Genomic DNA, 72089 nt, shown 5'->3' with positions numbered 1-72089 from the left:
CAATCTTACCTGTGCAAGAAAACAAGAATTTCTAAGCCAGTGTTAAGGTACTCTTCTATGACAAATGAAAAATATGATTTTAGAAACGAGATGTACAAATACATCTTCTAAGTGTTTCTATTACAAAAGTACAAAATAAAATTATATATGCTACTTAAAAGAGAAAATTATTTCCCTAGAAATTTTTATCTTTTGGAGTATATATCTAATATGTACACCCGAGGCAAGTTTTCATCCAATCAATTTTGACCTTCAGTTCAGGCCTAAACATTTCCATTCCTTTGATCTCATCTGAAAAATGCCGAGAAAAAAGGAAGTCCTCAGGGAAGAGGAAGACAATGTACCTGCAAAGAACTATCTCTTTGTAGGTGTGCAAGGAGAAGTGTCCATGTAACAAATTGCTACTGTTCAATCCCATCAATTCAAAACAAGGATTTTGAACTTGCCAAGATGACTCAAATGACCCATATGGCTGGATACATGGAGAAAGGAAAAAAGGTAACTTCAAACACATTAGTGTTGCAGCCTGCTTGTATTGACATGGGCTCTGTCCTTTCCTAATGGTTGGAATTAAGCTACTTCTCTTTTGAAAAAATGCTTCTTTGCTCACGGTTTTATCGCCCCTTCCTGAGGGCTTCGGCAGAGGGAAGAAAGCAAGTCAGATTATTGTAGGGAAATTCACAAAACACTCCAGTTGCTTAGGAAGTAGATTTTATGTGACCGTTTTATCTTGACAAAAAATACACTTCTGAATCCTGAGACTGTTCTGCTTTCCTGAGGATCTTTAATTTGACCAAAACCAAAGTATGAACTCTGGGCTTGGCTAGTGTTGCCTTGACCAGTTGGGTCACTTAATAAATTAAGGCTCTGGAAAGTGATGTTATGCACCGGAGAGTTTGTAAAGGATTAATCGCTCTGAATCCCATAATGACCAACAATTCGTCACTGGGTGGGTAAAGGGTACGAAACTAGGGTAGCTATGTGACTACCCACTCTTCTCTGGAGATAGCACATTTCAGGTCAGAATAAAATAAAATAATAAATAGACTGGGAAAAATTGGTCACGCCTCTCTGTGATGTCACAGACAAGGAACGAGGGCTGTGTACACAAGTAAGGTGGATGAATATGTTTAAACAGAACAATAATGAGCCATTGCTGGTGAAGCTGAAGTTGCCCAGGGTACATCTTGCATAGACCTAGTCGATAACTTCCTACCAATAAAAAATATACATCTTGCATCCATCTATATTTGAAGTTGTTTGGAATGCTGCATCAAGCAATAAAACGATGTTTTCTTAGGATACTTGCATTTTCTCAGGCACTGCATTGCCAACTAAGGAGCCAACCAGGGAAACTGTGTTTTTCCAATGAAATTCAACCAAAGTAATTAAGTTAATCTTGCCTCACCGTACCTGTGTTTCCAATATTATGTAGGTGCTAACAGGAAGAAGTCATGGTTTCTGCCCCATAATATCTTAAAGAATGATTAAGACTGTAAGCTCCTTGAGAACAGAGACCAAGTCTTTCTCATATCTTTGTCCTCAGTGCCTAAATAGTGGACTGAAGCAAAGTAGGTGCTTAATAAATGGATGTTGAATAAACGAGGGAAGAAGATGTAGGTATGACCTAATATGAACAAGAGACCATTGATATTTAGGTACTAGAATGGACAAGATAGGAAAAAGGGTAAGCAATATGAATCTATTTATTAAGGTTAAAGATGGTTGTATCAACACATGGCTCGAAGTTTAGTCATCGGTACATTCCTAGAACTTATCAGACTGAGTTGCTAACTTCATCTGGAATCCCCACTGAACTCAAAAAACAGCCTCAGGCTATGATTTTCACTTTCTCGCTAAAGCAGTGTGAACTGATCAAATGTGCCCAGAAAAAGAAAAAAACATTTCCTTTCTTTCCTCTCATTTCCTTCTTTCCTTTCAGTGTAGGATCAAGAAGGGACACAGGGACAGGAAAAGAGAGATCACTGACACTGACTCATCGCGAGAGCATGTCTGGAGTTTATTTGATTACCCCCAACCCCATAAAACCAACTCTGTTTCCACTGTACTTCAGAAAAAGAATAGAATTTGGGGACTTGGGTATTTTGTTTTTCCCTGGCCTCTTCCCAACACCTTTCTAAACAACTGTCAACCTCACAGCAAGACATAAGCTTAGCCAGCACAGAGTACCTGATCTCCCATGACAAGCTTCCAAGAGTCACTGGCTTGGCCAGCCCGTTTAGCTTACCCACTTACTGGTAAGCTATACTATCTTCTGGAATTACTCATTTTGAATTTAAAGCGTCCTATAAAAAACTGAACAAATTTGTACAAAATCAGGTGTAGGAGAAAGTCATTCCTGGACACTCTTTCTTTCCTCTCTCTCTTTCTCTTTCCTCTCTACTGTGGCCTCAGCAGCTCCCTCAAGGTTTCTATCCAGACCAGAGATGCAGCTCCTTTGTTTCTAGGCAGGCTTAAAAGAATCAGGCACTAGACAAGTGCTTGGCTACCGCCGTAAACAAATAGACTTAATTGCTTCCCGTCATCACTGTGATCACCCAAAGCACTGATATACAGCCTTTCCTCCATAGCAATAAAAAGGTGAGGAAAAAGCCAAGGTCATGGGTTGGTCTTCTACAGGCCAGACTGCGTTTTCTTCTAAATCTTAGCTGCAAGCTAAACTCTTCCCAGACCCTGACTATATGTCTCACATTTATGTGATGCTAAGTTCAAATAGTCTTAGGCCCAGGGTGGCCCATTCTCACTACGACAGAAAGAGCACATCTCGATAAATGAAGAATGGTACACCTTTACCTCCAAAGGAGCTACCGACGAAAGGAGATAGAGACTAACATTAACTGAGTACGTGCTTTGTACCAGGCTGTCCTAGACGCTTTTGTCTCTTAATTCCTCCCCCCAAACCTGTATGTTACATATTTTGTTATCTCTATTTTACAAGAAAATTGAAGGTTAGAGAGGTTATAGGGAGTTATAAATGAGTAAGTTCCATTCAAGAAGGTACTGAAGAAGTCAGAAGAAATTTCCAAAATTTGAGTAAGACTGGGTCCTTATCATTTTTAACTGAAGGATTATGAATATTCAAGCAAAAATAGTAGCTATGCTTTGTACCTCTCATCCTGAGTCTTTATGGCATAGACATATGCAGAAACCTATTTGAAGGGGAAGTGGGAGGTTGAATTCAGACAAACTGGTTACCGTCATTCAAAACAATGTAACAGAACCTACTATGCACACCGCAAATAATAGAAAGGTATGGTTCCTGCCCTGTAAGGAATTAATAGTCTATTTCTTAATGATGAGGGACAATGAATCAAAATGCAAATAACTGCAGGAGGCCAAATGAGTGGCAGCATTTATAACTGTGGACCAAGGCTGCTTGAATAGAGACAGGATATAAACAGAAACTTGAATGCAGAGAAAATACTGGTTGTGAGTTATAACGTAGGATGGAGGAAACAGGCTTTGGAACTAGACTGAGCAAAGTTTAAATTCCAATCATTATTACTTCCTAGTTGTATATATTTGAGAACATCTCTTACTTTCTTGCTGTGTGGATTAAATGACATACTGTATTTGTTCTCAACAAATACTACTCCTCTTCTCCTTGTTAGGCAATTGTTGGAGTTTATCCAAGTGTTTTTTTCTTGTTTTTTTCCAGAACTGGCCTATGGGTATGAACACAGCCATTGTATATTAAGAAGTCATAATCATAATAACAGGAAATCAACGACTATTACTAATTATTGAGCAATTACTGTGTGCCAGGCCATGTGCTAAATACTATTTCCATGAATCCTCATGGTAACCTTATGAGTAAGCAGTATTCTTATCCCCATTTTATAGATATGGAAACTGGAGCTCAGAATAGGAACGTGAGTTGTTCAAGGTCGCATAGCTGCTAAATGAGTCTGAGTCAAGTGTGCAGCCAGGCCTGACTTACTCCAAAGTCACTTACTCTTAAACCAATGCATATTCTGTTCTCCCCAAAGGTTCCTACTGAACCAGCTTTGGGTCAGGTAACCAAAAGAGCAGGTTTGACAGAAACGTTCTAGCTGCTGCTCTAATGATTCAGCCATGGTTAATCCTGCTACTTTCAATCCACTGTTTAAAAAAGTGTCTCTTCCCTTCTCTACAAATTCTCTTCCTTTTCTAAGGCAGAGGGCATCTGGATCTGCCTCATTACCTGGGCTGTAACGATAAGCAAAAGTCAAGCCTGTGTCCATTTGTACCCATTTCTACTTGGCACTTTAGATAAATTTCTTTACTTTCGTCTCAGAAAGTAGAGTGACATTACTCGCTTTACTTCAGCTGCTGGAAAGGATGAAAACTCTCCCAGCAAAGATGTGCCTTTGAGCTAGTGAAAAGTGAATGATTGATCTAGGGTATAAATCTTCATTCTTCTGAGGCAGATCTGTCTTTGAAACAGGGACAGAGACAGAAACAGAGAGAGAGGAGAAGAAGAAGGAGGAAAAAGGAAGGAAGGAGGGAGGGAGTGGGGAGGAAAGGAGAGAAAGAGGGCAAGAAGGGTTGAGGTCTCTTTCAGAAGTGAAAGCTATTTTATAAACACAAAAGAGATCCTTCTTGTCAAATTTCCTGCCAATGTGACCAGTAGGAAAAGGACAAGCCCCTAGGGATGATGGAGAGTTGGGTCTTTTCAGGCTACTCAGTACTAGTTTGTCAGCACAGCAACCTCTACAGGGTACCACATTTATCACACACATACACACACGCAAAGTATAAAAATATAAATTGCTACTGCATACACTGGGTTCATTCATTCACTCATTGAGTGACTACTATGTGCCAGGCATTTTAGGTGGGATAAACAGTCATTTCAGTGTTTCATCAAATAGGAGACTTTTCTTGTGAATTTAACCGTATCTGACCAGCTTAAAATCCTTCAATGGCTTGGCTCTAAATATTGCTTCACAATAAATTGTGTCAAAATTATGCCAAATTTTTCTGGCTTAAAACAACAACCATCATGTCACATCTCGTGATATTGTGGGTCAGGAACTCAGGCAGGGCTAGGCTGGGTGATTCGTCTGACCCAAATAAGTGGTGTCAACTAAGGTCATTCAGTGGTAGTCATCAGATGGATAGATTTTGCACAAGGTGAAATAGCTTCCTTAACAGATCTGGTGCCTTGGTATGAATATTTGGAAGGTTGAAATCACCTGGGACTATTCACTGACGCAACTACACGTGGACTCTCCAGCATGGAACTCAAAGTAGTTGGACCTTAAGCATTGTGGCTCAAGGTCTCCAGAGAGTGTTCAAAGAGGCAAGAAGTGGAAGCTGCCAGTGTTGCCTGGTCTAAGCTTGGAAACTGGCACACCATAATTTTTTCCATACTCTTCTGGTTAAGACAGTCATAGAACTGGTTGCGATTCAAGAGAAGAAGGCATTGACTTGACCTCTCAGTGGGAGGAGCGTCAAATAATTGGTGAATATCTTTAACCCATCATAGGTTCTTCATGGCTTTCAGGTTAAATGGATGCAATAGAGTGTATCGGTAAAGAGCATGAGCTCTAGAATAAACTAATTGTATTTGAATCCCAGATCTGTTCACTTAATGATCTGGGGCAGTTATGTATTCTCTCTGAGCTTCAGTTTCTACATCTGTAAAATAGCTATAATAATATTGTGTTGTGTGGTTGTGAGGATTAAGTTACATAACACATATAAAGTGAATATGACTATATAAAGGTAACGTGTATGTAACCGTAACTTACTAGTCATACTAAGCTTAAATAAATACTAGCTATCATTGATAAAATCCAAACTTCTTGGCTTGGCAGATAAAACCATTCACTGTCTGGCTTCTGCTTTCCTCTCAAGCCTCATATTCTGTTATACTGCACAGGCAGCCTTAACCCCACCCAGCCATATTCAACTACTAGCTGTTCTGTGAACACGTCAAGTTCTTATGCCTTCATGCCATTGCACGTGGAGCCATGTCTGCCTAGAAGAATAATTTTCTCTCCCCCCTCCTTGTTTACCTGGCTAACTCCTACTGCTCTTTTAAAACCCAGCTTGTAAATTACCACCTCCATGTAGCTCTCTCGGAACCTCCGGTCTAGATTAGCGCATTCCTCCTCTGTGTTCCCATACTACCCTGTGCATATCTTTTAAAAAGGATGGAACACCGTACAATATGTGCCCATTTATTATTCCATGCACTAGGCTAGACTGTATATTTCCTACAGGCAAACACTGTGTCTTACCTTTCTTTGCATCTTGGGCTTTTAGCAAAGTACTTATCACTTAGTAGGAAATCAGTAACTGTTTTTTTTGAAATACAGAAAGCCGGTGAAAATAAGAATTGATTTATAAATAAGATAAAAGCCTTTTCCCATAACCCAGCATTTAGCAACACAACGGTTACAGAAAATGAAGTACACCTGAGAGGAGAATTAGACTTCACCGACTTTTGTCACCAGAATTCAACAGCCTTGAAGATACATTGAGTAGGTAACTGGATGCAGAATACTGACCTAAAGCCGAGCGGGGAAAGGCAGAACTGCATTTCTCAGAAATATCAGTCTACTTCATTTTAATTATTCTCCCAAGTGTAATGAAGAAGTGAATCTTCATTCTGGATTAACTACTTATCAAATTTCCATCAGGTCTAATGGTCCCCTCATTAAAGGTTCTGCCACCCGCAGTCCAAGAAGAGGAACAGACAAAAATAGAAAGCAACGCGGGTCTGGCAAAACATCATGTAAGCCAACGGGTATCTCTGTGTCTCTCTTACAATGAACACTTCCTGCTTTCTGGAAACAAATTCACCTTTTACATCAATGTGAGCAATATTCGTCATTTTGTGTGCATTATTTCCTGGTAGGGTTTTTTGTTTTTTTTTTTTACTTTTTAGTGTCATAAGTACCCTGGTCAATTAAATGACCTCTCTCTCTGACACCCCACATCTAGTTCACTGACAAATCCTCTCCTCTTTGTCTTGGAAATAATAAAATATGACCTTGTATCACCTCCACCTCTACCATGCCAGCCAAGCCATCATAATCTCTCCCCTGGATTAGCGCAGCAGTCTTCTAACAGCTCTCCCTGCTTCCACCCTTGCCCTGTAACAGTCTACCTATCATTTTATTCCATCTTCAAACAATTTTGTTAGGCTAGGGATCATTTCCTTCCTTTACCAAAGAAAAGACAAACATACAGAGCTAAGAACGAGTCCTAGGCCACCCATACATTAGTACAGAGCCATAGCTGAAAGGCAGATCTGACAGCTAATTCTATCTTCTTTCCCTTCCAACATTAAATTGGCTAGTAAAGCCACAGCCAAATCATATTTTCCACTTTATAAAATATACTTTTTCACTTGGATAGGCCCACTAGGAAATTTGGAATTTAATCAGGGAATACTCACATAAGTATTCAAATATCCCAAAGATACCTACCTAAATATTTCATCACGGGAGGAAATTTCATTCTTATAAATTGCCCCAATTAAGGTCTTTACCTTGTGAAATACTTGAGATCAGTGTTTTAATTTTTGTTTGTTTGCATTTTTAGAAACCAAACCCGATTATCTTTCTAATCAAATCTTATACAGGACCCCATTATAGTAAACATATATAAAGAGAGCATATTTTTTAAAAGAATGAAGGAGGTATTGTCTAGAGTTTCATGCCTTTGGTTATCCATTCAGCCCTCTGAGTTAGTCCCTGAGGCATCTACCTAGACTCTTAGACTCCGTGGGAATCCAGATTGTAAACACCTCCTATAGAAAGAAGACTTATGCAGCATCTGCATCGCTTGGGAGCTTGTTAGAAATGCAAAATCTCAGGACCCAGCCCAGAATGGGCCAAAATCTGCATTTTAACGAGATTCTCTCTGGTGATTCAAAGTGCGTTCAAGTTTGAGAAGAGCTGCTATCTAGATCGTTTTTTTGCAAACGTCTTCTAGTTAAGATTTAAATGTGCTTGTACAAATATAAGGTCAACCTCAAGAAACTGAGCATAGTACAATACACATCCAGACACCTAACCAGATACTTAATGTTCCTTCTGTGTGTTTTGCTATATGGTAAACATAGCCTATGCCTGGATTCATACTTACCCGAGGCAGGCTAGGCAGTCACCTCTGTGGGATGAGTTAATTGGGTACTGCAAAGACCTCCTGACCTCAAGTTTCTCTCCTGTTATTTATTTCACGATGACTAGAAAGCCTACCTGACTCAGTCCCATGAGTGAAAGACACTGTAAATGTAGTTTTTAGAAAGTTTATCACATTAGTGATTATAAGTCATCAACAACTTTAGCTCAAATACATTCAGGAAGAAGCAGGTCCTAGAGCGATGAGTTGCAAAGGCAGATGTCAAAAGGGTCACAGTACGACCAAATGAAATACTGCTGGATATTCAGGAAGGGACTGGCAAGAGTAAAACAAGGGAAAGAGGAACACAGCACTCAGAGCACACCTGACCAACTTAATCACGCTGCCTGCAACAGGCTCTGCCTGTGTCTTATACTCCTACTTAAGTCAGTTCATTGCAACTTACAAAATGAGGAAAGAAGCAAATCATTCCATGCCTAGTGATAGTAAGTGAGAGTAAGGCTGGAAAAATCTGTGCCCTTCATTCCTACCCAGAGAAAAGAATGATTTTGCTTCCACTAGTCATTTTCTGTGAATCCATCATGATTATTAAATGTCTCTTTTTCATTTTCCAAGGAAATGGTAATGCATTTCACCAATTCCAACATGGCACTACAAGGAAGCTTGATAAAGCGACGTATGCCAAGGCCCATGAGCACTTTCTCCATCATGCCTGTGAGAGGCACAATACTTGCTGGACCCAAAGCCTTAAGGGCTCCGTTGTCAGAGAGAAATGTTAAACTGAGGATATATCCAAATACTTCAAGCCAAAATAAGCTTTCACCTGAAAGGTTCAGGAAATGGAAGCAATTGAAATGTACTGACTTGGGTAGTCCAGATAATTAACTCAGTTCATCACCTTCAGTTTGCTAGTGTAGACCCGGTCTGATTAATCCAGCAGCCGTAAAAAGACAAATTATCCAGATTAAGTCTATAATCTTTCAATAGACTTTTGTAGTATTTGTATCAAAATGCCTCATGGAACACAGTCCAGGATGATTTAAGTGGACATATTCTTGACATCCGTGTCTAAGTATTCCAGAAATGCTTACCTAAATGTTTTACTGGAAGAGGAACTTTTATTCCTATAGACCGGTCCAACTGAATGACCTTCATCCTAAGAAATACTTGAGATAGTGGGTCTTGTAATTCAGGATAGACTTGGAAAAGAGGCAAATGCTTCTTAGCCTAATAACGGCAGCCTCTTTTTTCTTTGTAAGAGCCAGGAAAAAGCTGTGCTAAGAAAAATATCATTTTTAGGTATGATAGATTAAATTGTCTATAATGCTTAATTCCCAGGGCATCTAGTGAGGAAATAAGCCCCAGTTCTCCCTGTTAAGAAGATTGAACTGGAGTCTGAGAGATAGGACTAGACTAGAAGCAGTGCCTCACACCCTCTGAAGCAGAAGAGAAACTCATTGATCATTTGGCCAAAATGTGAAAGTTTCAGGTTTGCAAAATACAATAAGGAACTGTAGGATAAAACTCTGTCCTCCTGTGAAGAAGGTAGGGTCTTGTGAGGGAGAGGGGCAGGACACAAATCTAAGGGATGAGAAAGAAGGTACTGTGTGGTATGGAAAGGAAGGTGACTAGAGAGATCCTTTTCTTTGAAGACCCAAACCTAGGTAGAACTACCCTTGTTTGGCACAAGAAACTCCTATTAAGAGACTTTGACTATATTGTTTGTAACTCAACACATTTGGTCTCGGGGAGATTGGTAGAGCAAGAAGTACTCAGGGAGGGATATAACCATTGAGCAATAATCTTTCAAGGGCTCTTCAATGAGGGCTCAGGTAGCATCAAAGCCCATGTAGATTGCTGAGTATGGTACCAATGTTTATTCACATCTATGGATAGGTCACTAGCCAGCAGTGGAGAGGAGCCCCCCACACTGCCCCACAGGAATGAAAGAATAAGACTGAACTTCTCATTAACAAAACAAACAAACCAACCAAACACCCTCTTCCAAAATAAAAAAGGACGGGTCCTGCTTCTTCTGGATATTCTGCCTATAATACAAAAATCACCAAGTTTTATTTACACAGGAAGTTAAGAGGAAGTTTCCTGTCACAGAAAGAGTAGTGACTTAGATGTCAGATCTGTATTCTAGTAACTAATTAGCTCTGTGACCTTGGGAAAGTCACTTTACCTGGGCTTCAGTAACCACATCTTTAAGTCCCATAGGTGATGATAATAATAACAGTCAAAATTTATTGAGACCTTATTATGTGAAAGCATTGTTTGTTCTAATTGTTTTTAAACATTAATTCTTCTTATTATGGCGACAGTTCTACGACCATGCACCATTTATGATCTGTTCTGTAGAGATGAGAGGATAAGTGATTTACCCAAAATGTCACTCAGACAAAAAGTACTGGAGTTGAGATTTAAAGATAGATGTCTATGGTGCCAAAGGGTGTTGGTGTTATACGCCAAGATGATGCGTGCTACTTCATCTTGGTCTAAGAATGGTGCTTCCATAATTCTTTCCCCTACTCTTCTTCTAGACCTCCTCTTCTACTAAACTTGCTCTTCAAACTCATCATTATGTACGGTCTGATGCCAACTCACCTTCCTAACCATCATGTCAGGGCTCCTTTTTTCAAAGCCATCCATGTTACAAATGATAAAGCCAGGCCTCAAACCAGGGCATTATGGCTCCTAGGCCAGGGCTATTTAGTCTGTCGACTTTACTTTCTGAGCAGGTAAAACCACAGCATTTCCTTTTGATCAGGCTATGACATAACTTACATAATCACAGAAAGAATAATAGGTGACACTTAAAGAGATCTTATTGTAAGTCTGGCACTATTCTAACTGCTTTAAAAGTATGAACTCAATCTTCATGAAAATCTTATAAGGTAGGTACTATTATACCAATTTTTATTGTAGATACTGTTATACCAGTTTTATTGATATGGAAACAAAGTCATACACAGGTTAAATAAACTCACACAGCTTACACTTAAGATTTGAACTAAGGCATTCTAGTTCCATAGTTCTCTGACCCTAACCACTAAACTAAACTGCCTCACAAACCAGATATCAAATTTCTATCTTTTCACATGCATACCTACTTTCCATAGCTCAGCATCATGGGAATATACAGATGCACCCAGGAGAAACACCCTACATCAGGGTCCCCAACCCCTGGGCCTCGGATGGGTACCGGTCCTCACAGCAGGAGGTGAGCGAGCGAAGATTCATCTGCCACTCTCCATCACCCACATTACCGCCTGAACCATACCCCCCCACCCCACTGTCCATGGAAAAATTGTCTTCCACGAAACTGGTCCCTGGTGCCAAAAAGGTTGGGGACCGCTGCTCTACAAAATAATCAGCAAACCCAGAGGGTTCAAGTTCTGTACTGGACAATAGGAGAACCAACTACAAGCAATGACTCCTCTATATAAAGAAAGGCTCACCCTAACCCTACAACTCCACAATGGAGCTGGACATCTCTTTCCCAAGGGACCACTTCCGACTATCAGATGCTCACAAGCTGCGCCACAGAATCACAGAATTGACTATGACTGTGCCCTGGGAACAGTTCCAACCCTTAGAGCTCACACTGACAAGTATAGACCAATCTTCCACTAGGGAAGTCAGCTCTTTCATGAATCTGTATGCCCTAGGGTGATGTCTTCAGGTCTTCATAAGGCAGCTGGATTTGGGATGAAAGAGAGGGATCAAATGAGAAAGAGGTTAGGATTAAATATAAAAATTTTTGCATCATTTGGTAGTATATGTAAGTCCATGCCACTCTCTCACTTCGTCCCAGTTTACCCTTCCCCCCTCTGTGTCCTCAAGTCCATTCTCTACGTATGCGTCTTTATTCCTGTCCTTACCCTAGGTTCTTCAGAACCTTTTTTTTTTTTTAGATTCCATATATATGTGTTAGCATATGGTATTTGTTTTTCTCTTTCTGACTTACTTCACTCTGTATGACAGACTCTAGGTCCATCCACCTCACGACAAATAATTCAATTTCGTTTCTTTTTATGGCTGAGTAATATTCCATTGTATATATGTGCCACATCTTCTTTATCTATTCACCTGTCTAGTGGAAAGCAGCCGCATAGCACAGGGAGATCGTCTCGGTGCTTTGTGACCACCTAGAGGGGTGGGATAGGGAGGGTGGGAGGGAGATGCAAGAGGGAGGAGATATGGGGATATATGCATATGTATAGCTGATTCGCTTTGTTATAAAGCAGAAATTAACACACCACTGTAAAGCAATTATACTCCAATAAAGATGTTAAAAAACAATTGTTGCACCAGCCAGACAAAGCTTATGCCTCTACACACCACACATGTGCGCACATGTGAGCATGCGTGCACACAGGGTCACAATTTAGAAGGCGATGGACTTTAACAACCAACTGAACACTGCTACCTATTACTCCAATTTTCTGTTCACTTTAAATTAGTCTATCTCCAAACCGCCTATATTTTGTATGTGCTTCTAGTAGTGGGACACTGCCCTGTACTGGACCTGACACAGTACTCCTGGGAGATATCAAGATCTCCAGGCAATACACAAGTTATTTGAATCACATTTCTACCAGATATCATCTGTGTGACCTTGGACAAGTCATTTAACCTCCATAAATTTCATTGTATTCACCTGAAAAACAGGGGATTGATACAAAAGACTCAAGGAGATCATATGTATCAAATGGTTCAATTAGTGCCTGGCACACTGTGGGTTCTCAATAAATATTTATTGAATGAATAAGCAAATGAATGAACAAACAAGTTCTACAAGATAATTTTAATCATAGAAAAAAATAACTTGATCCTATTTGTTTTCCTGTGTACCCACAAAAATACCTTGATCATAGCTCCTAACATGGGCATTCCATGCAAAAACAAATCTTCCACTAACAGAGAACTGAGCCTGCTTACCCAAGATCCACAATAATACAGTTTCAGCTGTCTACAGTGTTTTTTCTCAAAAGAAGAGCCTTCATACCCTGATCCATCAGCTCCAGTTGCGGGGCCTGTGGTGGACATACTGCTGGAAAAGATATCCAGAACCCTGTAGCATCTGATTATCTAATTCATACCCGTTATTTTACCTGCTTCTATTATGAAAATGGTATTGCCAATGTCATCTCTTGAAATAAGAGTTTGATTAGGTTATTTAGAAAGCACCTATACGGCATCCAATGATTTCCACCTTCACTTTGAGACGAGACGTGGTGGTTTTGGTTTCATTTTATGGGAAGGGGTAGAAGGCATGAGAGGTGAGAAGCGATGAAAAGATTACAGTAAAAATACATTTAATATATCCCAGGGGATTGCAAACCGTGACCCATGGGCCAAATTTGGCCTGCAATCTACGTATGGTCTGCAAGCTAAGAATGTTTTTTATATTATCAAATGGTTGAAAAAATAAATAATGGATATTTCATGACATGCAAAAATGACATGTGCTACCTAGCACTGCTTTCATGCTGTAATGGCAGAATTGAGTAGTTATGGCAGAGGCCGTATGGCTCACAAAGCCTAATACTTAGTATCTGACCCTTTACAGAAAAAGTTTGCTGACCCTTGATCTATTGTCTTGAGAGGACTTTTTCAGAAGTTATTGTTTCAAAGTCCATTACCGACAGGAGTCTGTAAATTTGTTTCTGGTAGACCAGAAGCCTTCTATCAAAAGAGATGTTGTGCCTGCTATCTCTGAGTTGAAGAACAAGATCAAGCATGACAAAGAATGTACCAGGCTCCTCTCTTCCAATATGAAGTAGGCCGTGGGCAACTTTCAGTGCTCTTTTTCACTTTCTTCTAATTGCAGCAGAGCTTGGATCATTTCACATTTGACTCACAAACAACTATTACCAGCTTCAGAGAGGATCAGTACCCCTGAACATCCATGAAGAGCTCACGATCCGCAGTGTTGTGAAACATCCCACCTCTCTGCCTACCTACTTCCTATCTGGCCTCAACGTCACTGACTAAAGCTCCCATCCACAGCAAAGCACTGCTCCCTAGAAAGGTAGAAGTAAGTATAAGGTTTGTAAGCCCTAGAGTTTGCCACAGTGGGTAACTATAGAGAATTTGAAAATTTCTCCCCCTTTGAAGTAGATATATGTACCAAAACTTGCCTGCAAGGCACAATTCTATATAGAGGATCTTGTTTTCTTCACTGATTTTCATTGTAAAATTAATTATGTGCTTCTTTGGAAGACAATTTGGTTTCAGACATAAGCAAATTACTCTTTTAAAAAACAACATATTTTTGATGACACAATAATAGAAGGTAAAATATTTCTAATGAACTATTAATAATAAAATTTACACAAAATGTCTAATACAAAGAAATACATAACCAACAGGTTGTTTATGGTTTTATTTCAATGGCTTAAAGTAAAAACCACAATGATTAAACAAAAATAACAAGTAGACTGAAAATTTCTTCAGCTTCAAGAATACTTTCCTAAACATTTACAACAAAATATATAGGACTTCCCTTTTCCCAAGGAGCAACTTGATAGAGGCTTCCAGAATTTAGGACTGATCAAGTTAATCTGAGCTGAAGAAAAGACGACACACTAAATCCTCTACAGAAGCAATCATTCCAATAATAGCCTCAAGGAAGCAATGGTGGTAAATGAAATAATTGTATAGCTACTTATGAAACACATGGAAGAAAGCCTTCAGGTAGATTTTAGGTCTCTGAGGTAGAGAATTTGGAAAACCATAAACTTTGGCATGTTGGCATTCTATATAAAATTGTATCCATTTATTATTTCAAGGAAATTGTGTCTGAAACTTGATTGGGAAGCAGGTTAGAACAGTGTTAAGAGTCTGAAGCCAGACTACCTGTTTTTACATCCCAGCTCCTCCACATGCTATCTATGTGACCTTGGTCAACTTACAAAGCATATTTGTGCTTAAGTCTCCTCCTCTGTAAAATGCTGATTATAAAAATTACCACCACCTCACAGGGCATTATATGCAAGACATATAACAGCACTGAACACATCACAGGCATTCCTCTTCCTCTCACTCTTCCTTCTACTACAATCCATCAGCATCACCATCGTTATCAATATAAATTTCCTGCAATATCTGTGTCTTAGCATGGATTGTTTTGGGTGCATTGCCTAACAGACCTTTTTAATGTGGTATACCCGGGTTTGGATTTGCTATAAAACACATGATGGGGCTTCCCTGGTGGCGCAGTGGTTGCGAGTCCGCCTGCTGATGCAGGGGACATGGGTTCGTGCCCCGGTCCGGGAAGATCCCACACGCCGTGGAGCGACTAGGCCCATGAGCCATGGCCGCTGAGCCTGTGCGTCTGGAGCCTGTGCTCCGCAACGGGAGAGGCCACAGCAGTGAGAGGCCCGCGTACCGCAAAAAAAACAAAACAAAACAAAACACATGATGCCCCAGAACACACGTAAAATCCAAGGGATTGGTTACTTAGAGACAACAGTCATTCCATTTCTTATTCATACACGTAGTCTCATAAATCACTGGAGTTGTATACCTCTGAATTCAAAAAGCCCCTGTCCACAAGTCCAAATCCATAGCTCTCAACACGGCTTCTGAAACTCCTGCACAGAGGACTACTATAACAGCTTGGTAGCCACTGAAGTTTCAGGAGCTCTAACATATGTCCCCTAAGGCATGATGACCAGTTGGCATAGCATCCTACTGCTACTAAACATCCTGCAATGACTTATTTTTTTCATTATATATATAATTAATCCCATTACAAAGTTTCATTTTCCCACAAATGAGATATAATCTTGTAAATAATTGTTTAAAATGTACTCAGTTGCTGATTTTCTTCAAACAGATTTGTACTTGATTCATTCTTCTATCGGGTACCATACACTATACTAAGTGTTGAGGGTACAGGAGTGAAAAGAAACAAGATATAATTTGCAATTATGCTATTGTTTCATTTTTATTTATTCATTCAGGAAGTATTTATTCACTCCTTCTAGGTATGCACTGGCGATAAAAATGCCCCAAATAATCACTACCCCGTCATCTGGGATATTACAAGTTACTCCTTAATATTTTTTTATAAATGGTAAAACCAATGCCTTTGAGATCTTATTTTTGTGATTACTATGTAGTAACAACATAATACATTAGCAATGGAACTGGATTTAGAACACTGACCTCAGAATGCCAAATTCCAGGCACATCTGACACAGACTAAAATCAGGCTAAACCCGAATTGAAAGTTCAGAACCTCATTCCTAATATCTGACAGTGACATTCTATCAAATCCATTTTTAATCTGGAATCAATTTAGATAGTCCATCTATAGCACAAAATTAATTTATTCTATTAGATAAATAGTTGTTTTTTTTTTAATTTAGATTAGACCACCAGGGAATTTTTTTCTCTGTTCTATTATTAATGAGGCACATTTTAGATTACATACTCTTTATTTTTTTAAATAAAGTTATTTATTTTTATTTATTTATTTTTGGCTGCCTCGGGTCTCTGTTGCTGTGCGCAGGCTTTCTCTAGTTGCAGCGAGTGGGGGCTACCCTTCATTGTGGTGCGCGGACTTCTCATGGTGGTGGCTTCTCTTGTTGCAGAGTACGGGCTCTAGGTGCACGGGCTTCAGTAGTTGTGGCATGCGGGCTCAGTAGTTGAGGCTCGCGGGCTCTAGAGCACAGGCTTAGTAGTTGTGGCACAAGGGCTTAGTTGCTCTGTGGCATGTGGGGTCTTCCTGGACCAGGGTTTGAACCCATGTTCCCTGCATTGGCGGGCGGATTCTTAACCACTGCGTCACCAGGGAAGTCCCAGTTACAGCGTTTTGACACTCAGAAAGTCAGGAATTCAGGTAATTGTATGAGACAAAAAATATCTCAAACTTGAAACTGAGAGGGATAAATAGTTGAACAGTGTAACAGGGGTAAGCATTTCTATCCAGTATTGAAAAATGTAAATTATACAGCCAACAGTGTTTTTAACTAAATTTAATACTGTGTTTCAAATAGCCTCCCTGTGTTTACATCCCTTTATGTCCCAATCTATTATGTAAAGCATTACAAGATTATTCCCTAAAGTGGCACCTCTACCTCCTCACCTCAAGAAATTCTGGTGGCTTTCCAGTGCCTAAAAAACTAAATGCAAACTCCTGAGAGGGAAGGAGATCAAGATGGTAGAGCACGAGGATGCTGAGCTCACCTCCCCATCACGAACAAATCAAAATAAAACAATTCTCAGTGAAAACAAACTGGAGATTTGAAAAAGACTCTCACACAACCAAAGCTATAAAGAAAGACCCACACAGAATCAGGTATGAAGGGAAGAAACGTGATCAGCCTGGGACCTGCACCCCTAGGAGGAGACACAAGGAAGAGATCCACCCACCGTGGGGAGTGAGCAGTGTGAGCCACATGTTGGGAACCCTAGCCCTGGGATCTGACAACAGGCAGATGAGTCCCTTTGGCTGCTTTGAAGACCAGTGGGTCTAACAGGGGGCTGTGAGAAACCTAGACTCCACCTGTGAAGAGCACGCACACACTTGCCTGCACCCGAAACAAGGCAGAGGAAGCAGAATGAAACAGCCTAGAACTCTGGCTTGTTTACTACAACCAATGCAGCCCCCGCCCCAACGTGCAAAACTGCTCTGGTGCAGCTCCATCCTAGGGTGAATGCTACCATTGACGAGGGGACTGTGCAACTGTGGGGGATGGAACTGCGATCAGACATGGCACTATATCTGGAAGTAGCAAGGATGGCCATTGCTGGCTCTTGTTGAGGTAGCAGATCGGGAAAAGTCTGGAACTCTGACTGGCATGCAGGGACCATCCCATCACATGCCCTATCCCTCAATGGGTGTCCACTCTGGCACCGCCTGCTCAGTATGGGGCAAAGGCACCAACGCCTGGGAGGTGGGGGGAGAGCGCACACTGGGATGGAATGGAACCCGTTTGTACCTGACCCTCAAGGGTTCTGCTCCAGTACCACTGACCCACCTCAATCCCTAATAGAGCAATGTCAGCCACTGAGCAGAGGAAAAGTCCCAGCTCACACCTTCTCTGGCCCTAGTTTCTCTATCTCCAGTCCCATTTCCCATCACGGTGATAACTGCTAGCACACCCCAGGGAAGACGTGATCGATGCTCACTTCATATCCAGTTCATGCACAAAAGCTATTGGGCACGTGTGGACTGCAAAGGGATGCTCTCACACAAGGACATCCTTTCAGGACTGAGATAGAGACGCAGAAAGTTAAACAAAATAAGAAGACAGAGGAATTTGTTTCAAACAAAACAACAACAAAAAAAAGGGAAAAATAACTGATGAAACAGACAAATAACTGACCAAATAAAGTGTCTGAAGCATTAGTAATAAGAGGGCTAACAGAACTTGGAGAAAAAAACAGACGAACACAGTGAGAATTTTAACAAGGACTTAAGAAATATTAAAAAAAAACAGTGAGAATTGAATAATACAATAGCTGAAATGAAAAACACACTAGAAGGAACTAACAGAAGATTAGGTGATACAGAAGAATGCATAAGTGACCTGGAAGATAGAATAATGGAAACCACCCAATCAAAACAGCAAAAATGAATGAATGAACACATGAATGAATAAATGAATGAATAAGGATAGTTTAACAGACCTCAGAAACAACATCAAATGCACTAACGTTCACATTATAAAGATACCAGAAGGAGAAGAGAGACATAAAAGGGTAAAAAATGTGTTTGATGAAATTGTGGCTGAATACTTCCTGAAAGAAACAGATCTCCAGGTACAGAAAGCACAGAGAGTTCCAAACAAGATGAACCCAAAGAGACCAATATGAAGACATATCATAATTAAAGGGCAAAATTAAAAATAAAGTGATAATTCCAAAGGCAGCAAAAGAAAAGCAAAGACTCACATATGAGGGAACACCTATAAGACTATCAGCTGATCTTTCTTCAAAAACTTTGCAGGCTTGGGACTTCCCTGGTGGCACAGTGGTTAAGAATCCACCTGCCAATGCAGGGGACAAGGGTTCGAGCCCTGGTCCTGGAAGATCCCACATGCCATGGAGCAACTAAGCCCGTGCACCACAACTACTGAGCCTACATTCTAGAGCCCGCGAGCTACAACTACTGAGCCCACGTGCCACAACTACTAGAGTCTGTGTGCCTAGAGCCGACGCTCTGCAACAAAAGAAGCCACTGTGATGAGAAGCCCACGCACTGCAACGAAGAGTAGCCTCCGCTCGCCACAACTAGAGAAAGCCCGCGCGCAGCAATGAAGACCCAACATGGCCAAAAACAAATACATACATACATAAATAAATAAATTTAAGGAAAAACAAAACTTTGCAGGCCAAAAGGGAGAGGCATGGTATTTTTAAAGTTCTGAAAGGGAAAAACTTGCAACCTAGGATACTCTACCAAGAAAAGTTATCATTCAGAATTGAAGGACAGATGAAGAACTTCTAGGACAAGTAAAAACTAAAAGACTTCATCAATACTAAACCAACCCTAAAAGTAATGTTAAAGGGTCTTCTATCCATGCAAAAGAAAAGGCTACAACAAAGGAAGAATGTATAGGAAAGGAAAAATCCCACTAATAAAGGGAAATACATAGTAAAGGCTGTGGATCAACCACTTAAATAAGCTAGTATGAAGAGTAGAGAACAAAAATTGTAAAATCAACTATAACTACAATGAAAAGTGAAGGGAGAAATATGAAGATGTAAAATATGACATGAAAAACAAATCATGGGGAATGAGAGTAAAAAAAAAATGTAGATCGTTTCAAATGTGTCTGGGCTTCAATGACTACCAGTACAAAACAAGAAGATACAGTTATACTTCAACATATATGAATCCCATGGTAACCACAAATCAAACACATACAATAGATACACAAAAACTAGAGAGGAAGGAACACAGGATATCACTAAAGAATAATATCAAACCAAAAGGGAAGTAACTAAAAGAATAGAAGAGTGAAGAAACACAAAAACAACCAGAAAATAAGTAACAAAATGACATATACTTATCAGTAATCACTTTAAATGTCAATGGACTAAATGCTCCAGTCAAAAGACATAATGTGGTTTATTTGATAGAAAAACAAAACCAATCTATATGCTGCTAACAAGAGACTCACTTCCAAATTGGACACATACAGACTGAAAGTGAGAGGATGTAAAAATATATTTTATGCGAATGTAAATGACAAGAAAGTGGACTAGCAATACTCATATCAGACAAAATGGACTTTTAAACAAAGTCTATAAAAAAAACGAGGGACCTTATATAATGATAAAGGGGTCAACACAAGAAGGGGATATGACATGCATTAATCTGTATGCACCTAATATAGGAGCAGATAAATAAAGCAAATATTAACAGACATAAAGGGAGTAATTGACAATCATACAATAATACAATAATAGTCGGAGACTTTAATAACCCACTGACGTCTATGGACAGATAATGCAGACAGAAAATCAATTAGGAAAGAATAGTCTTAAATGACATACTGGACCAGTTGGTATTAACAGGTATCTGTAGGACACTCCATCCAGAAACAATATAATATCTATTTTTGTCAAGTGAACATATAATATCCTTCAGGATAGATCACATAGCAGGCTGCAACACAAGCCTCAATAAATTTAAGAGGAGAGAAATTATATAAAGCATTTTCTGTGGTCACAACAAGACGAAACCAGAAATCAATTACAGGAAGGAAAATGAGAAAAGCATAAATATGTTAAGTATAAACAACATGCTACTAAAAAACTAACAAGTCAATGAGGAAATCAGAAAATACCTTGAGACAAAGGAAAATAAAATACAACTTTCCAAAATCTATAGGATTCAGCAAAAGTAGTTCTGACAGGGAAGTCTAGAGCAATAAAGGCCTATCTCAAGAAACAAGCAAAATCTCAAATAAACAATTTACCATCTATAGGAATTAGAAAAAGAACAACACACAAAGCCCAAAGTCAGCAGAAGGAAAGAAATAACAAAGATCAAAGGGAAAATAAATTAAAAATAGAGATAAAATAGGATCAATAAACCAAGCACTGTTTTTTTAATAAAGTTAACAAAATTGGTAAGCCAGCAGCCAGTCTCATCAAAAATAAATGAAAGGACCCAAACAAACAAAATAAGAAATGAAATGGAAGAAATTACAAGAAATGTCAGAAAGATTAAAAAAGAATATACTATGAACAGCTATATGCTAATAAAATGGGACAACATAGAAGAAATGGATAAACTTCTAGAAGTAATCTTCTGACAATGAATCAGTAAGAAATAGACAATTTAAACAGACCAATCACTAATAATGAAATTGAATTTTTAATCAAAAACCTCCCAGCAAACAAAAGTCTAGGACTGGACAGCTTCACATAAGAAAATATAAACACAAAAAGAAAGGCTAATACAATATGTATCCTTCTCAAACTATTCCGAAAAATTGAAGAGGGTGGAACACTCCCACACATTCTATGAGGCCACTATTACCGTGATACCAAAACCAGACAAAGAACTACAAAAAAAGAAAATTACAAGCCAATATCTTTGATGACCATAGATGCAAAAATCCTCAACGAAATACTAGCAAGCCAAATCCAACAATATATAAAAAGGATCATACACCATGTTCAAGTGGGATTTATTCCAGAGTCACAAGAATGGTTCAATATTTACAAATCAGTCAATGTGATACACCACATTAACAAAATAAAGGATAAAACTCACATGATCATCTCAATAAACACAGAAAAATCTATTTGACAAAACTGAACATCCAGTCATGATAAAAAACTCTCATCAAAGCTGGTGTATAACGAACCTATCTCAACATAATAAGGCCATTTCTAGTAAACCCAGAGCTAACATCATACTCAATGGTTAAAAGCTGAAAACTTTTCCTCTAAATCAGGAACAAGACAAGGATGCCCAGTCTCAGCACTTCTATTTAACATAGCTTTGGAAGTCCTAACCAGAGCAATTGGACAAGAAAAAGAAATAAAAGGCATCCAAATGTGAATGGAAGAGGTAAAACAGTAACTGTTTGCAGATGACATGATACTGTATATACAAAACCCTAAGGTTGCCAACAAAAAATACTAGCATAAATTAACTCAGGGAAATTGCAGGATACAAGATTAATATACAGAAATATATTGCTTTTCTATATACTAATAATAAACTATTAGAAAGAGAAAACAAGAAAACAGTCCCATTTAAAATAGCACCCAAAAAACAAAAATACCTAGGGATAAACTTAACCAAGGAAGTAAAAGACCTATACTCTGAAAACTATAAAATACTGATGAATGAAATTGAGGCTGATAGCAAGAAATGGAAAGATGCCCTATGTTCATAGATTGGGATAATTAATATTATTAAAATGACAATACCCAAGGCAATCTACAGATTTCATGCAATCTCTATCAAAATACCCATGACATTTTTCACAGAACTATAACAAATAATATTAAAATTTACATGGAACCATTAAAGACATCAAAGAGCCAAATAATTCTTGAGAAAAAAGAACAAAGCTGGAGGTTATCATGCTCCCTGTCTTCATATTACATTACAATGCTACAGTAGTCAAAATAGTATGGTACAGGCACAAAAAAAGTCATATAGATCAATGTACACAATAGAGAGCTCAGAAAGAAACCCATTCACTTATGTTCAATTAATCTACACAAAGGAGGCAAGAATCTACAATGGAGAAAAGATAGTCTCTTTAATAAGTGGTGCTGAGAAAACTGGGCAGCTAAATGTCAAAAAATGAAATTAGAACATCTTCTAACACCATATACAAAAGTAAACACCAAGTGGATTTAAAACGTAAATGTAAGACCAGAAACCATAAAACTACTAGAAGGAAACATAGACAAAACATTCTTGGACATAAATTGAAGCCATATTTTTTTGTATTGGTCTCTTAAGACAAAGGAGAAAGAAGCAAAAATGAACAAATGGGATCTAATACAACTTAAAAGCTTTGGCATAGCAAAGAGAACCATCAACAAAATGAAAAGACAGCCTAAGGAATGGGAGAGAATATGTGCAAACGATATGACCAATAAAGGGTTAATATTCAAAGTGTATAAACAGCTCATACAACTAATATAAAAAAAGAACACAATTTAAAAGTGGGTAGAAGACATAAAGAGACATTTTTCCAAAGAAGATATACAGTTGGACAATATGCATATGAAAAGATGCTCACCGTTGATAATCATCAGAGAAATGCAAATCAAAACCTCAATCTCACCTCCAATCTGTTGAAATAGCTGTATCGAAAAATCTATAAATAACAAATGTTGGCAAGTATGTGAATAAAAAGGAAACTTAGGACACTGTTAGTAATGATGTAAACTGGTATAGCCACTATGGAAAACAGTACAGCATTTCCTCAAAAAAAATTATAACTGCATTTTCATCTTTTCGGGATACAGTATATGCCCAGAAGTGGTATTGCTGGATCATATGGTAACTCTATTTTTAGTTTTTTTTAAGGAACCTCCGTACTGTTCCCCATAGTGACTGTACCAATTTACATTCCCACCAACAATATAGGAGGGTTCCCTTTTCTCCACACCCTTTCTAGCATTTATTATTTGTAGATTCTTTAATGATGGCCATTCTGACCTGTGTGAAGTATTACCCCATTGTAGTTTTGATTTGCATTTCTCTAATAATTAAAAATGTTGAATATCTTTTCATGTGCTTTTGGGCCATCTGTATGTGTTCTTTGAAGGAATGTCTATTTAGGTCTTCTGTCCTTTTTTTGATTGGATTTTTTGTTGATACTGAAATGTATAAGCTGTTTGTACATTTTGGAAATTAAGCCCTTGTAGGTCGCATCATTTGTAAATATTTTCTCTCATTCCATAGGTTGGCTTTTTGTTTTGTCGATGGTTTCCTTTGCTGTGTAAAAGCGTCTAAGTTTAATTAGGCCCCGTTTGTTAATTTTTGCTTTTGTTTCAATTACTTTAGAAAGTGGATCCAAAAAATTATTGCTATGATTTATGTCTGACTGTTCTGCCTATTTTTCCTCTAGGAGTTTTATAGTATTCAGTTTTACATTTAGGTCTTTAATCTATTTTGAGCTTATTTTTATATATGGTATTATAAAATGTTCTAATTTCATTTTTTACAGGTAGCTGTCCAACTTTCCCAATACCACTTAATGAAGAGACTGTCTTTTCTCCATTGTATATTCTTGCCTCTTTGCCTTAAATTAATTGACCATAAGTGTGTGGGTTTATTTCTAGGCTTTCTATCCTGTTCCACTGATCTGTGTAGCTGTTTCTGTGCCAATACCACACTGTTTTGATTATTATAGTTTTATAGTATAGTCCTAAGTCACGATGCATGATTCCTCTAGCTCCATTCCTCTTTCTCAGGATTGTTTTGGCTACTCAGGGTCTTTTGTGTTTCCAGACAAATTTAAAAATTTTTTGTTTCAGTTCTGTGAAAAATGTCATTGGTAATTTGATAGAAATTGCACTGAATCTGTAGATTACCTTGAGTAGTACGGTCATTTTAACAACAGTGATTCTTCCAATCCAAGAACACAGTGTATCTTTCCATTTGTTTGTGTGGTCTTCAATTTCTTTCATCACCATATTTTTTGGAGTACAGGTCTTTTGTCTCCTTAGATAGGTAGGTGTATTCACACTCCTGGGCATATATCCGGAAAAGATGAAAATGCTAATTTAAAAAGCCACATGCACCCAAATGTTCACAGCAGCACTATTTACAATAGCCAAGATATGAATGCAACCTAAATGTCCATTGACAGATGAATGGCTAAAGAAGATGGGGTATATATATATAATGGAATATTACTCAGCCATAAAAAAGAGTGAAATTTTCCCATTTACAGCAACATGGATGGACCTAGACATTATTATACTAAGTGAAGTAAGACAGAGAAAGACAAATATCACATATAACATCACTTGTATGTGGAATTAAAAAAAATACAAATGAACTTATCTACAAAACAGAAATATACTCACAGACATAGAAAACAAAATTATAGTTACCATAGGGGAAAGTGGAGGGGGGGATAAATTGGGAATTGGGGATTAATAGATACACACTATTACATATAAAATAGATAAACAACAAGGACCTACTGTATAGCACAGGGAACTATATTCAATATCTAATAATAACCTATGATTGAAAACAGTATGAAAAAGAATATATATATATATAATATATATATAACTGAATCACTTTGCTGTACATCTGAAACATTCTAAGTCAAGTACACTTCAATAAATACATAAATAAAAAATAAGAACAGGTATCCCCCAAACCAAAATTTAAAAAAACTAAAAACAGAACTACCATAAGATTCAGCAATTCTACTCCTGGGTATATATCCAAAGAAAATGAAAACAATAATTTGAAAAGATGTATGCACCTGAATATTCAAAGCAGCGTTATTTACAATAACCAAGATATGGAAGCAACCTAAGTGTTCCTCAAGAGTTGAATGGATAAAGAAGATTTGAGGGCTTCCCTGGTGGCACAGTGGTCGAGAATCTGCCTGTCAATGCAAGGGACATGGGTTTGACCCCTGGTTCGGGAAGATCCCACATGCCGAGGAGCAACTAAGTCCGTGCACCACAACTACTGAGCCTGCACTCTACAGCCAGTGAGTTACAACTACTGAAGACTGTGCACCTAGAACCTGTGCTCCGCAACAAGAGAAGCCACCACAATGAGAAGCCCGCGCACCACAACGAAGAGTAGCCCCTGCTCACTGCAACTAGAGAAAGCCCGCGTGCAGCAATGAAGACCCAACACAGCCAAAAATAAAATAAATTAATTTTTAAAAAAAGAAGATGTAAGATACACACACACACACACACACACACACACACACACACTGGAATACGACTCAGTCATAAAAAAAGAATAAAATTTTGCCACTTTTAACAATATGGATGGACCTGGATGTTATTATCCTTAGTGAAATAAGTTAGACAGAGAAAGACAAATACTGTATGCTATCACTTATATGTGGAATCTATAAAATAAAACAATCAGATGAACATAACAAAACAGAAACAGACTCACAGATACAGAGAACAAATTAGTGGTTATCACTGGGGGGGGGCAAGATAAGGGTGGGGGATTAAGAGGTAAAAACTATAATACTAAGTATAAAATAAATAAGTCGCAAGGATATATTGTACAGCACAGGGAATATAGCCAATATTTGATATTAACTTTAAATGGACTATCATCTATAAAAATATCAAATCACTATGTATACACCTGAAACTAAAAAAAATATAATATTGAAAATCAACTATACTTTAGAGAAAAACCAAAAAACACCTCCTGAGGGGGAATTCAAGGTCGTTCGTGATTTGAATATTTTTGTATTAATTTTGAACTAGTAACCAGACCACTCACTTTGGCTTTTGTTCTTATGTTTTGTTTTGTTTTTCCTGAATGAGTCTTTTATGATTGAATACGGGCAAAGAAGTAGGAAGGGGCATGGTCCTCTTCCAACCACCTTTTCTCTGATTTAGAGATGTGTTTGTATATATATGTGTGTGTGTGTGCATGTGTGTGTATACATTATATGTATATATGTGTTTGTGCTATATATATATATATATATATATACACACACATATATATATATATAAAATGCATGGTTTACCACTTACTACATGGTGTAGTGACAGAAATACAGACTCTCAAAGCCTTCAATTTGGGGTTTATTATGTGGAAGGCAAGTAGCAGTCAAAAAAATAAACTAGACTAGCTGTGAGATCTTTTCCTTAAAGCTTCCTATATCCATGTCATGAACTGGGCAATTTCCCCTAAGCTTAAATAGGTTTTCCAGGTGTGGCCAGTTTGCTATCTACACACACCACAAATTCTGCAGTATATAGGAAACATATAGTAAACAATCCTGTAAGTCATTGAGGAAAAGAACAGAGCATAAAACTCGCTTTATGGTCTCAGGGAATTTATGAATAAGTGTACCTTTAGATAGCAGTGTGTGATATAAAGTATAGCTCCGTCTTCGTTCAAGTCCAGATTTCTGTCATTCAATTCTCCACATAATCTAAATCAAAATAAATATTTAATGTACAAGCTTCAATCTCCTCAACACTGACCAATCTTTTACAAGTACTTTAATTTGTTAATTATGTCACACTAATAGGTGGTCAGCTAACAAAAATAAATGAAAATGCCGTCATGTTTTTTCAAATGGGCCAGGAGTACTTTTTCTTCAGTAGCAGGATTTCATGTAACTATAATTAGTGTTATACTTGAATAAAAAATGAGCTAAGTGTAAATTAGGAAAATCAGAAGACTAATGAGAAAAATACTACCACTCATTGATTACTGGTTTGTATAGATGCATTTGTTACACATATGATTTTATTCCACAATATTTGGATTTAAGGAATTCATTACATTTCCCAATTATGTAATGTGCCCAAATGGTCCACTAAACTCAGTGTTAGTCATTTTGGGGACATGTCCCCCAGCCCTCACAGGATTATACCAGAATCCCAGGCTTAAGTGGTGACTGGAAATTGAGGGGTGATATAAGTCCATAGTACCCAATAGTTGTTACCATTTAAGTTTTATCTTAGGCAACAGAATTCTGCTGTCAAGGAGACAATCCAAGTTAATTTAGTCATTTTGCTGTGATGGATTCAGATTGACTCCTATAATAGTCTGCTTAACTGAGCAAAGATTCACTCACAAGTAGCCTCACAATTGTTCTCAAGTCCAAGATACATATGGTCCAACTTCTAGGGTCATTATGTAGTAATCACTCATCTACAGCCCTGTGAGCAAGTAAATTCCTTTGTCTCTGCTCCTGGAAACCTTAAAGATCCCTGTCAGACTTAGGAAAGCTGTACACAAACGCTCTACCCTCTAGGTGGAACTTGCCCTGTTAAACAATCCTGCCAGGAAACTGTTTCTGAAAATCAAAGGGCCCGGATGGAGGTCACCTTCTGCATTTCTGGAAACTACTCCTTTCAGTGACTCAAAATTTAACAATCCTCCATTCTCACCTCTGCCATAGCAAAAACCAAAGAGTTTGGGCTATTTTTCAGGATAGGGAAGGAAAAAAAACATCCCCCTCAGTGAGAATGATACAGAAATCAATATCACAATAAATTATCCTGTCGCATATAAATCAGTAGAAGTCATGGACAAAAATACAACTCCAGTTAACTTCTAATGCGTAGAAGAAAAAATTTGCAAAAGCATGTATGACGGTTTAGTTTATTTTTCTATTCCCAAAGTTGTTTGATTGCTGTTGTTGACGGTTTAAGGAAGAAAGATCCTGACTTGATTGGAGTAATTGATTTTAAAAAGTGTTTGCTTTGCCAGAAAGAGATTTGAATTTTATATTGAAGAGGCCAAACTCCACAACTATGTGTATGTGCTAACACCTGATACCATCTGAAAGTATTACTTGCACAAATATACAATTAGTTTTAGGAATAGAAGTGTAATCGGGAGCTTTTTATTTGCTGTAAATTTCTTGCATGCACCAGGGCTTGATCTTTAAAGTTTAAAAAGCTCTGTACATATATGCATAGCTATGCACAGACTTGGGTCAGTAAATATGGCAAGATTATTCAGATTTGAAAGTCAGATTTCAAAAATGAAGTGCTAAATGTTTCAGTGTCACATACCCATTACTTAAAGATCTTTGAACATTAAAATTATATTCCCTTTAAAGTTTTCAACTATGACGAAGGCAGCTTTTTTAACAAATTGTATCCTACACAAAGCTCTTTTCAGTTAACTTATGCCAACACCACCATTACACAAATTATGACTCTGAGGTAAGATTTAAACCAAAGCAACTTTATAATTGAAAGCCTGTTTCACTGATGTGTCATGCCGTCACCCGAGCATTTAGGGTAGCAAATTTTGCTTAGCACTACCCAAATGTTTTGGAAACTAACAGTGATCCATAATTGTGTTGGAGGTCATAAAACCTAACTCCTCAAAATCAAAGGAAATGGCCTAAAGGGTGAGGTGAACAGGTCAAACCAAAAATGCAAACAAGACCAACGCAGTCTATTCTCACCTGGGAAGATGTTAAGCCTAAAGGGTTGAGCTCTGCAAGCTACTCGTACATTTTAGCAAAACAATACAATGGGTCATCGAGGATTACTCAGTTGGGGCTTGAATTGTCTCAAGTTGAAAAAAATCTCTGAAGCCAGGCAGCCAGTTGCAGGATATCTGTAGAGAGAAAGATGAAGAGAGATCAAAGGAGTGGCTGAGTCCCAGTTTTAGATATTTCATTGTTAGGAAAGGGAAGAGAAGTAGGCCAATTACATAAGGGAGGCTCATACTCACTTTCAAGCTTTCTCTCCAACTCACGCTTACTCTTTTCCTCTTTGACAGAATACCTAAAGGAGCCCAGGCTGTTCAACTACAAAAGTCCAGGGCAAGATTCATTTATATTCTTTGACATTCCCCAGGGAACTCAGTCATGGTCAGAATGCCAAAGGCAGATAGTGGGCTAGAAAGCTACAGGTGAGGAGGAATAGCAAAGGGGAAGAACAGTTTGATTATTTTAAGATGTGAAAACACAGCAGATACTACTTCTTAGCATGGTCAGAGCCTAAAAGGATGGCATGTCTGCCCAATTTTAACTTTCACAACCTATCAAAGAAAGACAGAGTCTAAACGGGTTCAAAATGAAGAAAACAAAAGTTAATTAAAGAAGTGGATATGGGAGATGTAAGACAGAAAATTAATATACACAAAGGACTATCAACTCAACCTTTTGGATAGAATAAACAAATCAATAAAGCAGCTAGGTGACTAATTTTACTAAAGTAAATGATCAGTTGTTTTAGGCAGGTATATATTCCAGTTCATATAATCATAGCCAAAGTGAAGGCATCTCTCCTATAATGCTGTATTTTTCAAAGTGTGTTCCATAGGCCACTTTCTCAAAATCCTCTGCAGTGCTATTTAAAGTTACAAATTATTGGACCCCTTCCCAAACTCCTGAATTGGAATTTCTGGAAGTCTGGCAAAAAAAAAAAAAAAAAAAAATCAGCATTTTAAGACGGTCTATAGGTCAGGAGTTCTCAAAGTATGGTCTTCAGACCCCTGAAGTTCACTGGTTCGGGCAGTCTTCAAAACTATTCTTATAATAAGAATCATTATTTGCTTTTTTCATTGTGCTGACATTTGCTCTAATGATGCCTTGACTCCAGGTGGTGACACCACATAATACTAGTCATCATTGTATTCTTCATTGCCATTCATTTGTGATTTAACAAAAAAACCAGTTTCACTTTAAACTGCCCTTGGCAGAGCATTAAAATTATTAATTTTGTTAAATCTTGATCCTCGAGTATGTGCCTTTTTATTATTCTGTGTAACAAAATGCAAAATCTGCATAAAGCACTTCTGACATGCAGAGGTATGATGGTTGTCTACCTTTCTCATTGAACACTATTTTCACTTGAAAGCCTGACAAACTATGGTTATTCAGACTTGCTCATTTCTCGATATTTTCTTAAGAAATTAATAAAGTGAGCCTGTCACTTCAAGGAAAACCAGAGATGGTATTTGTTGCCAATGATAAAGTTCAAGCTTTCAAGGGAAAATTCAAATTTTGTAAAACTTGGGTCTGCAACTGTGAGCCTGACAGTTTCCTACCCTTAAAGATTTTTCTAAGATCAGTGTTGATATTAATAAATGTTATTGTTGATATTATATAAAAATTTGTCAACATTTAGAAGATCTGTATAACTCACTGAATTAAAAATTCCCAAATGACCAACAAATGATATTACAACATCATGATGAGTCAAAGATCCATTCAGAGTGCAAAATAAATCAATGGATGGTAATGAAACAGAGGAAGAAAAGTTCATTAATATGGTTTCTGAAGCAATATTGTAACAAACCTTTAAAAAACTACCACTTGTTGAATTTTGGGATAGTATCAAGAAGAATGTCCACAATCACCTATAAAGACTATTATTTAAAATACTCCCTCTCTTTCCAGCTACATATCTGAGTGAGGCTGCAGTTTTTCCTATACTTCAAACAAAACAACATATTGCAACAGATGGAATGCAGAAAAAGATATGATAGCATAGCTGCCTTCTGTTATGCCAGATATTAAAAGAGAATTAGAAAAAATGTAGAGCAACTTCATTATTTTACTATTTTTTTGGAAAATAAGTTTTCATGAAACTATGTTCTTTTGGTAATTATGGAATGGGTAAAAAATTAGGGGGTTCTCATAAATTTTAAGAGTATAATGGGATCATAAATGCAAAAAGTTTGAAAACTGCTGCTCTAGGTGATTGTGATTCTCGATTACATTTGAAAATTATTACCCTAATGATAAAGGTAGGAACATCGGGAAATGTTTTAATAAGAAGACTGGCATGATCCCTTTCCAACTAGTCTTAACCATCATGTAATTCCTCAGAGAGTTTTGTAAAGTTTTGGCACGTACCTCCTCAAAGTTAAGGTGTAGGGGGAGTCTACGTGAACTCTCAAGATTCCTTTCAGTTGTCTTTATCTAAAATCACTTCATCTAAAATAACCTAATATATATTTAGTTTCAATGTGATACACCTTATATTTCCTAAACATTTATCAACCAGAGATTTTTTCAAGGTAAATTATATATCTTGGTCATGCTTCACAATTGATTAAATACAAATCCTCTTGTATACAGAAACTTTTAAGAAGTGCTTGGTAGACACAAACACTATATTTGAATCTCATTTTATGCTGGTTTCTGCAGAGTTGCTTAATCATACAGCTAGTCACAGTCAACAGGGGTTCAGGGTAGATAAAAGCTCTGCTGAGAAATAAGAGAAAAAAACCAGACACTCATTGGATGCCAACTATGTGCCAGCCTCTCTGCCAGGAATGGGTGCCTTTCCTTCCAGAATTTTAAAGTCTAGTGAGCAAAAGTGGTTTCAAGAGTTTTCTCTCGGAGTATCTGTTCTGGACTTTGTTAAATCTACTCCTATGGTTGACACGGAAATCAGGGAAAAGGTAATTTCTAAAATGTAGGAACCATCACTCACTGCACTGCAGAGCTGCTGGCGCTCTTCTACCTCCCCCCCTGCACACAGTCAAAACTGGTACCCCAGTTAACTGAGACTGTTATGCTGCAATACAGTTGTAGGATAAATTGGCAAGTCAAAATGAAACAAGTTTATATCAAGATTATGAAGTCCAACCACACTGTGGCTAAGATCGTATTTTTTGGATCAGGCCCAAATTTAAATTCTCTCTTCCATTTAGTATCCGGGTGAACTGGAACAAGTCTCCTCATCTGTGAAATTCCCCTAATAATAATACCTAGCTCACTCTTGTGACCAGAAAATGAGATATTCTTCGAAAGCATATAGAACAGTGTTTAACATTTAGTAAGTGCCCAATAAACGTTAGCTCTCCTGTTTTTGTTTTCAAAAAACTAACTTTCTGTAAATATCTTTGCTTTAACACGTAAACTCTGCCAATCACCATACATTATTCATTGTATCTTTCAGAGTATAGCAGTAAAAATTTTCACTTTTTTTCTCCCATACCTTCTAAGTATATGCCCTATTACAGATTACAAGTAACGGAGTTACATGTGTTAATGTCTGGAAATTGGAAAAATATTCTTTCCTGATTTGAAACCCACACCAAGACCAAGAAGAAAGCAGAATGTGTATGATTTTGCCTTTTTACAGATGAGGAAACAGGGAGCTCAGAAAAATTAAATGACGTAGCTAAGGTCACACAGCTAGTAAATGACAGAATCAGAAGTCAAACCCACCTTTGTCTGACCCTCCTGCCATGTTCTTTTAATCTTTAACTGACAATGATCAATACAGCTCAGAATAATGGCAGCAGTCCTGAAAAGACCATTCATCAAAGGAAACATCAAAGGTCAATTCAATTTGATTCACTAGCACAGGCACACTGGGCAACAACGGAGATTTAGACACTAAAAAGGATTGTAAGTAAAAACAAGAGAAACAAAGGAGTTTCCACTAGTTTTTAGACAGGTAAGGAGGAAATAATAGCAATCTGAACTCCTTCATTTCTCAGCATTTTGTTTACTCGAGGCTGTGCCCCATGTTGCTTCATGGACCGTGAAGGAAAGAAAAGGAAAGTATAGACCTTGATGCAGAGCAACGATCACAGAAGCACTTTAATCAGGAGGCATTTTAAACTTTTATCTTGAAAAGCTGAGAAAAAATGTTGAGTTGTGTGATTGGCGTAAACAACCCTTGATTTTGTAGGGCCCTAAGAAGCCATCTGAGATCCTTTCACGGAGGGTGAAGGAAGAGGTAGGCAGTAATCGCTTTGGCACCCCTCAGGAAAAATCAATAACGACTATGAGTGAAGGGTCAAGGAAAAACTAACAGATCCACTCTGGGGGTATCAGAGAATGCGAAAATCAGACTAAAGAGAATTTGATCAGTTGTAAAGTAGAGGATTGCTCCTTGTCTCCTTGGCAGTGATTAGGCAAACGTGATGCATTTTAAAAATAATGAAAGGGCCAAAGTGACAGTTATATCATAGATTACCCAACTCCAGGATAGATTTATCTTCTAAGAACTACAATAAAGCTTCAATAAGAGAGATGCTATGGGAATGGCGGTTTCTAGCTAATTAAATTGCTGTGCAACTGAAGCTTAATGAGAGATTTTCTTTAATCAATCTGGTCTAGTGAACATCCCTGAATCTCTCTTTACTAAATGAGGCTGGTACAAGGCCTTAGGATTGGCGGACTTTATGCCACTGGCCAAAGTCCAAGCCCCTGGAAAATGTGATTTTCACCTCCAAGTATCTGTCATATACAAAAGTGAATTTATCAGTGTCCCTATGTCCTATCCTTCTAGTTCTCCTCTTTTCTGTATCTCAGTCTGTGTCAAATTCACCATGTCTTGTCCATTCAACCTCATAAATCTTTCTTGCTTTCTGATATCTGCCTCCATCCCTTCTAATCCAACTACCACCTCCTCATTTCGTACCTGGTCTAATACAATACCCAGCTATTCTTCTTTCTTCTCGTCTTAACTTCTCCAAACCAGCTCTACATTGCACCAGAGAAATCTCTAAACTGCAAATACAGCCATGACTCCTTGCGTCTGAAAATTCTTCAGTAACTCCCCCATGTCATCAAGAGATGTTCTAAATGCCTTAACCTGACGTACACATGATCTGGCTTCTGCCTACTGGTCCAACTTCTTTTCTGCCACAGCCCATGTCTTCCTGTGCGCTGCAGCGCTGCGCTGCTGAACTCCTTGCAGTTCTTACTATATGCCTTCTTCCCTCATGTTTCTGGAGTGCCCTGTGCCCTTTTCCCACCACATCACTTGGCCTACTTCTGTTAATTCTTCAGAGTTAGCTTCATATATCACCACCTCAAGAACCCTTCCCTGATATCCCCATAGTTGTCTGTCCTATGCATTCCATACTATTCTGTGCTGAGGTCCACACTTAGAACATTTCATTGTAATCATTCGTTTATCTATTTCTCTGTTTGTAATTTGAATGCAAGGACTGTGTCCTTTGTCAGTATACCCAGTGTCTACTGCTGAGCTAATGAATGAATAAATAACTCAGCCACTAGTTGCTTGACATGGAATGGTTTCCAGCTATCCATCATTTTCTCCTAAACCTGAAGCATCACTTGAATATTCCAATTAATTAAGGAGTGCACTTAATTGGACTCTCGTTGTTTGAGGTTCTAATGTGATTTTCCATGCAAATATCTTCATCTAGTGACAGAGACATTCTGTAACCTAGACTCCGCCCTTGGACCAAGCAGTGACTAGTGTAACCACTGAAACAAAGAAATCTGCAAAAATATGTTAATTGCAGTCTCAATTACAAATGCCACCACACTTAAAGAAACATATTTAAGTAGAAAAAGTCCTACCTCTTATAGTCTCTTGTCATTTCCTTCAGCTCTAAGTCTGTCTGTCAATTTGGAGTTATGGTTCAAGAAAGCAGAAGTCATGTCTGGTTTTAAGTACCACTGAGATCAAGCATAGTCCACATTACAACAGGTATAAAACAATAAAATCCTAAACTGCTGTAACCAGGGGGAAATATTTAATAGTGTTAACTAGTAAATGCTAAAGGGACTTCCCTGGTGACGCAGTGGTTAAGAATCTGCCTACCAATGCAGGGGACAAGGGTTTGAGCCCTGGTCCTGGAAGATCCCACGTGCTGCAAAGCAACTAAGCCCGTACGCCACAACTACTGAGCCTACGCTCTAGAGCCCGTGAGCCACAACTACTGAGCCTGCGTGCCACACTGCTGAGCCCACGTGCCACAACTACTGAGCTGGCGTGCCTGGAGCCCGTGCTCCACAACAAAAGAAGCCACCACAATGAGAAGCCCGCACACCGCAACAAAGAGTAGCCCCTGCTCGCCACAACTAGGGAAAGCCTGCACGTAGCAACGAAGACCCAACGCAACCAAAAGAGTAATTAATTAATTTTTAAAAATAGTAAATGCTATGGCATCTAAGCTTCAGCCGTTACAACTTAGATACAGTCTGGAAGTTAGTTTCTCCACCACAATAAGTGGAGAATTTAAAACACTTGCCATCTTCACAGTGTGGACAGAGGCAGCTTCCCAGAAAACATGGAACATTCACAGGAGAGAAATAGAAAGCCAAAGAAACATGCAAGAAATCATTCCCAAGGTAATATATAACACACAGGAGACATTTCAGAGAGAATCCCGGGTTCTTTAGGAATAAAACTAAGTACTCTGAACTGAAAATGATTTTGGAGTGTTCCATCAGAGGCTAAAATAAAGGGCCCTGATATAGAACACCCCCAGGGCGGAGCAGCATAGGACAAGAACAGCTCCAGGCACTCTGACAAGCATCAGAATAACTTGGACAACTGCAAAATTAAAGAAATGTGGATCCAATAAGAACACAGAAATGTTCATACCTTCAAGAGGTTAAAGCCTTAAAAAAATTCCTTGTACAGAGAAATTAGATATTCATATCAGAGCACTACTTCTCATCATTTACAGAATATTGTATGTACAGATGCTTAACCATTTAAGAAACTGTCATCACAGTGTGTTTCTTTAGTCCAGCTAAACTTTTTGTTGTCTCCTCAAGTTACGTGTTAAAGAAACCCTCTGGCATTTTGTTGAGAGTTACCTGGGACGGTCAAACCCACTTGACAATGGCAGTCAAGTTTCTGGTGCCCAGGGTGAGAGACAAGTTAAGCGACATCCCTTACACAAAAGACTTTAACAATGGTTTCCTAGTCTGGGTATGCTACACATTTCACTTTGTATGTTACCGACACTCAAGACACAGTGCAAATAGATAACAAGACTATTTTTATCTGAGAGGAAAACCAAGCTTTTCTAATACTTTCACTAGATAAGATTTCTTTTTATTCACTTGCACTGCAACTATTTTTGGAGAGATTTTGAGAAGTCTCTAGGATAAAGAAGAAGAGAAAAGAGGGTAAACATCTTGAGACTCTAGCCGCTAAAAGAAAAAGGTTTTCATCTCTGCAACAATAATATGGACTTCTCAGAAAACACGTCTTTAATTCCAAATCATTTGAATGACTCCAGGCCTTTATACAATACCATAGTAATCATCTTATATAATCATGTTTTGCTTTCATACTCTATTAGCACCATCCAAGGGAAGGAAATAAGATTCATCTAAAGGTGTTATACAATCTGTACACAACTGTGAGTTCCTTTCAGTATGTCACGACAGATAAGGTACAACACATCTCTGCTCTATCCAACCTCATTTTCAAGAAAATGGTTGTGGAATTAAACATGACAGGGGGAAAGGAAAAGAAGAAAGGCAGATAATTACTAAACAGACTCTTGGATTTCTGTGCATATAGAAAAATCAAGAAATCAAGAGAAGTAAAAAGTAGACTTTCCCACTGACCATGAAAGAGGATCTATTTTGAACTGAAAAGTATACAGAAATAAGACTGGGGGATCATAGGAAGTCCCTCCATTTGTACTTTGCTTCACAATTTCTAACCTTCAACATATCGACAACCCCTTTATATTTTATTTCCAGTCCACTCTTTCCCAACCAGTGTACACAATGTACATGTACATAATGAAAGGCATACCAAAGACCTCCAACATGGATCATCATGTTTTGAGTTTTCTCCATTTGTCCAGAGACAATATTGTATATCATGGAGAAGGAAATGTGTGGTGCATGTATATGTACACGTTTGCATATCCTTGATCCCATTGATTTTCTCTCAGATGACCTCATCTTCTAAACACCAAATACTTTCTTCTAAGCTCTTTTCAGTTTGTGGTACTATGGGCATAGTTGCCCACTCCCTTTTTCTATATATGTTCACATCCCAACAGAGTATCATATAATCTTGAATCTCTTCCCACTTCACCGACAGCTGACCCTCTTCACTCACATAGTTCTCTCTATTCCACCGTCTCTGTTGTCAACCTTATTTACCTAGTCATTCAAAACTGACACTTTGAAGACGGCTTAGACTCCTCCCCCAATCCATCTATTATACATATTCATTGAATCCAAACAATAATTCTCCAACTTGTTCTTTCCGCCTCATTTCCACTGCCACCATTATGTATCTAGTCTTCTCAGCGTTATCAGATTATGTTAGTAACCTTGTACCTGCTTTTCTTATTTCATAGAAGGGATTATTTAGTCTGACCTCCACTTCCTCATTTTTTTTTAAGCAAATTAGAAGTCTGAAGCCCAAAGAGGATAACGGCTCAAGGTGTCAAAGCTAATCATAATCAGTGTCAGGGGTAGAAGTCAGGTCTTCCAACCCTCAGTCAAGGTTTTTATCATTACACCATGCTTCTCTGGCACTGCTACCACTGCAGAACATCCCGCATGACACTGCCTACCTAACATGCCTTAGACTTCCATTTTCATTAAATGACTCCACTTTTCAAAACCTTTCAATGATAGCCTATTTCTCATTAAACTAATCTATTTTGCTTAGCTTTGAAACCCTATCTCAAACCCACCTTCTCTAAAAACTATTTTCTGTGAATTCTTAGTTTCAATGCCTTGGCTTTAATCAGTGACCAATAGTAGGGAATCACACACTTATTGGCAAGATAAATGATGGGGATGTTGAGATGGAAGCAAACTCTCATAATAGTCCCTTCATTGTGCTTTCAAATAGTCTTGGCTTTCCTGGTCCACTTGCATTAGAAAGATCAGTCTTCTATAAGTTGCTGTTTTCCAAGAAGGTAATATGAATGTTCTTTAAGTTTTGAGTCTGTATTAAAGGAACTTTAACCAGCATTCCCAGGCAGAGAGGAAATAGAGTCGGGGTCTAGTATACCACTGGAAAGAATAGCTATGTCATATCCTTGCAAAATTATCATTACCTACTGAGCTAACAGAATAAATCGACCAAGAGAAGACACGAGTTATGGAATATCCTAACAAGAATAGAACTATTCATGCTCTGAAACTCATATTCCTAATCGAGCCAAAGAGGCCTTTGAGGAGGGGTCAGGGTCAGTGGGGGCAGTGAGTACAAGGAGGTATAAGGAATAAAGGAAGGTGAGAATTGGTGACCAGGCATAGGAATGAAGGAACAAGTAAGAGGGCTCTGAATCTAAACGGCCTAAGTATGCCTACTAACTTCCCAAGCAAATGAACGTATGTAAAGAATAATACCGGCCGCACTAATACGTACACACTACTTCACACTTTACAGAACACTTTTCTATCAAATATCTCATTCTATTATCAGACAACTCTGTGAGGCGGTATTTGTTATTCCTTTATTTAAAATGAAAAAAATAAACCGAGGTTGTGAGAAGGTAACTTGTCTGAGGACACACAGCTGATAATGTATAGCTTGAGCATGGGTTTAAACCTCACCTTGAATTGCCCTTGGCAATGCTATGAACACTTGTGATTACTTGTTTTACGACTGTCTTCTTACTAGACATTAAATCCCATGAGGGCAGGAAACACATCTGTCTTGTTCACCATGATATCCCAGTGTTTAGTATAGTGTCTGCCCCAAAGCAGATTGTTTAAAAATATTTGCTGAATGAAAGAACAAACATGGGTTGGCTGTTTCTTCATACAAAATAAATTATGAAGTACAATTCCAGTTTGAAAACCCCAACTAAGGTGTGAGGTGACTTGATGTTAGCTATAGAAATACATTGGAAGATCCATTAATGTAGAGTTATTCATCATCCTGACTTACTAAAATATGAAAGGAAATTTAATTTAAAAAATAACTCAATTTAAAAACCACATTGTCTTCTGACTCAAAACAAATATCATCTGGGTTGTAAAACAATACTGGCATGAGATTCAGAGTTATTTCCTGTCCCTCAAATAAGTGACGTTGCTCAGATGATTGTTCCCATAACTAATATTTGCTGCGAACAAGTTCCATTTTCTTGGGTTACGAATATACTTTACTCCATAGTACCTTTCTCCACTGTGACTTAGATTAACTCTTTCATGCTATATAATAACACTGTTCGTTATTTTCTGATTGCAAAAATTTATAATGGAATTAAAAATTATAACAAATATCCAGCCCTAAGAAATGTAAGTTGTCTGACAATAATGAAATTAAACTAAATTAACTTTTATTAAGCAAAGGACTGGAGGAGTCATTTTTAAATTTACAAAGAAAATACTACATGGATTGTACATGCAAGTGATTTAAGAAAGGAATGAAGATGGGGCTTAAATTTATTTCCCCTTTACCCACAGCTCTTCTCTTGCACTTCTGGTGTTTCAAATCAGCCTGGGACTTAGTGTCACCAAGAAACTGAGCAGATTGGACCAAGACCTGGAGTACTAGTCTCACTCCACATGCCTGCGGCACTTGAAAGTGTGGGTTTTAAAGAAAAAGGAATTAGAGCTTCAGTGGAACTCATTACCGTGAAGGCCAAAATATAAATCAGTTACAAAGGGCTTAGATAAATTCATGAATGAAAGGGCCATAGAGGGGAAAGAGAACCCAAAGAGGAAAGACTACAATCTTAGACCTTGAAATGGGAAGGGCTCTCAGGAGAGTATCTGCTCTAGCTGCCTGCCTTCAGACAGGAAAAAAATAAATCTCCACTTTGCTGACGAGTCAACTGAAACTCAAAGAATCTCTTGCCCAAGCCACATAGCCAGTCAAAATAAAAAGGACTTAGAAACCAGGATTCTTGAATCATGCAGCAGCATATATTCCACTGCCCTTCCATACTGCTTCCCCCTCAATGTGATCCAAACCTGGGTCCTGATGCCGGGCTGAGTCATCCAATGGTTTCATCCCTGGGGAAATTCATTTTGCTTTGGACCCTCTATCCAATGTTATCTGTATGCATGTACCATGGCAGCCTTAAAAGAGGAGGAGCTCTATTTTTCATAATTACCTTACTTTAACTCCATTTGATCTACACTCTAAATCTTACATCTTCTGGCATCTATAATACCATCAAAAATTAAAACTGAATTCCTGGTATAATTAAAAGGCTTCCAAGATCCACACAATACTTAAAGATCTGCATCCCAGGCTCTAAATTCAATCTGAACAATTGTTTGGTGTTTGTTATAATGATGTATCGTGAGCATTTCAGTTTCAATTAGTAAGGAGAAAAAATGCATTAGTAGTGCCTACACACAGAGTATTTCACTTTGTACGCGTTCTATATGAATGTAAATTGACATGTACAAAGAAGATACAACTTTGAGTCCTAAAGGCGGTGTGGCAGAAATAGTCAAGAGTCATGGAATTTGAGGATAATTTTTCCAGTGTAACCTAGATTGTGATTTGGGGCAAGTCATTTCATCTTTATAAAACTGTGTTCATTCATGTAAAAATACAAAGGGACTGTAATATTTTGCTCCTTCCCAGCATGCAAATATGCTTCATAAACTGGGAAGTACTGTACAAGTGTGAGGAAATACTATTATTAGGGCAATAAGCCATCAAACTCTCTCTCTCTCTCTCTCTCTCTCTCTCTCTCTACATATATGTGTGTGTGTGTGTGTGTGTGTGTGTGTGTGTGTGTGTGTGTGTGTGTGTAAATAAAATAAGACTCCATTTACCAATTGAGAGTTTCCACAAAAGAAGTCCATGTAGGGTCTGTCCTTGAGACATAACAATGAATAACTCAATCTTGCTCTTTGCAAACTCATCCATAGATACCTGGTATTCTCAGATTGTTCCCAACTGCTAAGACTCACCTCTGTAGAACCCCACCTAGGGCTGTCTTTCTCAATTACCCTCTCTCCATCCCATGTTTGGGATCACTCTCTCCTCTCATTTATAAACCTTCCCACTTTACACCTCCTTTTTCCAGGGCCCTTCTCTCTGCTTTCCAAGGACAATGGAAAAGTATCTAAAAGGTATCTGCCGTGGGTTACCAATGGCTAATAATAGGTCCCCATCCCATTTGCAGCAGTTTCTTCATTGCTCCAGGCCTCCAACACAGAGGATACTTTATGCCAAAGCAAGGAGTTTCAGACACTGAAACAGAATGGCTGGAAGATATCTTGGAGCTAGGAACAGTTTTTTGGTATCCATACCACAGCCCAAAAGTATGTCTCGGGCAAAGTCTATTCCTGTAAAGACTTCTGGCTCCCATGCAACACTACAGGCATCAAAGAATGTCAACTGTCTGTTGGCCACAGAAGAGTCATTTTAAAGTGAACATTGAGGGCGTACCTGGATATCACTTTTTCTTTCTCTTATATATGAAGGCGTTTTCTATTTAGCAGGTAACACTAAAACTACAGGTTTAAATTACTACTGCTGCATAACCAAGTATCCCCAAAGTTAATGGCATGAAATAGTGTGAATTTTATTATACCTCATGAATTCTGTAGGTCACGAATTCAGTCAGGACTCAGCTGAGTTATTTGTTGCTCCATGTGGATCGACTGAGATCACTTAGTGGTACTCAGCTGGAATTACATAGTCTAAAAGAACCAAGATGACTTCACGTACGTATCTTGCATTTTGTCAGAGTCTAGAGGCTAAGCTTAGCTGGGACTGACAACTAGAGCACCTGACATGTGGCACCTCCAGCAATGTGGTCTCAGGGTGGTGGAACTTCTTACATGGCAGCAAACTTCCCCTAGACTGAGCCCCCCCCAAAAAAAAAACCATAGGAAAGCTACATTGCCTCTTAAGATTTCACCTCAGAAGGCAGATATTTAAACTTATAAGCCAACCTGATTCAAGGGGAGGGGATCCAGATTCTTCCTCTCCATTTGAGGAATGTCAAAGAATTTGGAACGATGTATTAAAAACAGCCACAATGTACTCTTTGGCTAAAAATTATGTATATTTCTCACACATGCAAAATATACTCAATCCTTCCCAATACTCTCCAAGTGTATCCAATCTGGGCCACAAGCTCAGGTTTAAAGTCCAGGACTTTGTTATCTGAATCAGTCCAGGTGAAGATGAGGCTCCTTGCATTCAGTTCCTTAGACATGGGTCCTTTCAGTGTGAAAACCTATGAAATGAGACAAGTTGTCTTCCACCCAACATACAACAGCAGGCGGGCATAACATAATTAGAATAGATATTTCCATTTAAACAGAGGGGTTAGGAAGCACATAGCAATTCTAGGTGCAAGACAATTCTGGATCCCAGAATTTTCATACAGTTTCTTTATTAGGGTCCAGTTTTACTCCCTGGCTCTTGATTCCACTCTCTGGTCTCTTGGTTCTTCCTTTTTCATAAAAAGTAACCTACGTTTGCAACTAAGTAGTTTTCTCAGCCTTTTTCCTGATCATAGATGTTTCGTATCCAAGGCTCCCTTTTAATTTTATATTTTCTCTGCCCCTTTCAGTCTAAACTGATAAAATTGTTTTTAAAAAGTACTAACTTTATACGCATTAACCACCCATTCCATTAGATAAAAGCCATACCCCCAGATTATTTCAAGATAAGCCTTTCAATATGTTTTACTCGGTGGAGCTGGATCCTTGGAAAGCCTTCTGTCTGTCTTAAAGAGACTATGAGGCTGCATCTTAAGTCTTTTTCAAGATTTAACAGTTTTATTACCACACCCTTAGCTTCATTTTCTTCCCAAAGACCACATTTCTTAGATTTGATCTTTGTCTTGAGGTCCTTTCTTAGTTTGAGGATCTTCTACTCATATTGATAGGAGTTGAGAAACAGTTTTATTTTTGAATCTATTAAGTCCTGGCTCTATTATATGTCCTCTGAATTCTTCTTGAGAACTGAAGAACTCTTTCTTTAGTTTAGCTCCATTTATACTTTATGATATGAAACCAGAAGGAACCAGTTGATATCTTCAACATTCTGCATGGAAATCTCTTTAGCCAGAAGCGTCAGTTCAGGTACATTTTGTATCTGTTTTGTTAAACTTTCTGCTAGCGCGTACACAGTCTCTCCTTTCCTCTAGCTTCCAACAACATTTTCCTTGCTTTCTTTTAAGCCATCATTAACCGCTTCCTGGAGCTACAACAAAGTTTCCCCTAACAGTCTCCTCAATGTCCTTCTGGTTTCCATCTGCTGCCTGACCCCAAAGACACGCTAGGGGTTTTCCGTGCTATGGCATTACCCTAGTACTAGTAGTAAAATCTCTTCTGGTTACTACTGCTGCCTAACACACTATTTAAATCTAAGTTACTTAAAACAACAACCATTTTATCCTATCTCATTGATGCTGTAGGTCAGGAATTTCGACAAGCCTGGCTGAACATTTCTTCTGCTCCCCATAACATCAACTGGGGTCGATCAGTGGTACTAAGCTGGTGCATGGGATGGGCTGCAGGGTCCAAGACAGCTTCCCCTCTTGCACTCACACACCTGTGCCTTGGTGGGGATGTCTGGAGGGCTGGATTCAATTGATACCAGAGCACCTATGTGGCATCCCTAGCATAGGAGTGTCCCAATAGTTGAATTCTTTACAAGGTTCTTAAAAGACTTGCCTCGGAGTGTTCCAAGAGACAGTGGTAGAGCTAGATGGCTTTTAAAACTCAGCCTCAAAGGCCATATAGCATAATGTTCACCATACTCTGTTGTTCAAAGCAGTCACAAGTCTACCCAGATTTAAGAAGAGGGAAGCTAGGTTCCATGTGTTGTGAAGAAGGTCAAAGAATTTGTGGCCACGCTTTAAAACTACCATATTATATAATCCATTAGACACCTTTTAGATTGGTAAAGATGATAATAATAATGGCTATGTATTGAAAATTCCTCAATTCTGGACAGCAGTCTAAATACATGTATTGTCTCATTTAAACTACACAAAAACCCTATGAGGTGAAAACTGTTGCTATCCCCATTTCAGATGAGGAAACTGAAGGACAAAGAGGATAAGTAACTTGGCCAAGATCCCAGAGTTCATAGGCAACAATACCAATTAGCAAGATACACCTAGATATACTTAGATCAATCTACACAGCTTTATCCTTTGCTTCATGTAATTTCATGCCAGGAAGAGATCATTTATATACAATGTTCTTGCAAATTAAATCAAAATGTAAATGTATCAGGGGAGAAAATTTAATAACTTTCCCTCATAACCAAAGCAATATTCTTTTATTGTAACAAATGAGAAAATGAAGACAAAAAGAAAAATACTGTTCACAGTGATTGGAAAGACATAGAAATAATTTATTATTTTGTATGATTCAGTATGAGGGGGTGAGGGAAGAATATAGGAACACTGATATTATCAGCAAGCTTTTACTTCTTTTATTTATAAAAAGATGAAATAAAGTAACAGAATGATAATAATTGTAAATTCTAAAGAATTTATATAAGAATAGTTGATATAGTTTTTATTGCTCAGTCTCCAGTAGCCCCAAAACCCAGAGTAAATCACTTCAAATATTTTGGTGCATATCTATCTGATCATTACAAACTATACACACACACACACACACACACACACACACACACACACTCATATTACATACTGTGTGCAACCTGTATTTTTCATTTAACAATATTCAGGAACATATTTTCCCATTTTCAATACTATTTTTAATGGTGTCATAGTATTTGTACATGATGCCCCATACTACCAGACATTTAGGACTTTTCAATTATAAATAATGATTACGTGAACATTCTTTCAACTTGAATCTTCATTCACATATCCAGGATTATTTCATTAGCATAAATTCCTCAAAGTAGAATCACATGGGCAAAGGATATGCACATTTCCAAAGTGTTACATCATATTAAAGCAAATTATGAGGTAAAAAGAAAGTGTGTGTATATATACACATATGTGTATATGTATGTGTGTATTATATAGGTGTATGTCTGTGCATATATATATAGAGAGAGAGAGAGAGAGAGACAGAGACAGAGACAGAGACAGAGAGAGAGGGAGAAAGGGAGAGAGAGAAGCAATCTCCCCCTTAAAGTTTCCAATTTTATCTTTTGGAGGACTCAGAACACTCACATATCACATTGCTTCAAGTTAGGTACCTGCAGTGCTGGCCTCTGACTCTCGTGAAGAGCTTCCCCACGGGAAAGGCAAGCCCTGAAGAAAAGAGGTCTTAATAAAATAAAACCCCAAAGCTACAGAGCTATGTGTCCAGATCTACTGGCTTGTCCTAAAATAATTGGCTCATTAACTAGCCAGCCTGGCTTAGTCCCATTATCAAAGACAAATAGGACAATAGGCCGTGGGCTTGCACACTCACCCAACATACCAATTATTCTTTGGATACAGTGCTGTGAGGAGAGTGTACTTTGATATTGGGAGAACGTCAAGTGGACTTTAGGCCTTATTCTGTGATCTAGGCGCACACAGACAGTGGGACGAGATACGGGATATGATAAAGGGAGGTGGCACTGAGAGACACGGCATGGAAAAGAAAGAGGAACAAGAGCTTATTAAGGACAGGACAAAGGTTTGGGTCTTCTCTTTATATCTGTGTAACTTTTTAGTTCATTTGAGTGGGCTTTGTGAGAAGGTCATTGGTGAACTGGATGGACACAAATTCTATGCTTAGGGAGATAACTGCTACCAAGGAAACTACCTCTATCAGTATGCAGGATCCTCTACCCATCCCTGACGGCCCATCATCTCTTGTCACCCTGCACCCCAAGGCAGAACTGGGAAAATGTTGACAAAGAAACTATTCCAAGGCAATGGGCTTGCTGGGCTGCATAGCTAAAGAAACCTTCCTACGCCAGCCACAGAGCCTGCTGTCTGAGGGACATGTAAGGCAGCAGACAGAATCAGATTAAAGGAAAAGCCACCTGGGCAATTGCTTTGGCACTCATTGAGGAGAGATGCTCCAATATAAATCGAATACGTCGACTAATGCAAATTGTTCTTATTCCCAACAAGGTAGACAAGAACTTCAGGTGGAATTTACAAAACTACAAAGTAAACCAAAACCTTCATCCGTCCTTTTCTACAGACCTATCTCTGTTGAGCGACTGTGTCTATGGAGTCACACAATGAGTAACCAGCTCACTTACAAGAGGAATACTGGTCTTCAGAATCCTATTCCAGGGCTATTTTCACTGCATTGTGCGGGTTCTCTAAAGCAAGGTATATTTGTAATCACATTAGCTTTCAAACTACTGTGCCGAAAACTGATGGGAAAGTTGTTTTTTCAACTGTTGTCCCTTCTTTCTTAGTTTTAGACGTCATCCTTCATTTTCTAACATGCATACTTGACTTAAAATTTTAAAGTCAATCATTCTCTTTATACCACCCCCCGACCAATACAAGGAACCCTAGAATTCTTTATTTGCAGCCATACCCTTCTTGTGTTACATCTTAATCTGTACATTTTAAATTATGTCTTGTTTTATCATTTGTTGGGAAAAGCATAGGATTTGGAGTCAGGTGTGAGTTCAAATTCTAGTTAAATAAAATGTGTTTCATCCATGCAATGGAATATTACGTGTTCATTACAAATCATGATGTAGATACCTCCTAGAACTGTATGAATTGACGTGGAAAAGCATATATAATATACTGTAGGAGGAAAGGCAGATATCAGATCAATATACATAGTATGCTATGATTTGCATTTTTAAATATATGCATAAATATTATATATACAGAGAAAAAATTCTGAAAGAACACGTGGCGAAATATGTCAGTTTTGGATGAGAGTAGGAGTGGTATCAATTTTTCTTTCACGTCTGTTTTGTATATTTGTCTGTGTGTCATTATCATGATTTACTTATATAATTTGTTTTACTTCTAAAACTGTTTTAAATTACACACCCTGTCCTCCCTGTTATAGAAGAAATACGACTTCTACTCAGAAGGTTCCTGGCAGAGGTTATCACTCTCAAGTTTCTTACCTGCAGACTGGATGGGACTATTAGGTCCACTCTTCTTCACTGAAGGTAGTCACTTTCAAAACAATTTACCAGATCTAAATCTCACAAATTGCTCATCTGTTGGAAGAACAATTGCCCATCAAGATATGTAGGTTGAGACCTCCTTTGCTTTCTTAGTCTTAATCTTAGGCTGTCTACTATTTTGTCATTTTTCTAAATTATTGCTAGGATATAAACCGAGTTATAACTATCTCATTTACACACACACACACACACACACACACACACACACACACACACACACATTTCTTTTGGCCAAGCCATATGGCTTGTGGGATCTTAGTTCCCTGACCAGGGATGGAACCCATGCCCCTTGCAGTGGAAGTGCAGAGTCCTAACCACTGGACCACCAGGAAGGTCCCATATCTCATATTTTTAGATCATTTCTATCCATGTTTTCTGTACAGCCTCCTTCCCCCTCCCCCCATTTGGCTACACAGGTCTGCATCTGACACCTTTGAGCGTCACCATTCAGTTATCTCCCCATCATTCCATTTTCTTGGTAGAAAGCCCAATTTCTTTCTGGGTGTCCACAGGATTTCACTTGATAGGCTCTGGCCTCTGGCTTTCTAGATGCAGAGTGAGTCTTGGCCACTGGAGTCTGATCATTTTGGTGACTCTAGAGGTGTTGCACATTCTGTAGATATTTAGGAAGCCCCATCCCCATTTCTCATTATGGACCTTCCAGGTTACAGATTCCCCCACATGTCCCAGGTGGCTCTGGTGTCTCTCAGCAGAACACTGATACTGTCCAGGACACATTGTGTGCCTGGTAATTTTTTTTTTAAGATTTATTTATGTATTTATCTGTTTATTTTTGGCTGCGTCGGGTCTTAGTTGTGGCACACCGGATCTTCGTTGTGGCATGCAGGACCTTTCACTGTGGCACGCGGGCTTCTCTCCAGTTGTGGCCTGCGGGTTTTCTCTCTAGTTGTGGCATGCAGGCTCCAGGGCGGGTGGGCTCTGTAGCTTGCGGCACACGGGCTCTCTAGTTGAGGTGCGCGAGCTCAGTAGTTGTGGCTTTGGGGGGCTTAGTTGTCCTGTGGCCTGTGGGATCTTAGTTCCCTGACCAGGGATAGAACCCGGGTCCCCTGCATTGGAAGGTGGTTTCTTTACCACTGGACCACCAGGGAAGTCCCGTGTGCCTGGTTTTATATGCAGTCCCCATGGCAGGTTGTTTGTCTCACTCTGAATTCCGGCCAAAGCAGACTTCTACATTAATATAGAGAATACTGGTGCTCTCCGTGGTCCATCTCTGCCTATGTTTTCCTCAACCTGTCTCTCTTAGTTTCACTCTTTTTTTGGTCTGTGACTGTGCGAGCATGGATTTTCTCTTTGATTCTGTCTTTCTCTCAAGCACACTGTCTTAGACTGTGTCTCAAAGAATGCAGAAAGTATTTCTGGGAGTCAAGTCCCTGAGAAACTGAGCTCTAAGAGTGTTCAGAGACATTGACTGATTCCATTTCTTCACCTTGGTGCTCAATGTGTCATTCATTTCTCTTGCCTGGAACTCTGCACACAGTGGGAAAGCTTGTGTCCTGATGGATATGACACAGTGAACATGTGTCTTTAGCTCTTTCCCAACATGTAAGCCTCCAGCACCCTTACATGAGCTGTAAGCCCAGCCTAGACAGTGCATGTGGACCCTCAATATCAACAACCCTCTATATCATCCAACTGGATAGTCACGGATGAGAAATCATCAACGTAAACAAACATTATCCTCCCTCTGGATAAAAGGTCTTAGCTTCTAAAAGGTCAGAGAAGTCCATCTCTAAAAGCCGAAACATAATAGTGCCCTTTAAAGAGCTCCTCTCAACAAATGTCCTGCATCTGTTTGCTACAAAGAAGAAATAAGTGGACACAGAAATAGACATTTAGAAAAATGTAGGTACTGGCCCTAGATTTTGAAACAGCATAGTACAGAGAATGATCCTGCATAGAAAAAGCAACCGGAAAAAATATGCTTTTTACATATAAGCTAGCAATTGCTTCTAAGTGATGACAATGGCAAGCAAGAGCCTTTCAAAAAATAAAACTAGTGACAAAACAAGCACCACCAAAATGCCATCTGCCTCACCAGGTTTATGTGAGGAACAAATAAGAATGAACATTATCAGGCTATATATTTGGTGAAGTACGATACAAATACAGGGTTCTGTTATACAGAATAAGATCTACATACAAGTTAGTGCCTACTATGAACCAGGTAGCATTTTAATTTCATTCAGTCATCACAGTCACCCTAAGAGATGGCTACAGTTATCATTTGTATTAAAAACAAGGATATCTAGGTTCAGAGAGGACAAGCAGCTTGCTCAACGTCACACATCTACTAAGTGTCAGAACTGTCTGGCATATAGATTTGATGATGAAAATATTACTGGGTATGTGTGTCACAACCAGGTGGAAAGAAAAATGCGGACAAGGTAGAGAATGATGCTCAAATTCCTTCTTTTTCCTTGCTCTTCCAAAAATTAGGTCTGCTTCCCAATCTGCTAAGCCCACCCCCCTTCTAGCATCTATCTGGTCAGCCTGTGCCCACCTCAAATGCAAAACAACCCGTCAAATTCCTGCCTTCTCTCAGCACCCACAAACCACTAACCTCACTTTCACTTTGCGAAGACTTGACCATTTTCGTCTAGCTGAGGTTATCTGTTGCTGTAACCTTGATTTCCACAAAGAAACAGACAAAAAAAAAAAAAGTAACCTGCTAATTCCTGCTTTACGATTTTGAGCAGTCTATTCCTCTTCCTCATCTATAATTTAAGCTTTTCCTCTTTCAGTTCAACCCTTTATCTGCCTCAAAAGTACGTCAAAATGCATCTCTTTCGAGAAGCATCTCAGATAAACCCACATGAATTCTGATCATTCTTCTTGTTCTCCCTTCAGGATCAAGGTTTTACAATGCTATTTTGATCTCACTACACTTAGTTTTAGAGTTGTTCTCATGTTGTTTTGTTTCTATCTGTTGAGTGTCCCTTAACTAGATGGTGCAGCAGCTCCCACATGGAGATAAGGATCACACATAATGAAAATGGCATTGAACTTGACATCTAGACTACAATCTGAAAACTCGGTGCGCTGCTAACAAATCATGGGACATTTTGCACCTTAATTTGCCCTTCTGTTAAATAAAGCATTATATGTTCTCTAAGGTCTTCAAGGCAGCTTACAGCTTAAGAATTCTATCGGGTTTTCTAACTGCTCTGTGATGCTCTTCCCACCAAGGTACCCACACTATTGTTTCTTTCCTAGTAGGTATTCCCTCACACTCTAGATCCTGGTGAGATACACAGATCTCCTTCTATTAACTATGACTGGGACTGGTAATACTTTCTGAAAATGCAAAAGAAAAGTCAAGATCATTAGGAAGTGTATTGAGGCCTAAGGCATTTAGTATATAACTATTATAAGTACTATGAAATGTTTTCAGACAACATCCAGAGAATAGCTTAAACACTATTCAACATTTATCGAATACCTACATGGCCAAGTTCAGATCTACTATAGCACTGGACGGAACATGGTACCTGACCTCAGAGAACATATATATTTACAGAAAAGGGTGGAGACAATTATATTCCAATAAATTAAGCCATACATTTTGCCTGGTGGTGTTCAGTGCAATGTAGAAAAATTCACGAAGCAGGGAGTGGTGGTTTTGGAGGGGCTACAATTTTAAACATACGTTCAGGAAAAGGTGCACTGAGCAAATGAGATTTGAGCAAAGACGTGGAGGTGAGAAATAGTCTTGTGGATATCTGGAGGAAGAGTTTCCAGGCAGAGAAGAAGGCAAATGTGAAGTCCCTGAAGAGCATGCCTGACATGTTTGAGAAATAGTAAATGACAAGACAAGACGACAGGAATGGAGTGATTAAGAAGGAGATTGGGAGAGGAGGTCAGAGAGGTCACTGGGGCTTGAACATGAAGAGACTTGTAAGGCCATCTAGGGATTTTTCAAGGTTTGCTCTGAAATGAAGGTCATGAGAGGGTGTTCAACATTGGAAAGTCATAATCCAACTGAGGTTTAAGTAGTTACTCTGGTTGCTGTGTTGAGCACAACTGGTGGGAGTGGGGAGCAAGGCTGAAAGTAGAGAGTTATTTGAAGGCTAGTACAATAATTAAGAAGAGAGACAATAGTGATCTGGACCACTTCAGTAGAGGTGTAGGTGATGAGAAGTATTCAAATTCTGGGTATATTTTGAAGGTAGAGCCAAGAGGATTTTCTAATGGTTTGAGATGTCAATTGGAGGTCTCACGTCTACTCACAGATCTGGAAAACCCAGGAGGAGAACAATACTAGAATTATAGTAATACTAGAATAAGGATCATAGCTCACACATAGCATTTACTACCTACCAGGTACTATTCTAAGTGCTGTATGTGCATAAATTCATTGAATCCTTGTAACAACCATATGAGATAAGTACTACTTTAGCCCCAATTTTACAGATAAGGAAATTGAGGCATAAATGATCTCCATAAGGTCACACAGCTAGTATATGGTACAGACAGAATTCGAATCCAAGCAGTCTGGTTTCAGAGTCCACGCTCTTCAACTCTACGATAAGAGCTAGAGGCCAGAGGAGTGAATGGTTTCCCAGCATGAGCCTAAGAAGGGATTCTGACCGACCTTGTCATGCCTGGGAAACTGGTGGACTACTTACTTGAGGGCCTGAGAAACTTTCTAGGAGAGAATTTTTCCTAAGGGAAGAAGTAGCCAGACACAACCAACTTAGCAGAGAAGCAAAGAGTAGATGAATCTGAGTACAGCAGGTGTATTTCTCGACCCAGTCTATATTTCATTCATGTTTGAGATTTATGGAGAACAAGTCAAAACTGAAATCTTTTGCCAAGATCTCTGTACGATGCTGTGGCATCAGCACCGGTACCAAGGTATGCCTGTAACATAGTGGAGCACAGAGGGGAGCGGGAGGATAGGTTTCACCTTGCCAATGAAACACAATGCATCAGACGTCTTGGGTGTTCTGGTTTATCCGTTGTGACAGAAGACAGTGCTACCCGGCAGACATAGCAATACCTGGCAGAGGGGACAGTGCTTTATAGACATGAGGATACACGATGCATATTTAGTGATAATTGGTGGTAGGCGGCAATGAGCAATGGCAAACTTATTCAAGACTACAGATAAAAACCCTGGGGAACTCCCAACAATATCGTAGGTGTGACTTTGGATGGGATATGGAGATTCTATGTCACTGACTTGCCAAGAATTAGTGAAATCTGTGCTATTTTTGATGCAACTCAAATGTACCCATAGTCTATTGTTAGAAATAAAAATCAATAAAATGATTAAAATGTTCATAGAGAACAATGCTTACCAACCAGGGTGTATCAATATCATCTGGATGAGCTGAACTGTATATTTTCAAAACATCAAGTCTAAGAACCACCCATGAATATTCTTATTTAATAGGTATGTTCTAGCAAACTGTATTTTGAGAAACTCCTGCTATGATTCTGTGAAATGTCTCTAGATAAAAACCAGTGATATAGAACAGGTGTTATCAACCATTTTTTGGAAAGGACTAGATAGTAAATATTGGCTTTGTGGGCCACAATCTCTGTTGCAATTGCTCAACTACACTGTTGTAGTGGGAAAGCAGCCAAAGCCGATACATAAACAAAAGAATGACTGTGTTCCAATAAAACTTTATTTACAAAAACAGGTGCCCACCCTATGGGCCGTAGTTTGTTTGCTGAGCTCTGCAATAGATGAATGATGATTAAATTAGTGGCAGGTCCTGCATGCCAAATTGACCAATGCTGCTTAGATACAATAGACAATTAGAATTCACTGGAAGTATTGGGCAGAGGAAAGTGACAGCACGAAGATAGCCCGAATGACATTGTTGATATTTTTTCTTGATCATGAGTCTGAAAGGAAAGACTCACATATTCCCAGAAGTTTAGAACGAAGCTTCCTGGCCACATTCCCAATGTGAAACTCTAGGAAAATAGCTTTGGGACCAATAAACTTGTAGTGAACCAAGTTGTAGTGAACACAGTGTTCCAAGACAGGAGGCGCGCAGATAATACAAACTGGTTCAAGAAGAGTTTCAATAGTTCAGCAAGTGTCATCTCTCCAATGGGTTATAAAGGGAAATGTGGGTTGTCTTGGAGGTCCCTTAACTTTGAGGATGATGTTACGAAGAGCAGGCAGGTCTACCCCCAAGACATCTTTTGCTTTGGGGTCCCAGTTTTTGTAATGCTAGACTGGATGAAACCCAAGTGGGACTTCTTTTCAGGCTCTTACACAGGAATTCTGATATGGATTGAAAAGCTTCGCTACTGACAGGGTCTGGCTAAATTTTCAGTTCTGAAACAATGATAAAATCCTCTAAGGCCCATTCCAGCTCTAAAATTCTATGATTCCATTATTCATTCTCCTTTCACATCCATCTTAAGGGACCTCTTCATATATCAACAGAAAGCCATCAAGCTGCAGTACAATTGGGAAGCATAACTGAGGAAATGGCTCTCTGCAAACTCCTCTTTTCCTTGAGAAGAAAGAGCCAGGCGCATGGCTAGGCCTTCACTGGGCTGCTTCATTGTTGTTTTGGGGTTTTTCTCCCCCCTTCACATAAGCGCTTAAAGAATGTAAGGGATTACATAAAGTTAAGATCCAAATTTATTATTAAGTCGATGACTGGGGCCCATATTGGAGGTCTGTGAGCTACTCACCTCTGGGGAAAACACCCCCCTTTGCATAATAAACCCCGCATCTCCCAATCCTATTTCCGAATGTGTCCCCTTGCTAATTGAAATAATCACAAATGCATCGTTTCTGACTATCATCTCCCGGTTCAGGCTGATGAACAACTGTCAGTGGTTGGGGGAAGGGGCAACAAGCACTTTAATGACTTTCTTCAAAAGGAAACTTTGTTTGAAGAGTAATTGCGTTTCTCTCCCCTCCCAGCTACTACTTTTCTTCTTTTAAATCTTAATGTCTCATCTGGATGAGCACCGTATCACTAGCCAACAGGGGAAGGCGGTGTTTGTATTTGTATTTGCATTTATATGGCATTTTCATACAGTTTCTGTCACACTGCTGACAGGGCACTGAATCACAGGCCTGTAGCACCCTCTCTACATGCATCAGGGGAGCAGGCATCTCCCACATGCTCTACAGCAGCACGCTAATTAATCTTTCTAAATTTTAATTCATAAGGAAGATGCTATGGCCAGGGAAGCATGGAAGAGCGTGTACGTTTAGTTGTCTGTTTCGCCCAACATTCAGGAAGTTAGAAATACTAGCAGAGCGTCACACAAGGAACCACGTTTCCTTACAATCTGTCCTTGGCTGACATGGTTACTGGCTGAATCCCAGGCTGGATGGGTTATTGAAGCTTTTCTATTACTTTAGACATTTGCCTTTCAGAAGCTGGTAGCAGAGGAGGGGGGAAGCATATGGATCTGGGATACAATTACTATAGACTCATCCAAAGAATTGAGTTTGGGTATCACATCTGTTCCTCTTTAGAAATGGCTCTCATTCAACAGATATTCATGCCCGTTTTTAAAAAAACAGGTTTAAGGCTCTGTGTCATCAGTAAGATGCTAATGGTAATGGAAGGTCATTGTGGAATTAGTTCTATGGAAAGTTGGGTCCATCTAAGAACTTTGAGGTGGGCATTAATAACTTGTTGCTCCACAGACATAGAGAATGGACTTGAGGACACAGGGAGGGGGAAGGGTAAACTGGGACCAAGTGAGAGAGTAACATTGACATATATACACTACAAAATGTAAAATAGTTAGCTAGTGGGAAGCAGCCACATAGCACAGGGAGATCAGCTCGGTGCTTTGTGTCCACCTAGAGGGGTGGGATAGGGAGGGTGGGAGGGAGACGCAAGAGGGAGGAGATATGGGAACATATGTATATGTATAACTGATTCACTTTGTTATAAAGCAGAAACTAACACACCATTGTAAAGCAATTATACTCCAATAAAGATGTTTAAAAAAATAAAAATAAATAAATAACTTGTTGCTCAAGACAGAGGTACTTACAGTATGAGAAAAACTTCCCTAATCTCGGAGAGCTGCATTCTGTCACAGACTATCCCAAGTGCCCTGCCAGGGGTTAAACACTGAGATGGCTTGCCCAGGCAAACTGTGATGCAACGTTTACTATGTACTTACATAGGCTAAATGGTCAGCAAGCCTGAAACACAAGAAATATGAACATACAGAAGCCCCATTCCCCACAACGTTGACTCGCTCCTGGCTTTCATAGGAGAGGTAGCCTGGGAATTCTTTTGAAATTGCCAACAAGATACAGCCTTGCAGTAATTAAGGAACAACTGAACTTGATCTTTATGGCAGGTCCCATAGGTTTTCACTATCCAGAAAGGACAGAATGTTACAGCATTTAGTGAAATGGAGAATTAGTTGCACATGGTGTAAACATAAAGCCCACTTGTGACCTCCATTACTCCCTCCACTGCCTTGCTGCAGATGTCCTGCCTAGAGGCTCTATTAAGGGTGCTGGAGCTAAACACAGCCTAGGTCTGGATCCTGTGGGGTGAGGCCAAGAAACTCCTCTGGCTGGTACACTTGTAACTCTCGGGACCAGGGCATAGATAAAAATGATCTGTAGAACCTGCAGATGTCATTTAAATTAGGGTCCATGATAGGAAAACAAATGGTTGGGTGAGATGATGGGGGCTTGCGTGGTATTCTGAATTCCTCAGTCTTTACTTTTAGCCAATTAAAATTAATTCCTTCGGCCTCACAGCCCGGAAATCCCAGGTTCCCAGACATGTCAAGTTGTGGTTCAATTTCAAGACAGAGGCAATTCCTCAAGAAACCCCAGCCCGACACAATCAAATAAGCCTTGTCAAAGTCCACCAGATCACAAACCACGCACTTAATCACATCAGCTTCTTTAGTTCAAACTAGACAGACTCCCATCAGGGGATGCGAGCCCCCAGTCAGTGCAGCCCATTACTCAACCATCTGAGCTGCAGCCCTCCAGATCCCAGCCCCTCCTCATGACCAGCCGAAGACCGGAATGCTCCTGCAACCACAGCACCGCGTCAGGAACCCAGACCAGACAGTCAATGAGATCGAGAAAGCCGGAGAGGCCACAAGTCAAAGCAAAGGTAAATTTTGTGACAGGGGAAGGGGAGCTCAGAGAAAGGTATGGCTCAGTGAGACCCCTTTAAAAACCATCCTCCAGAGTCTCACGCTAATTAGCACATCGGCAAACTTAACCTCAATAGCACTGGTCCTTCTTCACATCTCCAACATCTGCCACTCCCTCAAATCATTTGGTTTAGTGAACCAAGGCCTTCCTCTGCGACGGCATTATGTTACACAGCGGCTTATTATAACTCCAATTCAAATTGACAACTCAAGAGTCTTTTCCCATAGCTTGCTAAAATACAGAGGTAAAGAAGTTGAGGTCATGTTCAACACAGTGGTGTGACAGTATGTGCATGATGGGTTCTGGCAGTAAACAAGTGTTTAAACCCTGTCTCTTGAACAATTCTCCTATATCTCTGAGCCTGTTTCTCCGTGTGCAAAATGGAGATAATAATAGAAGGCAATTTATGTAAACTTCTTTCAAGTTTATCTTGAAATAGTAAATGGGACATACATTTTAGGTAGGTAGATGACAGCGAGAACACAGCACAGTGCTTGGTACACAGAATGCATTCTACAAATGCTAGTTTTCCTTTTCTGCTGTATCAAATAACCATCCCTAGGTAGAACCTAACAAAATCTCACATCCTATTAATATTGGATAAACAATGATATCTCCTCTTAAAAGGTACGGAAGTATTATACTTGTGAATCCGTAGTATATCTGTTCATCGTCTGTCTCTCCTAAAACTCTATACATTACGTGAGAGCAGGCACTTCGTTTTGTTCACTTCTGTGTCCCCTATTCCTAGAGCAGAGAGTGAAAGTCCAAAAATGCCCAATGTGTTTAGTAAATTATAAATCCAGTTGCTGTCATCCCTCTCTTTACACAAAACCTATCTTCATGAAAACCTGCGTGTAAATTAAAATATGTATTAAATGTTTCTTAATATGTTGGAAACTCACTATGGTAAAGCCTTTCCATTTATCCAATATTGACTGTGCACCTGTGACATGCCAGGCGCTGTGCTAGGCATAGGAAGTAGTAGTGAAAAAAGACATGTATTCCTTGCCCTCATGGAGTTTAAAATGTAGTGGAAAATCTACACTTTAAAAAATAATCCTGAGTAGTATGAGTGTCTATTTGGAATATTTTAATCACTGTATATTATGTTTACTTTAAATAAAGCCAATCCACATTAAAATGATCACAACCAATGATGGATAATGCCTGCCTTTGACATCTGGGTCTCAGTTAACTAGTCCTGATTCATTCAGTCCAACGTCCAGTATGTTTGAAAGAGCCTTCCTGACGCATGTAGACTCTCACTGCCCCTTTATACCTGGGAATCCCCGTGCTGCATTATTCACTCCCTGTGTTTTCTCCAGTCTCACAAAGAGATGTAGTCCTCCATTCAACGCACACAGCTCCACCCGTGCCTGTATTAGTTTCATATTACTGCAGCAACAAGTTATCAATATTACAAACTTAGTGGCTTAAACAATACAAAATTATTAGCTTACTATTCTGGAGGTCAGAAGTCCAGCACTGGTCTCTCCAGGCTAAAATCAAAGCGTTGGCAGGGCTATATTCCACTGTAAAGGCTCCAGAGGAAAAGCCATTTCCTTGTCTTTTCCAGCTTCGGGAGGCCGCCTGCATGCCTTGGTTCCTTCCTCCATTTTCCTGACCCCCTTCCTCCATTTCCAAAGCCAACATGGTAGCATCTTCACGTCTTCTTCTGATCCTAACATTCTTCCTTCCTCATCAGGTCTCCTCCCTCTCACTCTTTTAAGGCACCTTGTGATTATACTGGGCCCACTCAGATAACAGGATAGTCTTCATCTCAGGCTCCTCCACTTAATCACACCTGGACAGTCTTTTTCACCAAGTAAGGTAACACATTCACAGGCTCCAGAGATTAGGATGTGGACCTCTTGTTTCTTACCTTTGATATTTGAATGTAAAAGTGCTCATATCAAAAAAAAAGTACTCATATCTTCACTCATTAAAAATAACCCTTCCTTGGGCCATTCTATCCCTTGAGTCCTATTTCTCATATACTTCAAATTACCAATCATCTTGGAAGAAAAAGCTATACTTGCTGTTTCTAATTCCTCAACCTCAATTCCCTTTTTTCTTCTCCCTAGTTCTCATGCTACTGCTTTTTCACTTCTTCTTCAGCTTTTCATTGATGTTTATCTTCTACAAACATGAGCAGAGACCGAGGCTGAGTCCTAGGTTCTCTCCTCTTCTCTCTATATATTGATACTTATTCCCAGACAGGCTATATTATATACCAAGGCTTCACCTAGCCACCTTGATTCACGCACTAAGCAAATATTAATTGAATACCTACTCTGCGCTACTTACTTTTGTTGACATTAGATGGAGATAGTCTCGAAGTGTTCACTTCAGCTCTAATATGTTATGAATCAACTCACTTCTTTCCATCCACACTGTCACTGCCATCACTTGGCCTATGAAAACATCCTTCCGTCTAGTTTCCCACCATTTTCCTTTGCCCTAATCAAGTCCATTCGGTATCCATCACCCAAAGTGACTTTTCCAAAATGAAATGATGATTCAACTTTCCAGCTATACAATGGAATATTACTCAGCCATAAAAAGAAACGAAACTGAGTTATTTGTAATGAGGTGGATGGACCTAGAGTCTGTCATACAGAGTGAAGTAAGTCAGAAAGAGAAAGACAAATGCCGTATGCTAACACATATATATGGAATCTAAGAAAAATAAATGTCATGAAGAACCTAGGGGTAAAACGGGAATAAAGACACAGATCTACTAGAGAATGGACTTGAGGATATGGGGAGGGGGAAGGGGAAGCTGGGACAAAGTGAGAGAGTGGCATGGACATATATACACTACCAAACGTAAGGTAGATAGCTAGTGGGAAGCAGCCGCATAGCACAGGGAGATCAGCTCGGTGCTTTGTGACTGCCTGGAGGGGTGGGATAGGGAGGGTGGGAGGGAGGGAGACGCAAGAGGGAAGAGATATGGGAACATATGTATATGTATAACTGATTCACTTTGTTATAAAGCAGAAACTAACACACCATTGTAACGCAATTATACTCCAATAAAGATGTTAAAAAAAAAAACTTTTTAAAGGTTTCCCATCATCCTCAGGATAATCTTCAGACCCCTTAGTACGGAAAAAAAAAAAAAAAAGCCTTTCACATTCTGGGCCCTGCAATTCTTTTCAGCTTATTTTATCACCTTTCTCTCCCCTTGTAGTCTATGCTCCAACCTTGCCAAATTAATTTCTATTCTCTAAAAGAGCTCAAAGCCTTTGCACATTCTCTTCCCCTTAACTCCAACATACCTTTCTTCTCTCTCTGTCTCTCTCTCTCTCACAGACACATCTAGCTAACTCCTCATCCTTTAGAGCTTCTCCTAGAGGTTACTTTGTTTAGAAGCCTTCCCTGAATACCCAAGTATAGGTTAGGTACCCCTCTTCTATGTTTTTCCTATTAACAGCAATAATAACACATGTTTAACATGAAAATGTGTGTATATTTTCTCTCTCCCTCCCTAGTTGCACGCTCCTTGAGAGCAGAGTGTGTGTTTTAACCATCATTATATGCCCAGCAGCTAGCACTATGCCTAGTAAAGTAGGATGGATACTCAGTGAAGATCTGTTGAATGAATGAATGAGTGAATGAAATTATGACACAGAACAAAGACCTCACTAGAATGTCGGAATAGAACAAGAGAATATTTCCAACCGACCCATCTCTTCTTCCTGCACCATTATGAGGTCATTTCTATCTTTGTCTCTCAGAGTCAACCCTAGGATTCAAGACAGACAGAGATTTCTATCAGTACTATGTCAAGTGGGAAATCCTATAGGAACCCACCTTGGCACACCTCATACCGCAGATCCCCAAATTTTCATTATCATTAGGTCATTACATGTTGTTGAGACAGGAGTTCCAATTCCAATTTCACTTTTAATTGCACCAGGGTAGAGAATCTGTCAAATCATCTGTAGTTGTGGACACTGTCATGAGAACTGATTTACCCCAGGATCACAGCAGATAAAACAGAGCTCCTGTAGGATGAAACTTCAGCCACTACAATTTTACATGAGGCTATGGGGTAGCAAGTGCTAAATATTGAGACCTGGGAGGAGGACAGAGCTTAGGAAAGATAGCACCTACAGTAGCCAGGAGGATTCTGAAGGTATCAGGTTCTTGAGATGAGCCTGGGAAGTGAAATGCTGCTTCAAGGGAAAGAACTGAGCACCAAATCCAAATGCAGCTTTGGCCTTGGTTCGAAGAACCAAGAAACACTTTCAGGAGTCCAAAGGCGAGAGAGAAAAGGTGCTGATCAAAAATACTCTTTGGAGATTTCTAAAAATGCTATTTAATGGAGGGTGTATTTGCACAAAATAGAGTATTCTGAGTTCAATTTAGCCTTCAGAATTAATCTTTCCACAACTCTAGAGATTAAATAATTATTTGAATCCAGATTTATTAAATAATACAAATTCAGCTCATTGGTAATGAAAATAATCATAAGTCACCCGAGGAAGTTGAGAGATCTGACCTTTTAATTAAAGGTCAGCAGTCTCTAGCAACAGTGTGCGAAAATCATAAAGGCAACATGACCTTTAAATATCTTCACGAAGGATGTAAATGGGATAACTTGTGTGTGTGTGTGTGTGTGTGTGTGTGTGCGTGTGTGCGTGTGTGTATACATATAATGTACTATCCCGTTAAAGATGCACTGATCCCCCAAAATGTGAAAAATCAGCATGGTTCTCAATACTGTTAAAGTAAAAGAGGAAACTGAACATCTATTTTTTCTTAAGATTTTCTACAAAATGGCCTGTGCATAAAGGTCAGTTATTTATATCATCCTCGTAAACAGTAGGCAAATTTCCAACATAAAATATCCACCCAGTTTTAAATATATATGTTAAATAATGTTGCCCTTGTTTATTCCATGTAAATCAAGATGAAAATCAAGTGGCTATCTTATTTAGAATTCATGTGGGCACAAGGAGCAAAAAGACAAACCTGCCAAGTCAAAAAAGGGTTTTGGAATTTATTAGAAGAAAACAGAGTATGTCAAAGACCCTAGGTTAGGGAGCATAGGTAGGTTTCATGAGCACCTAGAACCAGGAACCGCATAGCTGATCAGAACACAGATTGCTTTTATCTCTTATTCTTTGGAGACGAATGGTATCTTGTCTCTTTTAATCTCTCTCTCTCTCTCCCTACCTCTCTCTCTCTCTCTGTGTCTGAATCAGCTCAGGCTGCTATTAGACTGGGCAGCTTAAGCAACACTTATTTCTCACAGTTCTGGAGGTAGTGAAGTCCAAGATCAAGGTACTGGCAGAAATGGTTCCTAGTGAGGGCCCTCTTCCTCACTTGCAGACGTCTGCCTTCTGTGTCCTCACACAGTGGAGAGGGCAAGCGAGCTCTGGTCTTGTTCTCTTCTTATAAGGATACTAATCCCATCATAGGAGTCCACCCTCAGGACTTCACCTAAACTTAATTATCTCTCAAAGGTTCGACTTCCAAATCCATAACATTGGAGATTAGGAGATCAACATATGAATTTGGGGGGCAACACAAACATTCAGTCCATAACACAAACTCTGTCTCTCTCCTTCTCTCCTATCTCCTTCTCTCCCTCTCTCTCTTCCTCCCGGCTTTCTCCCCTCCACGTGCACAAGTCTACTCCAGCCTCAGCCTCATATGATGTCCCAGTTTGAGTGGTGTCCTAAAGAGATGAGTTAGAATCTTTGGTCCTGATTCCAACTTCCCAAGAAAGAAAAATCAATTTAACTTAATCAGCCTGTACTCTAGACACGTTAGTAGGTCTCATGTAGGGTGTCAGCCAGGCCATATACCATTCTTTGAAAACTGTTCTCCTGGAGATGGGCACCTGCAGCTTGGTTTCTATTATCCCTTGGACTCAGCTGGCTGGAAAAGATCTGGCCATCTGAGCCAAAGGACACACTGTAACATTTAAAGTTATAGTTACCATCTATAAGCATATTGCCTAGAAGGAAATAATCAATCTTTCCCAAAAATGACATTAACCTGTTAATCTGGAGTCATGATCATTTAATTACAAAGCATTCGTTTCATTCCAGGATACAACAAAATAGAATGCCAATCACAGAGCTGAGAAAAAGCAAACTTTGCAAGACACTAATTCAAAACTCTATATCCGACTGAAGCAAGAGATGGTCGACCTTAACTATAAGAGGAAAAGCATCTGCATCACTTAGACAAAAACGGTAAGATTTTTTTCCATGTTGACTAGGAGAAGTGACACCTGCTACACTTGGTGATATTACACTTATCTAGCACCCTTCTCTGAAAGGTCAGAGGTGTGATTCAGGCATCATTTAACTAATCCTTAAAATAACTCTCCCTGAAAGAAAAGAAACAGCATCCACTTGCCTAACATTAAACATAGAAATCATACCTGGCGTGCTATTGAAATTCTACACAATAATCCAATTACTATCATCATACCAGTTTAAAGAACTCTGTTTTCTGGCGTGGTCAAGGGACATGTTTAATCTAAGATTCTACTTGATAATTACCATTCTGCCTGCGACAACTTTCAAAGCATGAGAAGAGAAAATATATTCTATACTGAAACAAAACTGAAGAGGGTTAGAACTTTCTTTTGATGATTCAGGAGGCACTTCATGAAGTCACAGGGTCTCAGGGCTCATGTTATGAGCATCAGTTTCCTTTGAATAGCAATGGGGGAAAGGGAGCAGTTCATGGAGAGCTATCGGTGATGGGAGGCCAGGCAAATCGGCTTTTACTTACACAATGAAATACAGCCATTGAAATATTATGTACGTATTTTTAACCTGTTTTGCAGGACGCTGCATTCTCTGGGATTCTGTTCCAAACTAGATAGTATACAGCAATTCGGAAATCCCCAGAGGTTAAAGAATCAAGGGCTATAAAGAAAAATGTGTGCCTTGTAAGCAGTGTTCCCAGTAATTTGTTTAAGTTGTGAGCAGACAGCCATGCCAAATCAGCAACAAACTATGAAGACTGAGCAAACGTATAGAGAGATCGCTGCTGTAATCCAATAAAACATGCAACAAAGTTGTCATTTAATGCACATTAAATGACCTACATAATTATTACTATGCTATGTGCAAACTCACATGTTTTTTGAAACATACATGCATTGAATATTAACTCTGCAAATGCCACACTAAATGTTATGAGTACAAAGATAAATAAGATGCCATCCCAGTCCTCCAGGAGCGAAGTCCAGAGGGAGAAGACAAAGTGATAAAATGATTTAGAAGTACTGTGGTACAAATGCACCACGTGTTTTGAAAGCGCAATATGCTCCGGGGAATGAGGAGTCAATTCTCTCTGGAGGAAGTGATACACGACTTGATTCTTAATGCAGAAGGAGGAGTGCACTAGTAAACGGATGGGAGGGGAGTCAACAGACTCTACAAGGAAAGACAGTGGCAGCGAAAGCACTGTTGACTGGATGTGAGGAAAAGGCAAGCAGCTCATCACTGCTGGTGTATTAAGTGCGAAGTAGGAATAAGGCCTGAAAATTAGGAAGAGCCAGATGAAGAAAGCACGAACAAACAGAGCGAGGACAATGCCTTCATCAATTTTCTTTGTAATTTTAGTTCTTTAGCCTCATTGTGGACATTTTATACTGACCCCATTTAATCACCATCCTCGCTACACAAACTAAAGAAAACCCAAGTCTCAGATTTTAGCCCTTAACTTCTGAGCTTACCCTGCAACCAACTGGTCTTCCCTGCTTTGCTTCAGAACCAATTCTCCAATTCTCCGTGCTTCACCCACTAACAGACAAAGTGCCTGGCTTCTCTCATGCCCTAGGCCCCAACCTTAGGGGACCCAGTCCAATAACCTGGATGCAGGATGTCCCGAGGCACCTGGTACTCTGGACCATAAGATTTTGAATTGCTTTCTAGGCCTCGGGGATTGGAAATGAAGATGACCACAGTTGTGGAAGGAATTTTCCCCAACATCTAAGAATCCTAGGGCAGAGCAATGAGAGAGGATAAGGCCAGTGTTAATAAAGTCATAAAATATAACAGTAATGATGACAGACAGCTTGGCATGATAATAGCATTTACTGAGCTCATGAAACACTCTGCTAGGGGATAGATAGATACCATCTGGCTTAATTTGATGATGCAGTTATTGTCTCCATTACACGGAAGATGAAACTAAGGCCCTGAGAGGTTATATAAGTCACTCAAGGTTTCACAATTAGTATACTCTGGCAACATTCAAATCCAGGACATTCTAACTTCAAAGGTGAAGCATTCTAAAACATAGCAGTCCAGCAAGTCGAGGGAAAAAGACAAGTGTAGGAACTGATTCATTCTTTAACCTGGGCCCCTACATATAAAGGAGCCACCTCCAGGGACAGCAAGAGAGGTGTTTAAATCTTTCGGGGACAAAGGAAAAAGAAAAGCCTCCCTAGCTCCCAAATACCCTTAATTCCTTACCTCCCTCCCACCCTTTAACTGTAACGAAGACAAAAGATTTGCTCTACTGCTAAAGACTTAAAATTTACGGTATTTGGAGACAGAAAGGGTTTGCATCCCAGCTCCCCTTCAAACTAGCTGTGAAACTGTAGGCAAACTTTCTGCGCCATGGTTTTATTATCTGTAAACTGGACGCTATAATAACCACCTCATCTTCCAGGTATATGGTGAGATTCAAATTACACCATGCAAGGAAAGCATCTATTACAATGAGTTTGGCTTAGAAGATCCTCAACAATTCGGAAAAATATATTCAGTCAGGTTCTCCCTCAGTCTCAAAACCCTCACTCCTTTGTCTTTCACACATGTGTTTCAACCAAACTCCAAAATTAAATTGTTTATAAAGGGGATTCAAACCTTATTTAGTCTTTTCCTACTCCTGGGGAACTAAGCATTGCTGGGGAAAGCTATGCATATCATGATGGGGTATTTTACATGAACCCCCGCTGTCCAAACCTGACTGCCTTTTCAGAGCCTATGAACAATGCTTTTATTTTCACCAGTCCAGCCTACTTAGAGAACTTTTCAATGTACCTAGACCAAAGATATTCCACGTTTCTCAACTCCCCCAAGCCTTAAACTTCCAACAGATGATCTCTTCCATCCACTTTTCTGAGGGGAAAAAACCATTTCATATGAATTCTTTCAGCTCTCAGCGATCCAACCACAAAAGTTGTCTATACTTTTATCTTAATTTCCTTTCATTCTTACTTGTTGTTTCAAAGGAAAAAGTGTCCACTTCTTTGGAGACTAATCTCTGAATCTATCCCTTTCAGCTCTCTGGCTTCCTCTAATACCTTAGTCTGTGAGTTCACCCCTTCCGCCTCTTTCATTTTCAGTCTTTTTTCTTTGCATGGATTCCTTCTCTTTGGCCTGCAAACCTATTCAAATCTTCCTTTAATTGGAATATTCCAGCATCCAGTAAAATGTCTAGGAAACAGACAATCAATGGATATATACTAAAGGCATCAAACCTCTTGTGAAAAATCCTTTCCATGAAAAAACTACCCTATAGCTCTCATTTTCTGCACTCCAAAACTTAGTTAAAAGAGTAGTTTATACCCATTTCTGCTTCCTTATTAGCCAATTCCAATTCACTACTCAAATTGCTCTAATCTGATTTCTGCCCTCACCTCTCCAGATACTGCTCTCACCAAATTACCAATAAATGATCTTTTTATCACTATGTCTAGTGCCATTCCCAGGTTCAATTCTATTCAACTTCAGACCATATCTGTCGGCTTTTTTTTTTTCATCTTTATTGGAGTATAATTGCTTTACAATGGTGTGTTTCTGCTTTATAACAAAGTGAATTAGTTATACATATACATATGTTCCCATATCTCCTCCCTCTTGCATCTCCCTCCCACCCTCCCTATCCCACCCCTCTACGTGGTCACAAAGCACCGAGCTGATCTCCCTGTGCTATGCGGCTGCTTCCCACTAGCTAGCTATTTTACATTTGGTAGTGTATATAAGTCCACGCCACTCTCTCACTTCATCCCAGCTTACCCTTCCCCCTCCCCGTGTCCTCAAGTCCATTCTCTAGTAGGTCTGTGTCTTCATTCCCGTATTACCCTAGATTCTTCATGACATGTTTTTTCCTTAGATTCCATATATATGTGTTAGCATACGGTATTGTCTTTCTCTTTCTGACTTACTTCACTCTGTATGACAGACTCTAGCTCCATCCACCTCACTACAAATAACTCAATTTCAGTTCTTTTTATGGTTGAGTAATATTCCATTGTATATATGTGCCACATCTTCTTTATCCATTCATCCGATGATGGACACCCAGGTTGTTTCCATGTCCTGGCTATTGTAAATAGAGCTTCAATTAACATTTTGGTACATGACTCTTTTTGAATTTTGGTTTTCTCAGGGTATATATCCAGTAGTGGGATTGCTGGGTCATATGGTAGTTCAATTTGTAGTTTTTTAAGGAACCTCCATACTGTTCTCCATAGTGGCTGTAACAATTCACATTCCCACCAGCACTGCAAAGGTGTTCTCTTTTCTGCACACCTTCTCCAGCACTTACTGTTTCTAGATTTCTTGATGATAGCCATTCTGACTGGTGTGAGATGATATCTCATTGTACTTTTGATTTGCATTTCTCTAATGCTTAATGATGTTGAGCATTCTTTCATGTGTTTCCTGACAATCTGTATATCTCCTTTGGAGAAATGTTTATTTAGGTCTTCTGCCCATTTTTGGATTGGGTTGTTTGTTTTTTTGTTATTGTGCTGCATGAGCTGCTTATAAATTTTGGAGATTAATCCTTTGTCAGTTGCTTCATTTGCAAATATTTTCTCCCATTCTTAGGGTTGTCTTTTCAGCTTGTTTATGGTTTCCTTTGCTGTGCAAAAGCTTTGAAGTTTCATTAGGGCCCATTTGTTTGTTTTTGTTTTTATTTCCATTTCTCTAGGAGGTGGGTCAAAAAGGATCTTGCTGTGATTTATATCAAAGAGTGTTCTGCCTATGTTTTCCTCTAAGATTTTCATAGTTTCTGGCCTTACATTTAGGTCTTTAATCCATTTTGAGCTTATTTTTCTGTATGGTGTTAGGGAGTGTTCTAATCTCATACTTTTACATGTACCTGTCCAGTTTTCCCAGCACCACTTATTAAAGAGGCTGTCCTTTCTCCACTGTACATTCCTGCCACCTTTATCAAAGATAAGGTGACCATATGTGCTTGGGTTTATCTCTGGGGTTTCTATCCTGTTCCATTGATCTATCTTTCTGTTTTTCTGCCAGTACCATACTGTCTTGATTACTGTAGCTTTGTAGTATACTCTGAAGTCAGGCAGCCTGATTCCTCCAGCTCTGTTTTTCGTTCTCAAGATTGTCTTGGCTATTCGGGGTCTTTTGTGTTTCCATACAAATTGTGAAATTTTTTGTTCTAGTTCTGTGAAAACTGCCAGTGGTAGTTTGATAGGGATTGCATTGAATCTGTAGATTGCTTTGGGTAGTATAGTTATTTTCACAATGTTGATTCTTCCAATCCAAGAACATGGTATATCTCTCCATCTATTTGTATCATCTTTAATTTCTTTCATCAGTGTCTTATAATTTTCTGCATACAGGTCTTTTGTCTCCTTAGGTAGGTTTATTCCTAGATATTTTATTCTTTCTGTTGCAATGGTAAATGGGAGTGTTTTCTTGATTTCACTTTCAGATTTTTCATCATTAGTGTATAGGAATGCCAGAGATTTCTTTGCATTAATTTTGTATCCTGCTACTTTACCAAATTCATTGATTAGCTCTAGTAGTTTTCTGGTAGCATCTTTAGGATTCTCTATGTATAGTATCATGTCATCTGCAAACAGTGACAGCTTTACTTCTTCTTTTCCGATTTAAATTCCTTCTATTTCCTTTTTTTCTCTGATTGCTGTGGCTAAAACTTCCACAACTATGTTGAATAAGAGGGGGGAGAGTGGGCAACCTTGTCTTGTTCCGGATCTTAGTGGAAATGCTTTTAATTTTTCACCATTGAGGACGATGTTGGCTGTGGGTTTGTCATATATGGCCTTTATTATGTTGAGGAAAGTGCCCTCTATGCCTACGTTCTGCAGGGTTTTTATCATAAATGGGTGTTGAATTTTGTCAAAAGCTTTCTCTGCATCTATTGAGATGATCATATGGTTTTTCTCCTTCAAATTGTTAATGTGGTGTATCATGTTGATTGATTTGCATATACTGAAGAATCCTTGCATTTCTGGAATAAACCCCACTTGATCATGGTGTATGATCCTTTTAATGTGCTGTTGGATTCTGTTTGCTAGAATTTTGTTGAGGATTTTTGCATCTATGTTCATCAGTGATATTGGCCTGTAGTTTTCTTTCTTTGTGACATCCTTGTCTGGTTTTCATATCAGGGTGATGGTGGCCTTGTAGAATGAGTTTGGGAGTGTTCCTCCCTCTGCTATATTTTGGAAGAGTTTGAGAAGGACAGGTGTTAGCTCTTCTCTAAATGTTTGATAGAATTCGCCTGTGAAGCCATCTGGTCCTGGGCTTTTGTTTGTTGGAAGATTTTTAATCACAGTCTCAATTTCAGTGCTTGTGATTGGTCTGTTCATATATTCTATTTCTTCCTGATTCAGTCTTGGCAGGTGTGCATTTCTAAGAATTTGTCCATTTCTTCCAGGTTGTCCATTTTATTGGCATAGAGGTGCTTGTAGTAATCTCTCATGGTCTTTTGTATTTCTGCAGTGTCAGTTGTTACTTCTCCTTTTTCATTTCTAATTCTATTGATTTGAGTCTTCTCCCTTTTTTTCTTGATGAGTCTGGCTAATGGTTTATCTATTTTGTTTACCTTCTCAAAGAACCAGCTTTTAGTTTTATTGATCTTTGCTATCGTTTCCTTCATTTCTTTTTCATTTATTTCTGATCTGATTTTTATGATTTCTTTCCTTCTGCTAACTTTGGGGTTTTTTTTTTTTCTTCTTTCTCTAATTGCTTTAGGTGCAAGGTTAGGTTGTTTATTCGAGATGTTTCCTGTTTCTTAAGGTAGGATTGTATTGCTATAAACTTCCCTCTTAGAATTGCTTTTGCCGCATCCCATAGGTTTTGGGTCGTCGCGTCTCCACTGTCATTTGTTTCTAGGTATTTTTTTATTTCCTCTTTGATTTCTTCAGTGATCACTTCATTATTAAGTAGTGTATTGTTCAGCCTCCATGTGTTTGTATTTTTTACAGATCTTTTCCTGTAATTGATATCTAGTCTCATGGCGTTGTGGTCGGAAAAGATACTTGATACAATTTCAATTTTCTTAAATTTACCAAGGCTTCATTTGTGACCCAAGATACGATCTATCCTGAAGAACGATCCATGAGCATTTGAGGAAAATGTGTATTCTGTTGGTTCTGGATGGAATGTCCTATAAATATCAGTTAAGTCCATCTTGTTTAATGTATCATTTAAAGCTTGTGTTTCCTTATTTATTTTCATTTTGGATGATCTGTCCATTGGTGAAAGTGGGGTTTGAAAGTCCCCTATGAATGTGTTACTGCCGATTTCCCCTTTTATGGCTGTTAGTATTTGCCTTACGTATTGAGGTGCTCCTACGTTGGGTGCATAAATATTTACAATTGTTATATCTTCTTGGATTGATCCCTTGATCATTATGTAATGTCCTTCTTTGTCTCTTCTAATAGTCTTTATTTTAAAGTCTATTTTGTCTGATATGAGAATTGCTACTCCAGCTTTCTTTTGGTTGCCATTTGCATGGAATATCTTTTTCCATCCCCTTACTTTCAGTCTGTATGTGTCTCTAGGTCTGAAGTGGGTCTCTTGTAGACAGCATATATATGAGTCTTCTTTTTGTATTCATTGAGGCAGTCTGTGTCTTTTGGTGGGAGCATTTAGTCAATTTACATTTAAGGTAATTATCGATATGTATGTTCCTATTCCCATTTTCTTAATTGTTTTGGGTTCGTTATTGTAGGTCTTTTCGTTCTCTTGTGTTTCTTGTCTAGAGAAGTTCCTTTAGCATTTGTTGTAAAGCTGGTTTGGTGGTGCTGAACTCTCTCAGCTTTTGCTTGTCTGTAAAGGTTTTAATTTCTCCATCAAATCTGAATGAGATCCTTGCTGGGTAGAATAATCTTGGTTGTACGTTTTTCTCCTTCATCACTTTAAATATGTCCTACCAGTTCCTACTGGCTTGCAGAGTTTCTGCTGAAAGATCAGCTTTTAACCTTATGGAGATTCCCTTGTGTGTTGTTTGGTTTTTTTTCTTGCTGATTTTAGTATGTTTTCCTTGGATTCAATTTTTGACAGTTTGATTAATCGGTGTCTTGGGGTGTTTCTCCTTGGATTTATCCTGTATGGGACTCTCTGTGCTTCCTGGACTTGATTAACTATTTCCTTTCCCATATTAGGGAAGTTTTCAACTATAATCTCTTCAAATGTTTTCTCAGTCCCTTTCTTTTTCTCTTCTTCTTCTGGAACCCCTATAATTCGAATGTTGGTGCATTTAATGTTGTCCCAGAGGTCTCTGAGACTGTCCTCAATTCTTTTCATTCTTTTTTCTTTCTTCTGCTCTGCAGTAGTTATTTCTACTATTTTATCTTCCAGGTCACTTATCCATCTTCTGCCTCAGTTATTCTGCTATTGATCCCATCTAGAGTATTTTTAATTTCATTTATTGTGTTGTTCATCATTGTTAGTTTCATCTTTAGTTCTTCTAGGTCCTTGTTAAATGTTTCTTGCATTTTCTCTATTCTATTTCCAAGATTTTGGATCATCTTTACTATCATTATTCTGAATTCTTTTTCAGGTAGACTGCCTATTTCCTCTTCATTTGTTAGGTCTGGTGGGTTTTTATCTTGCTCCTTCATCTGCCGTGTGGTTTTCTGTCTTCTCATTTTGCTTATCTTACTGTGTTTGGGGTCTCCTTTTTGCAGGCTGCAGGTTCGTAGTTCCCGTTTTTTTGTGTGTCTGTCCCCAGTGGCTAAAGTAGGTTCAGTGGGTTGTGTAGGCTTTGTGGTGGAGGGGACTAGTGCCTGTGTTCTGGTGGATGAGGCTGGATCTTGTCTTTCTGGTGGGCAGGTCCATGTCTGGTGGTGTGTTTTGGGGTGTCTGTGGACTTATTATGATTTTAGGCAGCCTCTCTGCTAATGGGTGGTGTTGTGTTCCTGTCTTGCTAGTTGTTTGGCATAGGATGTCCAGCACTGTAGCTTGCTGTTCGTTGAGTGAAGCTGGGTGCTGGTGTTGAGATGGAGATCTCTGGGAGATTTTCGCCATTTGATATTACGTGGAGCTCGGAGGTCTCTTGTGGACCAGTGTCCTGAAGTTGGCTCTCTCACCTCAGCGGCACAGCACTGACTCCTGGCTGCAGCACCAAGAGCCTTTCATCCACACGGCTCAGAATAAAAGGGAGAAAAAGAATAGGAAAGAAAGAAAGAGGATAAAATAAAGTAAGATAAAATAAAATAAAGTTA

This window comes from Tursiops truncatus, chromosome X (genome assembly GCF_011762595.2).
Source record: "Tursiops truncatus isolate mTurTru1 chromosome X, mTurTru1.mat.Y, whole genome shotgun sequence".
NCBI lineage: Eukaryota > Metazoa > Chordata > Mammalia > Artiodactyla > Delphinidae > Tursiops > Tursiops truncatus.
Note: the sequence above shows the minus strand (reverse complement) of the source record.